Source organism: Sardina pilchardus, chromosome 20 (assembly GCF_963854185.1).
Source record: "Sardina pilchardus chromosome 20, fSarPil1.1, whole genome shotgun sequence".
NCBI classification, from domain to species: domain Eukaryota; kingdom Metazoa; phylum Chordata; class Actinopteri; order Clupeiformes; family Clupeidae; genus Sardina; species Sardina pilchardus.
Genome location: NC_085013.1, coordinates 9,387,046 through 9,456,512, shown reverse-complemented (window position 1 = coordinate 9,456,512; position 69,467 = coordinate 9,387,046). Strand labels below are relative to the sequence as shown.

General features: G+C 44.8%; 7 protein-coding genes and 1 long non-coding RNA gene across 13 annotated transcripts in view; 6 read left to right on the top strand and 2 right to left on the bottom strand.

Moving 5' to 3' along the window:
• Nucleotides 1-2,945, top strand: part of tecpr2 (tectonin beta-propeller repeat containing 2) — a 23,132-nt gene extending 20,187 nt beyond the window's left edge. For all 3 annotated transcript variants that reach the window (XM_062522703.1, XM_062522702.1, XM_062522701.1), the window contains exon 20: nucleotides 281-2,945. In XM_062522703.1, coding sequence (XP_062378687.1) covers nucleotides 281-432 — 152 coding nt within the window. In that variant the 3' untranslated portion in view covers nucleotides 433-2,945. The remainder of the gene's footprint in view (nucleotides 1-280) is intronic.
• A 205-nt stretch (nucleotides 2,946-3,150) lies between these two features.
• ankrd9 (ankyrin repeat domain 9) lies at nucleotides 3,151-4,568 on the bottom strand. The gene has a single exon (XM_062522767.1). It carries the CDS (start codon nucleotides 4,213-4,215, stop codon nucleotides 3,340-3,342), a length of 876 nt encoding a protein of 291 aa, XP_062378751.1. The 5' UTR covers nucleotides 4,216-4,568; the 3' UTR covers nucleotides 3,151-3,339.
• A 5,849-nt stretch (nucleotides 4,569-10,417) lies between these two features.
• Nucleotides 10,418-11,575, top strand: LOC134067610 (beta-microseminoprotein J1-like). The gene is made up of 4 exons (XM_062522966.1): nucleotides 10,418-10,563; nucleotides 10,663-10,744; nucleotides 10,915-11,029; nucleotides 11,287-11,575. Exons 1-4 carry the CDS (start codon nucleotides 10,444-10,446, stop codon nucleotides 11,414-11,416), a joined length of 447 nt encoding a protein of 148 aa, XP_062378950.1. The 5' UTR covers nucleotides 10,418-10,443; the 3' UTR covers nucleotides 11,417-11,575.
• Nucleotides 11,576-15,308: 3,733 nt separating this feature from the next.
• On the top strand, nucleotides 15,309-30,499 carry rcor1 (REST corepressor 1). Of its 3 annotated transcripts, none has more exons than XM_062523300.1 (13): nucleotides 15,309-16,088; nucleotides 16,195-16,248; nucleotides 16,708-16,788; nucleotides 16,903-16,955; nucleotides 17,950-18,111; nucleotides 19,230-19,348; nucleotides 20,092-20,179; nucleotides 20,781-20,831; nucleotides 25,274-25,477; nucleotides 26,218-26,295; nucleotides 26,820-26,877; nucleotides 27,397-27,644; nucleotides 28,175-30,499. In XM_062523300.1, exons 1-13 carry the CDS (start codon nucleotides 15,932-15,934, stop codon nucleotides 28,214-28,216), a joined length of 1,395 nt encoding a protein of 464 aa, XP_062379284.1. In that variant the 5' UTR covers nucleotides 15,309-15,931; the 3' UTR covers nucleotides 28,217-30,499. The 3 variants fall into 3 exon arrangements, with proteins under 3 accessions (XP_062379284.1, XP_062379285.1, XP_062379282.1); XM_062523301.1 differs by having other exon boundaries at nucleotides 16,189-16,248; nucleotides 20,092-20,170; XM_062523298.1 differs by having other exon boundaries at nucleotides 16,189-16,248.
• On the bottom strand, nucleotides 27,240-49,485 carry LOC134067844 (uncharacterized). The gene is made up of 3 exons (XR_009936572.1): nucleotides 49,375-49,485; nucleotides 41,232-41,356; nucleotides 27,240-27,627 (listed from the first exon to the last, which is right to left on the bottom strand). It is a non-coding gene; the product is annotated as an uncharacterized LOC134067844 (long non-coding RNA).
• Nucleotides 31,126-47,807, top strand: traf3 (TNF receptor-associated factor 3). Of its 2 annotated transcripts, XM_062523295.1 has the most exons (11): nucleotides 31,126-31,445; nucleotides 38,212-38,462; nucleotides 39,860-39,911; nucleotides 40,252-40,356; nucleotides 41,226-41,390; nucleotides 41,990-42,070; nucleotides 42,346-42,420; nucleotides 44,593-44,685; nucleotides 45,123-45,263; nucleotides 45,960-46,134; nucleotides 46,554-47,807. In XM_062523295.1, exons 2-11 carry the CDS (start codon nucleotides 38,215-38,217, stop codon nucleotides 47,123-47,125), a joined length of 1,707 nt encoding a protein of 568 aa, XP_062379279.1. In that variant the 5' UTR covers nucleotides 31,126-31,445; nucleotides 38,212-38,214; the 3' UTR covers nucleotides 47,126-47,807. The 2 variants fall into 2 exon arrangements, with proteins under 2 accessions (XP_062379279.1, XP_062379280.1); XM_062523296.1 differs by lacking the exon at nucleotides 41,990-42,070.
• Nucleotides 49,486-49,503: 18 nt separating the features above from the next.
• Nucleotides 49,504-66,284, top strand: ehd4 (EH-domain containing 4). Its single transcript, XM_062523297.1, has 6 exons — nucleotides 49,504-49,943; nucleotides 52,024-52,200; nucleotides 54,327-54,424; nucleotides 58,927-59,339; nucleotides 61,395-61,559; nucleotides 63,529-66,284. Exons 1-6 carry the CDS (start codon nucleotides 49,714-49,716, stop codon nucleotides 64,084-64,086), a joined length of 1,641 nt encoding a protein of 546 aa, XP_062379281.1. The 5' UTR covers nucleotides 49,504-49,713; the 3' UTR covers nucleotides 64,087-66,284.
• A 1,572-nt stretch (nucleotides 66,285-67,856) lies between these two features.
• sptbn5 (spectrin, beta, non-erythrocytic 5) overlaps nucleotides 67,857-69,467 on the top strand; it is a 56,059-nt gene continuing 54,448 nt past the window's right edge. Inside the window, exon 1 of the mRNA XM_062523463.1 lies at nucleotides 67,857-67,985. Coding sequence (XP_062379447.1) covers nucleotides 67,857-67,985 — 129 coding nt within the window. The remainder of the gene's footprint in view (nucleotides 67,986-69,467) is intronic.

The window sequence follows — 69,467 nt, the reverse complement described above, 5'->3', positions numbered from 1 at the left end:
CTACCATCCTCATGCAAGATGTGGGGGTGTGTGATTGGTTGCATTGTTTAACCACACCCCTGTGTGTGTGTTTGGTTGTCTCCATTGTTTGTTTGTTTGTTTGTTTGTGTGTATGTGTGTTTTTGTGTGTGTGTGTGTGTGTGTGTGTGTGTGTATGTGTGTGTGTGTGTGTGTGTGTGTGTGTGTGTGTGTGTGTGTGTGTGTGTGTGTGTGTGTGTGTGTTGTGCACCATATGTCTCTTGGTGTTGATGTTGATTGCCTCTTGCCTGTCCCCCGCCAGTGACTCCTCTGGATGAGCTGTGGGCAGTGACTCCTGCCGGTGGCCTGACCCAGCGCCTCACCAAGGCCCTGCAGCCCCACAGCCCCAAACCGCACCCCTCCACCGGCTCCCTGAGCACCGACGACCTGGAGGACGAGTGGGAGGTCATCTAACCCCCACCACCCCACCCCCCATCCCCCAACCTCAAAACCACGCCGTCATCCAGATAGAACTCTTTGGCGTACCGATGAAGGCAGGACCAGTGGAGAGAAGGCTTTTGTTTTTGTTTACGACTTTCTTTCGTCTTCCGTCTCAGACGGTTCATTTTGATTCCGTTGCTCCCTCAACTCCGCGTTAAGAGAGTCGAGTTTTATTCAGTTTTTTAATTTCGGTTATTTTCATTTGTCTGTCTCCTGTGTTGTTCCGTTTTCCGTAGCCCCTCCTCCAACCGTGACCCCTGTGTTTTGTGTCCAGTCACACCAATGCCGCTGCTGGAATGGTTGCGTTTGATTGGCTAGTGGGCACTTTAGTGGTTTTCTTTCTAACCTGTGTAAATAACCATGTGGTAACAAAGGGATCGGCCACGCTTGGTAGGCGTGACTGGCTCAAGTGTGGTCGTCGTTTTACGCTGTACAGACTTATGACCACTCAACCGATATTGTGGCTCATCAAAAATTGGTCTTAATCTACCCATTTTAATTGTGGAATAATTTATTACATCTTCTCTAGAAGAGATTATCTTTTTTATTACAAGAAGGAATTATTTTAAAAGGATCTGTGAGGTACCAAGTATGAGAAGTCAGTCACCATCACCAAGTGAGAGAGACACTGGAAGACTAATCATTGCCATTATTAACTGTACTGGACATGGGGTTGTGAATCAAACAAGTCCAGATGCCCATAGTATTGATAAATCAAGATAAATGGTTAGACTCCTTGCTGTTTTGTACTCCTCTAAGGACAGATTGAACAGAAACAGCCTGTGATAACGTTATCATGTATATGCAACCGTATGGGAATCACTGTATGTCAAAGTAGCTTTGAGGATGTCATAGGGAATTGTGTAAATATCATACTAATGGGGAAAGAGTACTAAACTGTACTAGATTCAAGATACTGTACTAGACTCAAGAGATAGTATGTAGTGCATACTAGTCATGATAAGTACTGTACAAGGAAACTCCAGAGTGGCATTTCCCAGTTTTTTTTATTTACCTCAGAACATAACCAGGGTATACGTCTGTAAAGCATTTTAATATATGGCATTTTAAGACGGTTGCTGTCTAACTTCTAACACTTCACTCTTTACATGTGAAAGGGAAATCATGTTAACAGACGTATCTGTTTGTGAAAGATGATAGTTGTTTCATGCTGGACAATTGTCTTTGTTTTTATGATATGCACTGGCCTTGTAGCAAATGAATGAAGTTCTGTGTGTGAATTTATAGGATTTAGTAGTGTGTGCGGGGGGTCTTCCTCATCTGCTCTCTCATCGGCTTTGACTTTTAGTAGGCGCCGTGTGGGGTTTTGAACAGCTTCTACTCGAAGGCTGGCTGCTACTGCCCATGGACTGCATGATGGCCATTGTGAAACTGTGAAAAAAACGGGGGACGGCTTACCGGTCCGAGCTTGGCTTTGTGCTCTCTCCTCCCTACCCATGCTGATAAGCCTGAAATAAGTCGCTCACATAGTGGGTCTCCTGAAGCGCCATCCACGAGGGTGTCTCAGTCACAAGGGCCTCCTTCACACGAAATGCCAACAAGTTACAGGTTGCAATGGTGTCAGGTTGCAACACTGTTGATCACTTAGTTCCTTCTAAAGCACTTGTGTCTTGGCAACATAATCTTTGCAACAGCACTTTTGTTCCAGTTTTATCTACCTTTTAGGTAGGAGGTATTGATTGGAGAAATGTAAGAGGGACTTTGTTTGACAAGTATTTGATTGTTACATTACAAGTATCTTTGGTTTCTGTTGGTTTCCTGTCTTCAGGGGGGAAAGAAAACATGAAGTAATCTGACTTGAGTGTTCCTTTATCATGCAGACGGATAGCCAGTCTTTCCTTAATTGTGTTGTGAAATACACAGGAAACGTTTGCAGATACAGGATGTCGGACAGAGTAGCGCTATCTATGGGCCACTGTAATTGCCTGCCGTGGTGATTCTTACACAGGTCCCAATTGACTTTTGACTTAAGCGGTCTTTCCAACTGGATATCTTAAAAGAATCACTACTGATTATGTCAAGAGGACAGCCATGGCTGGTTACTGGTTGTGCTTGTGGTGCTAAAATTTGATCTAGTCCTGGCTGTCTCTGATGTCACGGTATCCGGGACTCGATAGGGTTACCACTGACAGCAAATGCCACTGTATCTGTTGCATAAGAGGCGACTGCCTGTGAGGCCTCGTCAAGAGCGCTCGGACTGGATCACCCAGTGGCCGAGCTTCAGGAGAACCCCCCCCCCCCCCCCCTGCCCTCCTGCTGAGATCATATTTCTCAACCCTCTGCCTCTTCTGCTCCAGGAATTAACACAATAACATTACCCCCACCCCCTCTGTGTGCTCCATAGTATGTATGCCTGACTTAGTCAGCAATGCAGCTAACAGAATGAGTTTAAAAAACCCCAATGACTCCCTGCTCTGTACTTGATCCATGCTTCACAAACTTCACAAATAAAGATGTTTACATTTTTTCTGTGTGGCGTGTTTCACACTATAACAGCAGTGAGGAGTAAAATGGCTCTTCTGGCATATGCTCTGTTTAACATGGTGTGTAATTAGGCTGCAGGTGATTTTAAGGTTGATTGATTATTTCATCATGCATCATACAGGTGTATGTAGGAGTTGATACTTGTGTCTGTTTGCCACAGCGACAAAATAGGGCAACGTATATATATTTGATATTTTAAAGAAAATTACTTTTTATTTATACACTGTACATGGCTAAAATGCTACTCTTCTTAAAGGCAATCTTTAAAACGATTCCCACAATATTCAACAGTTATTTACAACAGAAGTCTCAACATTTCAGTTTGTGAAACTATTTACAATGCATTACATCCCTGAGTTTTGCTGGCAAAAACGTCTATGCCATGTTCTGCAGCTGGTGCAGTCTGAAGTCAGGTGGCTTGAGGAAATCTGGAAGAGAGTCCAGCTGTTCAGGGGGGATGGACTGCGTGAGCTTCTGCATGGATTGCACGAACAGGGACGGTGGGGCAGTTCCCGAGAGCCACTGGAACGCCTGCTCGCCCAGGAGCGTCTGCCACTGCAGCGCGTTTTTTTGCAGCTGGCTCTTCATCCGGAAACGCAACTCTGGCATGAAGAGGATGAGGTAGCCAAGACAAACGTGCTTTCGCCGCATGTCAAAATCGCTCTGACATATCTGATCCAGGAGGCAGTCCAAAGGGGTATTACCAGAGCGGTCCGTCACGTAAGGGGAGGCACCGTGCCCCAGCAACAGGATCAAACATTCAGGGCGCACCAAGTCACACGTGAGCTGCAGTGCGGTCTTGCCGCCGTCGATGTGAACACAGCCGTGGCGGTTCAGATAGCTCTGCCTCTCAGTTTTAGAGAAGTCTCTTGCGGAGTCCATGATCATTTTAAGAATGTTGACGCGGTTGTAACGGACAGCGATGTTCAGATGCGGCGTGGTAGACGCTTGACAGCAGCAGAAGCTTCGACTCGGCATCTCCAGCGCTTGGATGGAATAGCGATTGAGAAGGTACCTCGCGTACTGCTGATGGTCGTGCACCAGTGCGTACAACATCGCCTCGCACGGGGAGTAAGCGCACGCACGTCCATCGTCCTCCCAGTGAAACACCTCCATTGTTCGCATATCCTCCAGCACCCACACGGGTAGCAAGTCCCTCACTGCTTGGTAAAAGGCGTACGATGTTCTCTGACACTGTTTTTCGGATTTATAATCCGCACGGCTGTCATACATTCCCAAATCGAGAGGCATGGTCAAAACTGGATGTCACAAGTCCTTACACCTTTTCGTATATTTGACCAATGTAATTACTTGACATGCACAACGCACTTTTTGTGCAAAGGCAGACCCTATAGTAGTCGTTTTTACCAAGGATATCACTGTGACTAAAGTTATCGCATCAACCGCTCTAAATTGCCTGGGTGAGTCTTACTGCTCTGCGCTCAGTTCCAAGAGTTTCAGCTCAAAACAAAAAGAGCAAGGCTTTCTGTTAAGCTGGTCAAAGATCAATAACAAACTGTCCAAGTTGTGTTATGGTTACGTATGCAACCAATAACAAATCTCATCGAATTGTTTGCTTTTCGCCAGGAGACGCGCCCCCTTCAAACCCCACAATAAACTCCATCGACGGCTTATATATCCACATTCTGTATGACGTCCAGGGAACTCCCAGAACGGCCGCCCCAGTTGGTTCCCTCTTGTCGCATCAGGACACACCATTGGCTCCCCTGCATTGCAATGCTCAGCTGCGTCATCGGAGTACAAAGTACCCTCAACTTTTTTCCATATTTGTTGCGGACGCCTTGTGAGCGCGCCGTATGAGCGTCGAGTACGCTCGCGCATAGAGTACATTCAGATCAGGACGCGTGTTTAGTGGCGGGTCACCAGCCCACGTTATGTAATTTGGCGCATTTTGAGTGGTGTGCCTCCTGCAGTGAGAGAGTACAGAGGCACTTTACACAACACAAGCCTTCCCACTACAGTATTAACATCAGGGTTATTAATGATTATTATATTAATCATATTAATTAGCTAAGCGTAAGCGTAATTGCAGGTTTTAAAGGAAGGTATTATACAACGTGGGAAAAAGTGGAAAAATATAGAATGGAATAATTTAGAAAGAGAAAACTAAAGTATATCTCTTTTGTTGACCCATTTTTAGGCTGTTATCCAAAAAAAGTCTATGGCCTGGGGCATACAGTATAGTTCTTTATTCACTGCAAATGCAGCAGCACATTTTGGCCCTAACAATCAACTATGTTTTTGTTGACGACAGATTAACTGTAGCCTATACAGATTAACTGTAGCCTATACATTTCAAGGGTGCTCTTAACTGATAAACAGCAGTATAAATCTATTCAGATTTAGAAAAAGAAAAAAAGAAAATCCACAGGCTATCTCAAATAATGTTTTTAATGTCTGTCTCCACTTGGCCTACAGTACATAACATTGCATGCATGCATACACAACTCAGATGAGATCCGATTGATTGTTTGATATCCAGGCAATTAAGTCATCAAGCACCATTAAATAGCCCCAAGAAGTTTGAATGGGATTTGTATATATGTGGAGATAAAAGAGCATCTAAATACAGTGGAGGGGTTACGGTATAAGACTTCAACTCTCCAGAAGGGGGCTTCACTTGACCATATACTTTTCTAATGCTCTTGGTGGATGGGTAAGGTGCATGATATATGCCAGTGTCTTCTTTTATGTTAAAACACTCTATTGGTACAAGGCAAAATAGTAATGGCCGTACTGGCATTCAAATTGCTCACATTTTTTTTAAATGAAAGACTTTGTTAAGCCCTCTCCTATCAGGTGCTACAGGGGTCATCTCAGCCTGTTTTAAACAGACAAATACGTAGAGTGAGGAATCAGAATTGCTCATTAGACACAAGACATTTTTTTATAAAATATATATTTCATATATAACATGTCATCAGAAAGCTATGAACTCCTCCAACTTCAACGTAAGTATGTTTTCCCACAGACACACCTGGTAGTTTTCCACCTCTGGTTTGGAGTCATGCTGGCGGTTCTAATGAGCTAAAGGGAGTGACATCTTTGTCTTGAGAACTTGAATCATCAGAGGGCAAGGTGATATGATCATCCAATCGAAACAGGTGGAACCGATTGTGTGGTTAACCAACACCACTGCGCTAAATTTTGTCCCATGAATCATCTAAAGCAACACAACAAAAAATGAATGTTTGCCCCTTAGCATCAATATAAAAATTCCACCATAACAACCTCCTGGTAAAATGTCTGGTACTAAATGATCCAAGTTTCTGCTCATTGACCTTTGACAGGGATGTCACACCATTTGGAGTCCCTGGTGCAGGGCCCTATACTGTAGGTTCAAAGCTCCAGGAACATTGATAAATACGACACTCGTCACCTGTTGTCACAATACTATGTACAATGCACAATTGTACAATACATTGTACAATGTACAATACCTGCCAAGATCAGAATAACTGGCTTACTAGTTTACATAAAATTAGACTGACATTTACTTAACATGAAAAAAAAAAAAAGAACAGCAAAGATCTGAGGCAACCTTTATTTTAAAATAGAAGTAAGTCATGGCTGAAACTCCCTCAGTTTACGGTGCTCTAATGAATTTGTGTCCCGCCCATGGGGCAGGTGGGGCTCTGTTGAAGCCACTGATTCACACAGTTGACGTGGAATGGAAATTGTGGTTGCAGGGTAGAATCGTGAGCTCTTCTCCTTCCTCGTATAGTCACTCAGACAGACCCTATACAGTCACTCTGTCCATTGGCGTTCTTGGGGTTGAAGATCATGATGGAAGGGGTTGATGGTTCATGGGGAGGTTGTTGGTGATTTCCCAAATGATCATTGGGGAACCAGCTATTCAACCTCAATCTGAGGAGGGCGAAGCACGGCATCAAAAATGAGCTGCTGTTTGGTTGAACAGCTCGACGAGACTGTTCAGAGGACTGTTTCCTCTTCCTGCTCCTGCCACTGTTTTGCATTCCCTCACTCATTTTAAAGATAGATGTTGGAAACTATGAGACAAAATGTAGAAAATGTGCAGGTAATGTCAAAGTCAAAGCATATGATTATTGTACCCTGTGCTGGAGGGTAAAGCAGAGAGCTCTCTGCATGATATATATATATCCCATCAACGTGACCCATTCTCGAGCTGTTTTTACACATCTCTCTGCTCTCCTTCTTTTCCTCATATTCTATCTCATTATTTCTAATCCTCACGGGATTGATCAACATACAGGAACAAGGACAGTATGAACTGCTGAATCTGATCATGTTTCATCTTTTATATGAAGATGGAGGTTAGTTTAACTGTGTTATTAACTATACATTTTTATTTCGTTGTCCGTGTTATGTGTTTAGTTTAGAGTCCAATACCTTTTATATAGCAGCTTGTCTTCACACTGGCCATTGGAGAATGCCATAATTTCCATATGTGTGTGTGTGTGTGTGTGTGTGTGTGTGTGTGTGTGTGTGTGTGTGTGTGTGTGTGTGTGTGTGTGTGTGTGTGTGTGTGTGCGTGCGTGTGTGTGTGTGTGTGTGTGTGTGTGTGTGTGTGTGTACATGTACTTCTTTCATCCACTAGGGGGCAGTGTATCTTCACAGTTGGGGTCCACAGCACTACCCATTGCCATTGCTTCTCCTGATTCCTGATAATCCAACAGCTGTCAACAAAATATGACATTATTGATGTAAGATGACCAAGACTTTTGCACATATTGTATGTGTGTGTTGTCTTTGTTAAGCTGGTCAAAGATCAATGCTGTCATTGGATTTGTTGTTTAAGCAGAGTTACTTATGACCAGTCACCAAAGGGGGAAGCTCTTGACAGCTCTTGATGAGCTGTCATTCCCCACCCATTGACGGGCATGTCTGGCCTGCCAGCAGATACTTATAAATCCTAAACTATGATCGGGGTTTTCAGATCAGCTGCTGACTTTTTGTTGATCTGACTGGGATTGCACATAATGGAGGAGCCACCTGAAACATGCTGTAGCCTAGGCTACATCTTTGGTGACCCTCTTCATTTTATTTCCAGGCGGGAATACCGTGTCATCAATTGGCTCTTTGAATAATATTTGGCCATAACTCTTCCAGCTGTAGCTTTTCAAATACATTTTTGATCAGTCAAAGTGTCATCATCTCCTTTCTACTTCTGATACCAATGTGTCAGAACCAGTACTAGCACCAACCGACTTCAGCTTCCCCCTTGTGAGATGAAAGGGAACAGGCTTAAGTAACAAAGGCCAAATGCCATATGACAAATGCATGTTGATGCTATTGCTAAAATCCAGACACCGTAGAAGTAAGTGTCACGGTCAATGCAGCTGCATGCTGTAGTGCATGCTTTTCAACCTTGCAATTGAGTTAACTTTATAATGGCTTGATGCACACATACTGTATTGCCTTCAATTGGAAAATACCCTGGTCCTGACAAACCCAAAAGGGCATCAAAATCAAAACAAGGCAAAACAATACAATAAATGCCAATTTGGCAGCACAGTAATTTGGTATGGTTTCTAAAACAGATAATCATTTTGTTAGGAACAATTAAGACCATGTTTATATTCCTCTTATACACATCTTGTGTGTTGGAGAGTTGTAGAGTTCTTGTATTGACTGTTTTTGTATGGTTTTGGATTATAAGCATGAACCATGATACAGTATGTGGATTGTGCACTGCAATACTGCAATTGTTTGAGTTGTTAAATGACATAAAAACTACAGAAAAAATCCTCAAATGGTAAAAGAACCAGACTGTGGTGTATATTGTACAACATTCATTAGTTAAGTGTACATTGAAATACATTTTTACTGCAAGGTTTGTCTGTAATGCAATATTTCAGTTTTAAGGTGTATTTGGACACTTTGGCAGTTATTGCAATTGCAACACCTTCTCACCAAGTCAAGTCAAGTCAAGTTTATTTATATAGCACATTTCATACACAGAGGTCATTCAATGTGCTTTACATAAACAAAAACCAAACAGTAATTATAGCAGATAAAAGCATAGATGGGCAAAGAGTAATAGTAATAAAAATAATAATAATAATAATAATAAAAAGATCATAATAGAAAATAAAAACAAAGCATAAATCAAGATCAAATCAATAAGGAATAATTAACATAAAAGACTCCAGATGGAGTAATTAAGAGACAGTTAGCAGAAAGCATCTGAGAACAATTTGGTCTTAAGTCTAGATTTAAAACAGGCTGCAGTTGGGGCCTTTTTAATGTCATCAGAAAGTTGGTTCCAAAGCTGAGCCGCATAGCAGCTAAAAGCTGCTTCGCCATGTTTAGTTCTAACAGCAGGCTTTACGAAGAGGTTTTTCTCCTGAGACCTCAGAGGACGAGAAGGTGTGTACTGCTGAAACATGTCTGATAGGTATTTAGGTCCTGCTCCATTTACTGATTTATAAACAATTAGTAGTGCTTTAAAGTCAACTCTGTGACATACTGGAAGCCAGTGCAGAGATTTTCTGTGTCCAGTGTCGGTGTCCAGTGTCCTTATCTATTTTTAAATTTTTGCAGAAAAGAGAAGAACACGTATTGTGCTGATCAAGGGAGATGTACCCCATTTTCCAAGTTCTTCATAACATGTTGCATAACTTGAGCACGTGTCACACGTGTAACCTTGCCGTTGGTTTCTGTAATCTCCAAATCCAGCGATTTACTCATCAAAGAGAATAAATAAACAAAATTTGATTTAATCTTGAATAATCTTGAACTTTTTTGCTTTCCTGAGATGAATAAAGCTTATGGGGGAAAAGTGACTCTCACCACCAGAGTCAGAGAGAGAGAGAGAGCTTGGGTGCCTGTGGGACCTGTCTGTGTGTATGCTCACCAGGGGTACCCACCCTCATTGACCACGACCCTAACCTGTATTCCACCAGAGATCCATTTGTTGGGGCTGCATGATCACTAGATGGTACGTTTTTAAGAGCCTTTAGTGTTCATCAGTTTCATTTAGTGCTTGTGGTACAAACCTCTGTTGAGTTATAGAATTATTCCAGACATTTCTCTTGTTGTATACAAAAAGCATAGCTAATTAAATAATTGTGCAATTTAGAGTGATATATTTGGCATCATCTGTTCTGACTTCCAGTATAGGACCTGTTTCGTTGGGCTTGATCTGCTGACCAGGTTGGGGGGCCACTGTGCATGTGTTTGGGGCTAAGCTTCTGGACACTTAAGCTGTGGTACTCCATGCCACTGGCAGAGTGATGAAGCCAATTGGATTTTGTTGATGTCACTCATTTATACCACAATATATAGTGAAAAAGTAGATCTATATCTCCATAGCATTGTATTCATATGTACTCTATATGCATGAGCTAGAATGTATGTTGTTAATGTTCATTTAAAAAAACTTCTTTCCAGAAGTTTCTGTTGCAGGTCTGCAGCAATTATGCAATATCAGTTGCATGGATAAAAGAGGATGTTCATGACACTGTTCCTCTTTACATGGACTCCACCCTATATTCAGGGTATTTAACCATCCATGCCATTCAGTGGTTAAACCAAACATCCTGTAGTTGGCTATACCTGCTACATCAGGGTTTACTCGCTCCGTTTGACACCATGGTAAGTTTTATCATGATGGTCTATCCACAATCTTCTTGTGCTGTAAGTGATTCACACCTCAGATTAACAATTCACACTTCATTTCTGTTTCATATTGAGGTCTCTGCGGCGCTACTAGTTGTGTTGTGCACGTTGCCCTCCCTGGCTCATGCTGGATGCACTAGTACTCAGAAGGCACCAGGTGACTACAAGTCAAAATGACACTATTTTACAGACTTAAATTCAGGCATGAGGCTCAAATAGTAAAATGTTTTATTATGATTTTGGAAAAGAACAGAAAAGAAAAACATTGAGATGAGAATGTGTTTAAAGTATCCTTGTTTAAAGAATGTGTTTCCTAATTGTTTCTAGAAAGGGTCCGGGCCTGTAGGGACTCTGATAACAGCTTGCACGAGGTAGGGAGCAAGTGGAGAGTGCACTGCATGGACTGCACCTGTTCTGCCTCTGGGATCCATTGCTGCCAAGTGTAAGTCACCAATGCAGTTTATTGCCATTACCATTGTCTACTAATGTTGTTTAAGGGCATTTGAATTACAGTAATAGATTCTTGGACCATATAATTCAGAACATGCTAGTCATAACCATAGACTGTAGCCTGTAAGGATCACAACATACAAGCATCTATAGACCCTTTCAATCTGTTCCTAACCAACGAATGAAAATGAATCGGACTTAGCGTAATGTTCCAAAAAATGAAAGATCTTTTGTCTCTTTTTGTGATAGTCTGCCAACTAGCATATGGTTTCCTGATGACTGCGTGGAGGTGTATGACGAGGCAAACTGCCACCGCTATGCGGTAAAGAAGAATGACCCATCCATTGAATGTGAAATTACTGGAGCAGTTGGAAAGTAATACATTAGATAAATATTATGATTGAAAAAAAAATGATTGATTGGAAGAAATGTGATAATGTTGTTAATAGTCCAAAATGTATCAAATGTGAGAAGAAATTGAAATGCACTGTTTCTGTTATTATTTTTTAAATAAAAACCACAGTCATTTATTTAGAAATTTAGATTCATGTATCTTCATGCTTTTTGTATGCTTCATGCATACTGTGAAGACCATAAGTTGTTACCACAAATAATAAAATATATACAGTAGGCTATATACCTGAATTATTTTGTCATGGCATGTGCAAGACCACATGCACATCCCAGACCAAAGTTGGATGGGTGCAGGATCCATTTTGAATGAATTCAGTATTGCACAGGAAGGCTTCTCTGGTGTATCTAAAGAAGGTTTTGGCTGTCGCTGTCAAGCCCTCACCGAGACCAGGGTCTACTGACCCCGGCACTTGATGTGGAGGTCCCATGCCTTGGGCCTCACAGTGGAGGCAGATGTAAAAGGTGACGTCACTGTTATTTACAATGAATGACGATGACCAGACAGTGCACAAGGAGACACCACGGTCATGACATTTTGAGGCCCCGGCATGTTTGGCACCCCCACACCTGAGACCTTCATTTTCTGGGGAAGCATCCAGGAGCCCTCCAAGCCCACCAAGTGAAAGTTCTGGAGGAGGCTCAGCTGCACAAAGTAGATGGCCCACTCAAGGGTGCCTGGGTTCCTCCTGGAGTCCACCATCAGCCGCCTTCCCTAACAATGCTGAGGAGACTCCTTAAAAGGAACAAATGAATTCAGCTCTTGCTTGAACATCCTACTGTAAATGGTCATAAATGTAAATGATGTACTGTAAATGAGTGCTATTTAAAGTCTCTAACATAGTCAGGTAAAAGTATATAATTTGTAAATATTCAACATACTGAGGTCACTGTAAACAGCTTAGGGTGCCTTGATGAAGCATTTTATGAACCCAAGTTGTTGAAGTTGTTGTGGTTATGGAGAAGACAAGGAAATACACAATAATGTCCTGCTCTGGTCCTGATCTGGTACCTATAAGGAATCTCTGAATGAAGCTACAACCACATAGCCTTATTGCAACCCCAGAGCCCTTTTCTCTCCACCATTAACACGCTACTCCAACCTGCCAGCCCCTCTCCATTTACCCCATCCACCAATCTCTGTTGTGAGTTTCTCGAAAAGTTCCACAATAGAATTAGCTCTATACACTCCCACCACCTTTAATGATGTGCCCTTGACAGTTCTGGCTAGATCCTTCTCTGCCTCTTCCCCAGTTGATGAACACTTTGTCCTTGACCTTGTTGCAAAGGCTAGGCCTGCCTTTAGCTCCACATAGGCTCACTTTTAGGTGTTCTCCAAAATAGGAGAAGTAGATGTGTGACTGTGAAATTCTGTCTTTTAGGAAATTTTAGGACTAATCAATGCTGTATGCAGGGATATGCAAAAATACATCACAATGTATATAAATCAAAATATCAAACACCCTGTTAAGTGTATTAAAATAAACTACAAAATGCATGCCATGTATCAAAATAAAATACTGTATTTTTTGTTTAGCATCACTTTAAAAGCAACTGCTTTTCTCTGCCATATGAGACATGCCATAAACATCCACAGATCAACTATGCTGACCTGCCTGCCTGCTGCATCTCATAAATACTGTATCAGAGATGCACTAAAAAAAAGTCACAACTTAACTTGTTAAGTGGAGACAAGTCTCTGACATTGTCAATGCATGCAGATTGCTTGATATTGGCTAATGCTGATGATCAGGAAGGACCAAGAGCTGTTTAGCTGGGGGGGGGGGTTTCTAAACTAACTGGGTACCGTGTTTGCGCTAAATGGTGTTATATGCCAAAGAGCAAGAATATGATTTTTTTTTTTCATTGTTGCTTTAGTCCGAGTACATTGATTGAAGTAGATTGTCTGGGGGGAGGGGGCTGTTGAGCAGAATGCCTGCCTCCTTGTTGTTGCCATGGTGAACATCTCAACAGGCATAAGGAGGCAAGAAAGCAGTATCTTAGTTGGTTGGTTGTCACCAGGGTGCAGAGCTACAGTTCAGTGACAGCTGCAGGAAAGAGGCTTGCTGGTTTGAGTGCAGAGAAACCTGTAACGCCTCCCAGAGGGGAGTGGGGTGAACAGTCTGCGGTTGGGGTCAGAACAGTCTTTGATGATGCTGCACACCATACGCATTACGCAAGCATTGCTTTCCCTGGATGGCCTCGATGGAGAGGAGTGAGGAATAATACGTGGGGCAATTTGGGCAACTATTCGAGCAATGCTGCAGGGCAACCACATAACTAGTTCCATGTGTTTTGATTGGATGATTAAAGTTCTCAAAACATTTGAAGCTGCTGTGAGAGGGAGTGTATTGTGTGTGTCAGCACCAGTCAGAGGCTACATTCATTGTTTTGCACTTTTATGATGTCATCACCAAAAGTATTGGATTTACCAAACATATTTGGCAGTATATTTTCAAACAAAAATACAAACCTGAAAAGTATTCTGATACAAAATACGAAGCAATTTTCTTCAATTCATTGAAATACAAATGACAAAATACTGTTTTGTATTTGAAATACGTATTTCAATACATGAAGCATAAATACCCATTGCTGGCTATAAGTTATGTCTAAAATTAGGCTATATGAAGGATATGATGTAAAGCAGGACTGTAGCTGTTTTAATAATGCTGCCTTTAACAAACTCTCCACATCAAATATTGAACAAATAAAAAAAATAACTTCAGAAGGATATTTCTATTGAGATGAAATTACCATACTTACAAGTTATTATTAGCACAGGGTAACAAGTGGTATTTGTGCATGAACGGAATCAGATCCAATAATTTGATCCAAACTTTAGTTCCTCACTCACTTTTAGACACATAGGGTCAGTCCCAACATCCACACTCAAAAACTCCAAGACTTTGAGGCATATTCCCGCTGAATCCACAAGAGTTTATGCACACATTTCCTTACTCTGCATGACTGTCTGAGGGATTGTGCACAGTTCACAAGGTTGTGATGGGTTATTTAAATATCTATATAAAAGTTTCATTCCCAGAGAGCTTTAATATTCCAGGTAAACTAGTACAGGGCCTAAAAGAGTTTAGGACTGTCCCTTAATCCCTTAAAATGTTAAGTGTGTATTTCAAGCCCTTTATGCACACATTTCCTAACTCTGCATGACTTAACTGTCTGAGGGATTGTGCACAGTTCACAAGGTTGTGATGGGTTATATTTTAAAAGTTGAATTCCCAGAGAGCTTTAATGTTTGTATCCCCCTCACAACTTTGCACAGACTATAGGCTACTGTCAACTAATTAGCGCTACTAAATGTTGCAGCACTTTTGAGAGCGCAATTTGGATTCTTGAAATGGAAACTGGAGTCATAGTCTGATCAAGTTCCTCAAGACAGGCGCTTCTTTGTATCTCCATCTAGTGGAGAACTGTGAGCAATGCATGCCTGTATACATAAGGGCAGCACAGCATCTAATTGCATGCATGGAACTGTTACATCAGGAATAATGATGAAATAAACTATTTGATGCCTTCCTAGTGTGATGAATAGCCCGATTTGAATTTACTCCATGGAAGCAAGAGAATCTTTTTGTAGCCAACACATTTGATCAGATAGATTTAAAAAAAAAGATAACTTTTGGTGAATATCATTTCTGATAGTGGATAAGTGGTTTTAAAAATATATAATGCACATTTCTGACATTATCTAAAGGAATCACTGCTTTCATGTGAGTTATTTTTGTTTCGAACGAAAAGTGTAGTTTCTGGAACCCCCAGTAGATGTGATAACTCCTCCACGGATTAGGTGCATGGGCAAAACCGATTGGTCTCGCCATTCATTTGCTTGCACAGGCCTTACATAGAACTCAACTGAAGTTCCAAGTTACATTGTAACGATAGCTAGCAAGTCCATTCTTAACAAAGATTTTTCGCCAAGCCTGCTGTCAAGATCGTCGTCGGATTCGATTGGTTTGCAACTCACGAGATATCTTTAAATTAGATATTTTTTAATCTATAGGGAATTGGGGGGTTTAAGCTGAATTACTTACTAGCTCGGTTACTTCTATTTCGCGAGCTAACTTCCCATCCAACTAACCTTAGCTAGCTGGCTGATGTGGCTAGGTAGTATTAGCCACCTAGCTAGCTAATGTTAGCTATTTGGTGAAGTACTCTGTGTTAGCCACAACGTTATCAGATTTGCATTAGCGAGCTAGTTGGGCAGGTGTCCAAAATACCCCGTGTGCGATGTCCAGTGAGATACTGGTATTGGGCAACTAACTTGATGTTTCCAGGTTATGTTGAAGCATTTAGGTAAATAACGTAAGCTACTATTTGTGACCTGTTCGTCTAACGTTAGAGTCAGCTAGCATAGCCTGCAAAGTGCAGCTGCTGCTATTTGTCGTCAGCCAATTAGCTGTTGTTAGCTAGTGAGCCCAAATCTGTTGAGTTTCATTGCTGACGTTTAACGTTAGTTGTGAAAATGCCTGCCATGCTAGATAAAGGTACTACCGAGATGTCTGGTAAAAGAAGGGGTAGGAATTCTGTAAGCCACCCTGCTAAAAGTTTCGCTGCAAATGGAAACAGTAACAATTCATGGGAAGAAGGAAGTTCGGGATCTTCAAGTGATGATGAACATGGTAGGTCATTAGCTATGGTAGCCTCGATCATACTCAGCAAGTTCGTATAGTTGGATGTGAATAGTTACGGAGTACGTTTCATTCTCATTTTTATAATAAGGTGCAGGGGGGATGAGAGTCGGTCCACAGTACCAAGCGAACGTTCCAGATTACGATCCAGGTAAGTGGGATTTAACTCTCTCAACCATCCTCAAAGCAGGTTATAAGTCATGATAGCCTCAAACGTTGTTGCATGCAGCCTGCTGAGCATCCGGATTTCGCTAAACAGTCCCGTGTTCACGATGAAGTTTTAAATCTGTGACTTATTTCAGTCTTCAGTTGACACTGGCGAATAACTACACTCATTTTTCTCAAGTTTCAGTGTTGACGCCTTACTTAGATTGAAGTAGTGTTCATCAAACACACTTTAGCGTAATTGTTATTATGTGTAGTAATTAATCCGTCCCCTTGCTAAAAATGTGATCGTATGTGTGTTCGACATTGCGGTAGTTAATCGAAGTTCATAGGCCGTGTTTTGTAACTTAATATTTTATGTGTATCCTCCAATGATGATTTGACAAAACCGAGGCTATCAGTTTTAGTTCCTGTCTTCCATCACACGCATGTGGTCTTTTCTCAGAGGTGGCAAAGGCCAGTCAAGAGAGAGAGAATCTCGGCATGCTGGTTTGGTTTCCTAATCACAGTCTGGCAGAAGCAAAACGTGAGTTATGTTGCTTCCCCACATACATCTCATGCTCATTGATTGTTTATCTGATTTATCTGCATTTAGATATAGGCTGTTGTTGATCAGTATCATATATTTATGTATCGACAGTGGATGAATACATTGCAATTGCCAAAGAGAAGCATGGGTACAATATGGAGCAGGTAACAATATAAAGAAAATCTTTCTATGCCTTTTGCTTATATGTATTTGTATGTGTGTGTTTGGGGAGGGGGTGTCATGTTTTTGAATAAGAGCTAAACTGAGGGTAGTCTGCAGCCACAGTAGATGGTGATCTGTGTTAATTTCTGAGCCCTGGTGACCCAGAACTGACACATCTCCTGGATAATTGCCTAATCAACTGTTGTTAATACAGTACTATGAAGGAATGAGACATCTTTATAAAATTTCTCCTGTCAGTTGTACAATCATATGCACTACTTTTTTTGTCAGCTTGGTATTGGCACATCATTCAGTGCAACCATTGTAGTTTTCCCATGTATTGTAAGCATATTCTCAGCTGTTGATGCAAAGATAGGTCTGAATAGGTGTACAATTGCTTTGAGTGAAACTAGGTATATTTTAAGTTAAGATATTCCAAAGCAGCATTATGTAGCCCATGATTGAATGGTATAATTAATCATGTTTTGGATTTGAAACCTCCTGCTATTCTTGTAATTACTATGTTTGTCAGAGTTAATTAACAGAGCATACTGTACTATTCCCACATTTACTTTGGTTGTAAACAAAGAGCCTGCTGGCAAATGATTTGGCACTAGCTGAATCTGTTCCATCTGTATGAAATGGACAGAGCTGAATAAGGGAATACGAGCTCAAATTAGTGCTGGTGTATCTTCTTGCGTAGACAATTCCTTTGCATATATATGATACTTTGTCTTCCATAGCCTACATGTCATGATTACTTAGAATTGACACTAATAATAGACTATGTGCACTTCTACTGTACTGTATATGTGTGTGTAGTTTCCTGTTCTAAACCTCAAATTGAGTCACCAGAGTTTAGCAGCTGGATGAACCAAATTTGGAGATTTGAACTGCTGAAACAACTCTGATATTATTTGTACTATCCAAATGTGCAGCTTTGTAAGTGCTGACATTTGAGCAAGTGTAATGTCTGCGGCTGGCTCTTCTCCTTAGGCTCTGGGGATGCTCTTTTGGCACAAGCATAACATTGAAAAGTCTCTGGCGGACTTGCCCAACTTCACGCCTTTCCCTGATGAGTGGACAGTGGAGGACAAGGTCCTGTTTGAGCAGGGCTTCAGCTTCCATGGCAAAACATTCCACCGCATCCAGCAAATGGTTAGTGGAGTCCTTTTCACAAGTTTGTTATCCTCTCTTTGCAATTCTTGCTACCCTATGGAAATGCGTGCCGGTGCTGGTGCCGGTGCTTTACCAGAACCAGCTCAACGTCAGCACCGGCACCAGCACCGGCACGGCCCTGGTGGAAAACATCAATTTCCTTTGCGAAGGAATAATGTATTATAATTGATAAATGTTCTTCCTTAAAATACAGGGGCCATAAGTATACATACCCCTATGTTAAATTACCGTAGAGGCAGGCAGATTTGTATTTCTAAAGGCCAGTTATTTCGTGGATCCAGGATACTAACAGCAATGATCATTTCTGTCACACCCACTATCCCTGCTTCCTATAGACTGGGCTCCAGTGCATCTTTTACTCTCCTCCTCAAGTCTGCACCTCTTGAATGTTACTCTGTTGTCCAGTCTGCCTTAGCATACATAAATCCCTATAGTAGATTTAAATAATGACTGATGTACCAGATGAATATGAAATCTAAGCTTGATAGCTTAATCAAATTTATTTGTAACATTTGTCCAAACTTGATAAAACTTTAAATAAATTCATAATCTGTTAAACAAAAATATAATGTGAAAAATTGCCAACGATTTATTTTGTACTACTAAAATAGACAAATCTAAACTTTGAAAGCTTTGTTAGACTTATTATCATATTGGCGTCCATATACTAATCATCATTGAGACCTTTTCCGACATGTAAGCTAGCACACGCTACGATATAACGTTATAGCCAGTTGGCACAAAGCCATCGGCCTTTGAAAAAGTTACTCCCTAAAATGTAACCATGTGGAGTAAGCCAGATCATGGCTCCAGTGTGCTTGCGTTGGAGATGTTTATCACTGTCTGTCGTGAAATGACCGCTCTACTTTACAGAGTCTAAATTCAACCGGTTTTGTTGCTTTATTTTGCTAAAATGTCCCCACACGTTGTAAAGTTTTCATATTTGACTTAGTCGACCAATCATTGCAGGCCTGCCATTCTTTCTCTGGCTTTACCTGAACCTATATCTTGAACCTCATCCCAATATGAGTGGTATGAGCCCTGCTCACTAGCCCTTCTACACAAGTTGTATGACGTTGTTCTGACGTTTTGCACAGCTGCCAGACAAGTCCATTGCCAGCCTTGTGCGCTTCTACTACTCCTGGAAGAAGACGCGCAGCAAAACCAGTGTGATGGACCGACACGCACGCAAGCAGAAGAGGGAGAGAGAAGAGAGGTTTGTTTACACCATCTCCAGGACGAGTGTTCTGTGTCTGTGTTGTGCCAGTGCTAACCCACTGTTACCATGCAAATGTGTCTTTTAGTAGCACTCTTATTGTGAGTGCAGATTACACAGTTGTTTTTGTCTTCCACGATGGTCTGGCGATTGGCCATCTCAGTCTAGGCGATCAGAGGACCACAAAGTCTTGCCACGTCCTGGTTGGACGATTGGCCACATTACAAGATCACGTGGCCTATCGTACTCCTTGTGTGTTGTCATAGTGTCTGTGTCAACACGGGAGTCATAGGAGATCCCCAAAAAGCCTGACGTGCTAGACTTTAGGTCGTCGAGTTCTGGAAAGTTGCACAGTGCCTATTTACAGACCTGCAAACTGAGAAGGGCTGAAAACAGTTCGATTCAAATGTAGAAGTGCTGGTACTGTGTACCGGCCCACTTCAAGCACTGATGTTGTAGACAATAAATCTCTGTCACATTTAGAAGATGTGCTCCTCCTTTGGTGTCTTTTCCGACCTTTCATAATCGGGCACAACACTGGAAATTTGTTGGCTATGGTAACATCAGGCTGAAGTTGTGTAATCTGCACAGGCCATTACTGTGTGGTAAAAATGTGTTTGTGTTAATCAGAGAGTCAGTGTGGCCATGTAAATATCTGCTCTATTTCCCTGTGTGTGTTAAAGATTTGCTTGGGCTTATCTGTAAGCGTTTGTGGTTGATGGAGGATGTGAATCTGTCTGCAGTGACGAGGAGGTGGAGGAGAACAGCTGCATTTCTCCAGGAGACGCTGAGTATGAGCCCAGCAAGGAGGAGAGGAAGGAGGTGAAGAGTGTGAGTCAGCCCCCCCACCAGTGTTTCTGTCAATGAGCCCAGCTTGGATACTCACTCGGAGAATCAAGTCCAGTGGGCTGGTTTCCCAGACATGGATTTAGCCTAGTCATAGACTAAAAGCTCTTCTTTTTTGGAGGAGATCTTTGTTGAAGTTCTCTGTTAGTCTGAGATTAGGCTTGAAGCTATTCCTTTTCCTTAACATATCTAAACTAAAAGTTCACTTGAGAGGTTATGTTAGTATTGCGTATGCCCTGTTGTAATGTTAGTCATTGTTACTCATTGTTATAGACATTATTGTATTCTCATCTGTGGGGAATACCAGAAAGGTTAAGCCACTTACTGAGGTATGTTAGCTGAAGGTTATGGAGTTTGTCATGGGTCAGTCACTGTGGCAAGCTAACTTTCCTAGTGTCAGGATTACCAGGGTTAAACCTATGTTTAAGAAAATTGAGTGAGATGATAGGATAGAACTGTCTAAGTTTCCTGTACTTGCGTTTTGACTAGGAGTGGAAAGAGAAGTTCACTTTGACTGAACTTTGTTAATGCAACAATGTTTCTTGAAAACATGTTCCCTAAAACAACCATAATTGCCTTGTTTCAGTTGGGGACAGGAGTAGAAAAATCAGAGGCAAAGGCATCAGTCCCCCAAAAGGTAATTTTTCTTCATCACCACACACTCTTCCGCCACTCCTGTTAAGTGTTGAGTATCATTTGGATTTTATCTGATACCGACACTAAATCCGTATTGCTGCCTGAGCTAGTGCTTTTTTTTAATTGCCCAGATTAATGGTCGAATTTGATCGATGAAAAGCGTTTGAATTGGATTGATCCTTGTCATAATTGTAAATGCAAGTATATGAAATGGCATTTTTGCTAGATGACTTGTCCTAGTCTATGAAGTACATCTGGTCAGTGTAACAAGGGCTTGCCATAGACACACTCATCGCCAGCTCATGAGTGAATGCAAGTAGCCTAATCGAACAGACCCATTCCTGTGCTTTCAAGTTTATCCAGTGTGTTTACACTTCATCTTCATTGTTCTCATTTACATTATTAGTAGAACATTGATATGAAACAAAAACAAATATTAAATGGCACAATGCAGAAAATAATTATTTATAGTTAATTGAAAATTAAAACTTGATGGCATATGCTAAACTATTACACTTGTTTTTAATTTCATTACATTGTATGGGTGATATGTAGGTCTAATTGAGTGCCAGTCACTTTATGAACGTGAAATAGTAATTCAGTTTGTAAGAAATGGTTGCTTGAGTCTCAGGGTTTTAAGTGACTAGCGTTGTTGTGGATAGTGCATAACGATATGTGAGTGCAGTTCATGATGTTTTGTACGTACGGTAGGTAAAATACATTTTTCAACAACTCAAGGAAAATCTATCTGATTCTTCGATCATAGGAGATAAGTGTCTTGCAATGGTAATTTCTATGATTTTAGTGAGGCCTAAAAAAAAAATGCCGACCCACCCTGTCAATTATGTGCGACCGAAATTTATTTTATGATCTTGAGGAATCCTCCCGAAAATCTTTGCCACTTATCAATGCTGCGCGGTCGGTTGTGCACAAAGACAATCGTCAGTGGCCTCATGTCTTTTTCAGGGTTGCCAACTCTCGCACCAGTCGTGACACTCATGCTTTCAGCATCAATCGCTCTCACGCACACGCAAGAAATGTCACGCCAAAGCTATTCTTCTTTTTGTTCAATCTGTTCATGATCAGTTGGTGACTAGCTAGACCACAGCGTATTGTTTAGACTGGTGACAAATGTAAGGCATGAGTAGGCTCTTTAGATCAACAGCAGGTCTAATACCTGTCTACAACGTTCTCAGCGCAGAGAAATTACCTGCGATTGATTCAATGCAAAATGCACACCCATTCTTCTCTGTCGGATTGCTCACAAAGTTCTTGTCACACTGATATATGCATGCCACTGACTTGACAGCACGGTCTTAGCTTTCGATGGTAGTAGCTTGGATAAATGGATCACGAGAAAATCAACGTGAATTTAGGCTATGAAATCTAATTATATTTGGGCTACATTCATGCACATTATGTAACGGAAAAGTGCAAAATGCACACCCATTCTTTTCTGTTGGATTGCCCACAAAGTTCTAATCACACTGATATCACATGCACACTTGACAGAGCACGCTTTCCGATGGTATAATACTAGTTACTGTAATAAGTAGAGATGCACCGATCGCTCGGCCGCCGATCAGAATCGGCCGATTTTCACGTGATCGGCCACGACCGGCGACCGGCCGGTCAGTCTGAGACATGCCGATTTTATGCCGGTCAAATGCACTCGCACCTACTTGTAACAACATCACACAGCTGAGTTAGCAAAGTTTGATGAAGCTAGCAAAGGCTAACACTCAGGGCTGGATAAAGCGCTAATGCTGAGTTTTTCTATGCAGCGAACGCTGTGCTTTGCCATATTGCGTGGAATTTACTAAGCTGTCACTAGGTTACGTAAACAGCGCACATCACCGCCCGTCTTTGCCGCTAATTGCGTGCTCACAGCTGAACCACAAGCGCTGTCAACAAGCAGCAACATAGCCACGGCAGGAATAAACATCGTTTTGCTTCAGTTTGCCACCTTAGCATGTATTCTTTCACACTAACACAACAACAAAGTCCGATTTACACATTTAGAGGTTTATTTCATTACCTTTTGTCTACTCACGCCTGTATGTTTCTTCTAAATTCGCCAAAAGTAAGCATTCTAACATGTCATACACTATCGCGACCGTGATACAAAACATATCATGTGTGGTGTCGTTGGAAAGCTGTGTTTCTCCTGCATGACGTTATGCCATCCAAATATGGACACTTCCTTTGTATCCGCAAGCAATCGCGAAAGTTCAAAGAAGAGTGTAGTAGACTGAGTATGCATGCCATTGGCTGTGTTTCAAGGCTGTTATCTCAAAATCAGTTTTTTGTAATTTTCCAACATCTCAGCCTATGTAGCACCTATACAAACTTTCCAGTTATACACATCAGTAGTCTGAAGATATTTACAGTTGGATATTGTATGTGAGAAGAAAAAAATAGTAGTCCTACAGTGCATTTCTATTAGTAGTGTGTGAAATGAATGTCCCACACTGGGAATAGCCTACTGCAGCTGAAGAAGACTTGAAGAAGAATCTGTCTATTCACATTTTTTTTACCAGCCATTGATAAGTTGATTACATTTCTATATTAACATGTTGTATTAAAGAAAGGATAGAAAATAACTCTAAATAATTTTGTGTGCTGTAAAGTGGTTAGAAGATGCAAATCGGAATCGGCTAAAATCGGTATCGGCAGGTCAAATTCTATGAAAAATCGGAAATCGGAATCGGCCAAAAAATTGCAATCGGTGCATCTCTAGTAATAAGTGGTTCTCAAAAAAGTCAACATGAATTTACATTAAAAAAAACATGACTGAAGCCTACTCTCACGTTCTTATAGTGACAGGCACTCAATTTGACCTGTGCAATGACATTAAAGATAACTGTAAGGCAATGACAATTGTGTAAAATGTCTCAATTCAAAATGAGTATGAAATAGTCAACATACTATGTATTTTAGGTAATTACGCGGATCATAAATAATGTAAACTTAATATGAATTCAAAATGTTTGAAATATATGATATGAAGCCACCTTTTCACTGAGTGTGTTGGGGGAAGTACATGCCTTGTAATATCTTTGATCCCCACTGGTGTGATCTTGTCTTATTATCAATATCAAAATAATTGTGACGCACTCAAATTCTAACATGTACTTTTCATTGGCTATGGCTCCTGATAGATCAATAGATGGACGGATAGATATGGATAGCCTACAAAGCATCTATGATTCTGTTAATTGCTATTATTGTATTGAATGTGAGTTGTATCGGTCTACAACACCACTACAAATGACACTGGGAAACCCATACTGCTATATTTTATTCACCTGGTTTAACAGCTACCACATGTTTATATAGCCTATGTAGTATATGGGCCCCGTTTGTATGCCAATGGGCCTGCACTTAAAGATTATGCTGATACTTTTTGTACCCCTAACGAAAGTTAAACACATTATAAATCATAAATCGGCACATTTTAATAGCATTGGGGAAGAATAAAAAAAAAAATTAAAAAATCCCTACCGACTGACCACCAACCGGAACCAAAAGTTGTTTTAATTTTTTTAGGCCTGAGCACTACAGGAAAAACTGGATAGTTCGATAGAAGGAGCTATCTCCAAATCTAAATGGTTGTGTGGCCCATTACTCAAATGCCATTCAACCCAACAGTAGGCTAGGCCTTAATTTCACAGCCTAGGTAGGTTAGCGACACTGCCTTAAGAGATGCAAGCCAGCAGGTTAACTTTAAAGAGGAACTATGCAGGATTGGCGATTTCATCTCTGGTTTCGGTTTCGTTTTTCGTTTTCGCTCGTTTTATGCTTGCATTTTCTCTGCAGAGCTTCCCCGACAGCTTTAGCGTGTATATTTATACATGTATAGGCCATATTTAAATATATAAATTGCAAGGGTGGTTCTTCGTCTCAGACTTCCAGATGTAAACAAGAAGCGATCGTCTCCTGCAGAAAGTTGCATAGGGTCTCTTTAAGTTAGCCTACTATTATTTGTTGACATCAAACCTGGAGAGGGACGAACAAGTTTAGCCGCGGTGTTCCTGTAGTTCACTCGCGTGGAATTGTTTTCCCTTGTTGCCGATCATGCTGAATGCATTGTAGGGGAAACACCACTATGTTTCACTAAGTTATGCATGCTATTTCACAACTTTACTCGTGCATCAAAATGCATAGTTTGCATTGCATTAGGGCGTGTGCCCAACTGTCACCAAACGCATCTGTGTGTCAAGTGTAATTTTAGATCGCAGGTATGTAAACAAAGGCTTATGGGGAAACCCCCAGTTGAAACTCCACCTCACCTTTTACAAGGTGAAGCCGCGGAGTTCAAATATGCGTTGTGGAGAATAGCCCTGCCCTCCCATAAGCCTCGCACTGCTTTTTTCCACCCCTTTTCTGTAATGGCTGACAGTGATTCTTCTCTCCCTCCCTCCCTCACGCTCGCCTCTGCAGCCAGCAGGCTCTGGGGAAAAACCCGCTCACTTGAAGAAGGAGACTCCGGGCCCCACGGGGAAGAATCTGCACCGGGCCAAGAAGAAGCCGCCCAAGGGCATGCACCTGATCCAGCGCGACGTCACCGCCATGTCCAGCAGCTCGCCCGCCGCCTCCGGCGTCCTCCGGCAGCTCGACATGGAGCTGGTGGCCATTAAACGCCAGGTCTGGCTATTGTCTTTTTTTTTTTTTTCCCCATTTCATTTTTTTTTTTGTATTAGAGCTTTCAGTTTCAAATTGTTTCACTGTAACTGTATCTTCACCTGAAGAACTGGTCGGTCTTGATTCTTCACTCTTGATCTTAGTCTGTCTCTAGGCCTCTAGGCACCAAACCAAGTGTTTGGTTTATTTACTCTTTCTCAGCTGCTGAAAAGCCCCCATCTTACCTCTTATACAGAGCAGAGTTCACTCTAGTTGAAAGTCTAGTCTCTATTTTATTAGCGTCGATTTTAACAGTTATCTTAGACAAGTTGTTTGAGTGGAGTGGATGTGTTCAAGGCTAAGGCCTTTTCATCCATTGATAGGTGGTGACATTCTGAAAATCTAAGTAACAATGTTATTTGGGATTGTGAAATTGAAACTTCATATCCTAAAATCTCATTTGTGACCCTGTTTGGCTTTCACTATGCATGTGATATGTTCTATACTCTGTCTATATTCTGCATATTCTATACAGTGAAGTTATGCAACATTCATCTTTAAGCTCATTAATCATTAATCTACTTGACGTCCAAGAATGACAAAGCAAATGTTTTTTTGTGGGATTGCAGGGTTTTTTTTCTCTGAAGCTGAAATATACTGATTTTATATTCATATACATTTTCCTCAGGCCCTTCTACAATCAATATTTAATGTATGAAGTGACTTCTTTTTCTAACGCCTTCACTCCCTCTCTGCTGTCGTAGATCCAGAGTATCAAGCAGACCAACAGCACGCTGAGGGAGAACCTGGATGCTGGTGTCGAGGACTTCAGACCATCTGAGGTCATTGCCGTTTTATGTTTCAATCTGAGCAGCTCCGTAATCCCTGAGGACTGCTGCTACTACCTTGACCCCCTCCCACTCTGAGGCCAGGGTTTTCCCCACATTATAATCGTCATGGTGTAGCCCCTAAAGGTTTTTGCGCAGCACCTTACACGGATGAATGTGAAAAGTCATTTAGGCGATATATCGGAATGAGTGTAGCCTACTATGCATGCAAAGACAAAATAGCAAACGGAAAGGTGGTTTGATCTTCTTAAATAGACGAGTAAGTTGGGAACAGCAATGACCTGACAATCAACAACGCCTGATGAGTGTTAATGACCAATACTTATCGCTAAACTAAGCCAGTTTTTTCATATAGTTTAAAGTATATTCCAACATTTGGTTGAGGGTGCCAAGAGCCATATCAAACTGCCCTTGAAGAGATCCAGCCCTCTCTAGAAACACTCAGTTGTTGCTTGCAATATTTGGTTGTGCTCATAAAATTCTAAACGCATATTTTTGTACATTTTCGTCCATCTCAGGTGACCCAGAAGTTCAACACCCGCTGGACAACAGAAGAGCAGCTGCTGGCTGTTCAAGGTACACAAACTATGACCAGCAGTCACACAACTCTAGCACCCATGTGCTTACAGGGTGTTGTGATGTTATTAATGTGGGAGGTTACATCAGACATCTTGTGGTGATGGTGTGAGATACAGTGTCTGGTTCTGTGTATCCCACAGAATGGAATTGTATCTGTGGTGGTAGCTGTTGACGTGGGCAGTGGGTGTGGGGTTTCATCCTGTTGAAATAGCCTACAGCATAGAAAATTGTTGTGTGGTGGTCAATGATGATAATTATGGCGGGCCGCCACAAGAAAGTCAGTGTATTGGAAACACTGCTGGTTAATCACCTACTTCAGTTGAGTTAAGAGCAAACACTCACTCATTGACTGCGTCTTATTTTCCACAATGTATATTTTTCAGTAATAATGCTATCAACAATTTTCCAGTGGATTTTATAAATGCTTGTGTCCTAACTTGATGCAGCTTGAGTTGTGAGTCACTTTGGAAACAGTCGTCTGCCAGATGAATAAATTAGTTTTCTCTCTCTTTGCAGCTATTCGCAAGTACGGCCGGGACTTCCAGGCCATCTCCGATGTAATCGGGAACAAGTCTGTGGTCCAGGTGAAGAATTTCTTTGTGAACTACCGGCGACGCTTCAACCTGGACGAGGTGCTGCAGGAGTGGGAGGCAGAGCACGGCGTGGAGAGCAGCGACGGGGCGAAGAACAGCGAGGAAGAGAAGATGGAGGTCACGCCAGAGGACGGCGCCACCACCCCAGTCCCACCTGAGGAGCAGAAAAAGGTTTGCACCTCTTTGCAAATATGTACTCTCTTTTTTTTATTTTACGCAGACATACTGCGTTTTGAAATCATGATAATAGATTGACCCATTGCTGTGCCCTGATTCAGTGCTGTCAAAACTCCTCTCAACCTCTCCGTTTCTGGCCCTGTGCTGTATATATTTATATATTTAACAATATATTTTAATTACATATTCAAACAACGTCAAACTTGCCACTGCACCTGCTCAAGCCCGTAGCAAGACACCGGCCACGTTTTAAATCAGTCGGAGGAACGGTTTGAGAGATATGCGAATAACACAAACAAACGGATAGACAGACGTTCCTAGATAGATGGATAAATTTATAGATGGATACCGCAGTTTGGACTTTTCTGTACCACTGCAGGTCTACAAATACAAATATTGTCTTTGTTTTTGTGGAAGTTTGTTGCTACTTCTGTTTTGTGAGAGATTTGTGCTAATATGTTAACATGTTTTCCGTTTCTTTTTTTGTGTGTTTGTTTATGTTTGTCTGTATGTTTGTTGTGCAGGAGCCAGCAGCTGCAGACACACAGGCCCCCCAGGCATCCTGAACCCTTGAGAACTCAACCCATTCATTCCTACAGAGCTGCAGTTTTTGAAGGAGAGAACGAGAGAAACAGCGAGAGAGACGCATCTCTCGGCAGACCTGCGCTGTGTCTTTAAAACTGGACCCCCTCCTGCCCCCGACCTCCTCACCCACCTATGCCCTGCTCCTGCTCCACCTTCCTCCTCCTCCGCCCAGTCCCGTGTGGCAAAGGACCTTCAGCAGCTGCCACTGCACGGGAAGGGGACAAAAAAAAAAAAACCCAAACAGATGCAAGGCGCCTGGCCAAGCCAGCGCTCCCGACTCTATCTCTGTGCACTTTACCCCTCGAGTGCCCACGCCACCTCCACCACATCCAGGGTTTCACCCCCACTCCCTCATTCAACCACAATCCTGCCCTTGATGCTGCCTCGCTCTCTTTGTTTGCCCTCGACTCCACTCCACGCCACGCCCGCCTCCTACTTGATGCCTGTCCCATGTGACCCTAAGCCCCGATAATGGGGGCGATGGCGTATACTGCTGCTTCTCTGTCCATCGGTCACCCAAGTAGCTCAACATGTGCGAGTTTCACAGCTACTCATCTCATGTTATCTCGGCCATCACTAGAAAAGGCAAGCCTAATGTATGACGTCATCGCGTAAAGCTGTAATGTGTGGTATGTCGTCATCATCCAGCATCTCTCATTTCTCCGAACTTCCTCAAGATGGCTGTTCTGGTGTCCTGAGTATATTTAACTGGATCTGTAAGATTTGATGTTTGCCATTGGGCATATTATGAAAACAATAGTTATACATTTCTCAGGCTGTCCACAGTGCCTGTAAATTATATATAAACTCTAAATTTATTCAGCATTTAATTCTTTATTTGAAAGAAGAAGAAAAAAAACATTGCTTGTTTAAACAATTGGAAATATGGGCATTGTTGAGGACAGTATGACCTCCAATGTAATATAATGCTTAAAGTTAATTTTAAAGAACCGTTTTATCATGCTTTTTATGATACGCTTCTGAATTGACGCCCCTTGTTATTGGACTTGTATGTCAATATGCAGAGGAGATCATGTGAAGTCTCAGACCTGGGACACTAGTTGGAAAAAGGAGTGTGTGCGTGTGAAGAAACTAAGAGTGAACTGGACACATAGGAGCACTCTGGAGATACACCAACATTGTCCGGGACCCTTAATACAAGCGTGCTGAAGTCTGACATCCCAACAGCACTCTGAGCGGTTTTTCAGGGGCTGTTGAAACTGTGATGCTTTGGTTATTAGTGTGCTTGCAAAAGCACACTATTGTTTTCTATTACTGTCTTCTGTTTTTTCCCCCCCTTGGTATTTTAATTCTCAGATATTGAAGTTGTTGATAATGACCTATGTATCATAATACCAGTCAGTTTTGTGGTTAACATGTGGAATTGTTTTAAGGGAAGCACAGGGCAGACATGTTGATGTAAGCTGAGTTCCAGCCTACACTGCCATTCCCTCATCACCATGCCGCCCGTAGGCCAAAGGTCTATTGTGTGCTGCTATCCAGACACGTTCACCAAAACACATTATGCCTATATTAATCAAACACATACAGAATCCATACATGCATGTGCTCTTCATGAATAATGATCACCATTCCCTTACCAAAAGATACTCAAAGGAGGTCCTCTATACTTGCTATGTTAAAACCAAAGTATTGAAACATTTCCTTCCTGCTGTGAAGTACATTTGATTTCATTTCATCCCACCCGCTCCTCTCCTCAGTTTATGTATCATGGACAGTTATTTCATACACAGATGGTTTTGAATTTCTTCCTCCTGTCACACCGGCTTCGTAATTGGTTGACACAGCCACCTGCTTGGTGGGCGAAGCATATGGTGCGTCGTTCAAATTCCCTGAGTCATTTTCAGAGTTATGTGGACAGAGTAGCCACAATCATGACACCGCAGCGGGACAGGAACACGTCATGGCCGTTTCTTTTAAAGGGTGATGAAAGGTGGCCCTCTGCAAATATGGCCTTTAAACAGTGGTGGCAGACAATGTACACACTGTAAACTGCTTAGGTCTGTTTTTATCATGTTTTGTATTTCTTAAGTTATTGTTTTGCTGTCTGCATTATGTAAACTTAAATCCCCGTCATAGCCTTCCTTATTTTGCTGGACTGGTACTGCATTGCTTTTGAATAGTATTCGTGAGAATATTATGTGAATGTTTGAACCTGATTTTTTGTGAGGGAGAAAAACATTGTAGTCATTGTATTTCATTGAATTTTAATAGCCATGCAATAAATGTAAGGATTTACAGGGAAATCAGACGTTGTTGCGAGTATTTGTTTCACTGCACTCCTTTCCCCCAGGTCCATGTGAGCTTAACATGACATACTGTGGCACACTCAGAACCCTCCGATGACTCACTTTCATTCTGTAAAAAAGGACTTCGTCACTGTATGCAAACCAGGCGCTCTTGCACCGTAAATGTTGTCAGCTATCTGTTCCCTTTCCTTCCAGTAAGTAGGGCCCTATCTGTCGATGTTTGGGGAAATAATGCATTTGGGACGCCTCTAATGTTTCCACACAGAGGAGTCGATAAATTCCGTGTTTTCTATAGGAAACGAAAAGGCTCATCAAAGAACTCTTAGTTTTGCATTGATTTTCTTACGCAATCTTGGCGACTCCTTCGGGGGGGGGGGGGGGTTAACTTCCATGCAGTATGTCACATCATTAGCGTAGGATGTGATGTGTCATTTTCTCTTTTTTAATATATGAAGTAAAGTGGATGTTAGGCTGGACAAGCTCTCGAGTTGGTTCATCATCGGGCGTATGCTGCAGTACCACAACGAGACGCAGAGGGCAGTAAGTTAAAGTAGATTTCCTCTCTCATTCAACGCTTTCTATGGCGTCCCATAGGCGTCCTCTGACAAACCACATTTTTTTCAAACGGGGATTTCCTGAGGAAGTCAGAACCAGGGGGCTTTCCAGTAGAGGATTGACATCAACAGTTCAGATATTCATGGGCGCCTGTGTAGCCATAAGCTCCTCGTTTTTTTGCTATTTTATTTCAGTTCTTGTGTTCAGAGTCAATTATGTCGACTTTAATTAGCTTATCCCTGGCTGCGCCTTTGAAGAGCGGCGAAGTCCCATCTCTTTCTGTGTAATTCAGACGGTGTCTTCGCGTCTATGACTGCCAGTCACCGAAGCTCCATTTCATAAAAACAGTGTGGAATTGGACGACGACGCTGACGAGCTGATTCATGTGAGTATTGTTTATTACACGATTTTCAAATATATTTTTTAAATGTTCGGTAGCTAACCAAGGCTATGAAAGCATATCGTTAGCTAATGTTAGCCATCAGCATTGGCAGTAACTATTGAGGTTGAACTGAAACATGTGAGTTCCACCACCTGTAGTTACCTCTGCAATTAAGTTATAAACATAAATAGCAGGGTATAGTCTTCATACTGTCAACTTTTCCTGTGATGGACCACTCTGCACACATAGCCTACATTTAAGCCACTCTAACTGAATTCCAGAACGTTAGAGGATCACCTGTTGTGGGTTCATGCAGTCTGGCATATTTTGAGAGGTGTCGTCTACTTAAATTGTAAACCCACTGACCCCATGAAGAACCGCATTCTGCCTTGTCTTATTTGTTTTATCGGGGAGAAGGGGAGAGTTGGGGTTCGAGGATGGATGTGGGTAGCTTTGCCTACCTGACACGGTTAGGCTACTACATAAAGGATATGACTGTGTCCAGACCTTCAACTAGCACGGTTCACAATTTCTGTTGGTCACTTAAATTCCAGAGAAGATATAATGTAACACAGCTAGAGGGAAATCATCTGCTTGTGAGTGTACAATGTTAAGATACAATGTAACAGAATGTTGCTCTGTTACAATATATTAGAATGATGATTGGTTGTATTGTAATTTACATTGGGTGATAATCCGAAGTATCACTGTATTTTTGTATACTACTGTATACTACAGCTGATCCAAAAATGATACAATGTATACATTTAAGGAAAAGAATAGGAAGGTCAATATCTAAGAATGGCTTTACTTCCACTTCCAGAACTGTACAATGGGGAGGTTCTTATATTCGTTCAGAAAATGAATGGGTTGGATCTGCTTACTCAGTCTATACCCAACTGATGCAGTTGTTACCTGCTTGTAACCTGTACACTACCCACGAAGATACTCATATTCATTTGGAGCTGCTGTCAAACAATTCCGAATGTTGTGGCCCTTAATTTCCTCGGTGTGGTGTCTGAAGAGAGAAGGCCGATTCCTGTAAGAGGACGAGTGGTGGTGGCGCGTGTGCTGCGCACCTCCTCGGCGATGTTGAAAAGGTCATTGAGCGAGCGAGGTAGTGGCAGCGTTCCCCGTTTGACTTTTCTTTCATTTCTCAGTCAGTCATACCGCGGGCCTTGTCTGTCTTGAAGTGAGAGAGGCCTGAGTACCCCTGGGAGCCAGGGGAGAGGGGGGGATAGATGGGCTCCCCCTTTCCGTCATCGTTTTTTGGGGGGGTTTTAGGTTTCTTGTTCCTCAGCAGCACCCGCTGCCATCGCAGGCCTGGCCTTTTTGGGGTTTAGAAAACTGAATCTTGGCAAGTCTGTGTGTGTGTGTGTGTGTTAGAAAATGTAGTAAATGGACTTGTCAGTGAATTGAAAGTTTGATTCATATGGTGCAGTAGGCCTTGTTTAAAGTGTGTGTGTGTGTGTGTGTGTGTGTGTGTGTGTGTGTGTGTGTGTGTGTGTGTGTGTGTGTGTGTGTGTGTGTGTGTGTGTGTGTGTGTGTGTGTGTGTGTGTGTGTGTGTGTGTGTGTGTGTGTGGGGGGGGTTAGCATTTGTTCTGGCTCTTTCTCTCTTCACAGGCTGCAGCACCATATTGTATTGTGTCCGGCACGCACTCAGAACTGCAGGACCAGTGCTTTGGACTGCTGTGGAGATGAGTGCCAACAGGGAGCGTAGGCAGTAGGCGGGCATTGGGTGTTGGCCTATTCTCTCTTTCTGTCTCTATCTGTTTCTCTCTCTGGCCATGTTTTGTTAGTGGCCCACAGAAGGGTCATTCTAGCACACGTTTTTGGACTGTTCCTGTTTGGGTGGAGTCTCTCTGGACACAGGAGTGTACAGACCCACTTCTCTCTTAGGGTGGATCGTAGTGTGCGAGGGCGTCTCTTTGCATGTTTGTCCTTGTATGTGCATGCGTGCGTACGTGCGTGTGTGTGTGTGTGTGTGTGTGTGTGCGTGCACGTATGTGCATGTGTTGTTGTACATGTGTGGCTTGAGTATGATTTGTCTGTGTGCTTGCATATGTTAACAGTGTTACAGTGAAGCCCAAAGTTATTCGTGCCAATGTCAAATTGTGACACATGATGGATCAATAGGGTTCTTCTGGTTGCAAATGACACGAGTCTGCTAGATGTCCTACTGGCTTGTTTATTGTATGTTTGTGTCATATCGAGCTAGAAGAAACCTACTGGTTAAAATTAAAATCTAAATCCAAATATGGCATGTGCATAGATAATGTTGGCCCTTAACTGTATGTGTGTATGTCTGTGCGGATGAATGGTGTTGAGATGTGGGGAAAGTCCTAGAGGAAGCTACTGTGTGAGATTGCAGTGGTGCCTCTACACCCATCAGCCATGTTCATCTACGAAGGCCGCACTTAGTTTACGTAGACAAAAACAGATCAACGTTAAAATGATCGCGTGTGCATGTGACGGGGAGAGAGAGAGCGTGAGAGAAATGTTATTCTTGTAGAGATAATTCTGGTGGCCTCTCAATCGGGTGTCCACCAGTATAAGTGCAGTAACCTTGATGTGCAGAAGTTGATAGTTCCTGTATTTTTAAATATAGATGATTGTTGTGATCAGAGATGTGGGCTTTGAAGGATGTTGCTAGTGCTTGTATTAGCTCTGATTTGAAGGTGAGGAGGGATGACGCATCAGGCGCTTCAGTTCCTGGTGGACTGTTTGAGCGTCCTTTTCTCAGGCCGAGAGGATGTAAATGTTGCCATACTGAATTTCTATAAAACTGGTTGATGGAGCAAGATTTTTCTTCTTTATTATTAGCTGAACTTAGGTAAGGAGAAGAAGAGGTGACCGGACATAATGATGGCATGAATGCCCATGCTATGTCTTGATGAGACAGACAGGCAGGCAGGAAGGCAGGCAGACAGACAGGCAGGCAGGCAGGCAGGCAGGCAGGCAGGCAGGCAGACAGGCAGACAGGCAGACAGGCAGACAGACAGACAGACAGGCAGACAAGCAGGCAGGCAGACAGGCAGGCAGACAGGTCTGAAGTAACTAATACCTGGATGCACACATCAGTCATTTTGTTCACGTGATCTGTGTGTGTGTGTCTGACTCTGATGCTGTCTGAGGCCTACTGAAGGGAGAAGGAATGAGCCAGCCTTAAGAAAAGCCCCTTGAGTGTTTTACAATGTTCCTGGAAGTCCCTGGAGATCTGCAAGCACTGGTCATTCCCTTGTAGTTATCTGTCTCACCAGTCTGTCACACACAAAGCAAGCACTTATCTGATGAATGGATGTCTGACCTCTTAACTACTGGTCTTAACACACACACACACACACACACACACACACACACACACACACACATATGAAGGCTGCAGGTCCACACGCACGATGGCTGCGGGTCCAAGAAAGTGTGAATGTACCCAAAATGCCACTGGATTGTTGGTACATTTTAGGCATGTGCTTGTGGTGCAGATGAGGTTTTGCACCAGGACAAAATGGTGATTTGGCTTAGGGACAGACTGTGATTGAGTGAGGACAAAAATACATGCCACCACCACCCTGAAGGACCCGTACACACACGTACACACACACATACACATACACACACACACACACACACACATACACACACACACACACACACACACACACACACACACACACACACATACACACATACACACACACACACACACACACACACACACACACACACACATACACAAAAGGACCCTTGCACACACACACACACACACACGCATATATACACGGAAGGACCCGTGCACACATGCACACACACACATATACACAGAGGGCAGAACTGTGTCAGTTTCAGCACAGACGATGCTGTACTGTTTACATTTGCTCGTCTTCACATTACATTGACATTGCACTGAACTGTAATTGCCTTTGGCATGAACACACAGATCCAGTAGACCTCCAGCTAACCTGAGCCTCCCCACCATCACACACACACACACACACACACACACACACACACACACACACACACACACACACACACACACACGCTATCACATTTACTACTCCAGCACAGCTTGTCCTCACCTCTCTCGGTAAGATGGGTCACTCACTCTCCAGCCGAGCGTTCTGTTGTGTTTCGAGCTCCTTCATTGTTGCCACACCTCTCAAAAGAGAACCGACCTACACACAGGCCACCTCCAGATATCTGTGCAGTTCGAAACAGCACCTTAGACACACACACACACACACACACACACACACACACACACAAATACACAGCCAAATATGGCCTCTCCAAGACACATAACCCCACCTCACCTCAGCCTTATCTCTGTCTTAACATGCACAAAGCTGTCGGGCGTCTCTGCAGCCAGTGGGCCTCCGTTCCCCCACTTCATCAGCACACACACACACACACACACACACACACACTCTCTCTCTCTCTCTCTCTCTCTCTCTCTCTCTCTCTCTCTCTCTCACTCTCTCTCCCTCTCTCTCTCCCTCTCTGTGTCCTGCACAGACACAACACAACCCAAAGCAAGACCGCGTTGCCCTCCCCTCCACTAACCCCCCCCCCCCCCGGCAGACCTCCAGCTAACCTGTCCAGCGCTCTCTCTGTGTACGAGGAGGCTGCCGTCGTCCGCTGTTGTTTCTTACTCGATCTCAATGGAATGTTTTTGCTTCTTCCACGTCTTGGTGCGCTGGGAGAGGAGTAACCCGATCTCTCTCTGTGCTGCTGAAGCTCCAGGGGGATGGACTTTCTCTATGTGTGTGTGTGTGTGTGTGTGTGTGAGCGTGTGTGTGCGCGTGTGTGTTTCATGTGCCCCTTTTGTGTGAAGACACGGGTGAGTTCACAGAAAAAGACCCCTGAGTGTGAAAAACAGTGATATGCAAATCTCAAATCTGAATCGAAATCGAAGGGTTGACTTGAGGAGGAAACACCGGTGCCTATCTTTTCTTCCCTCTGTCTTTCACTCTGTCTGTCTCTCTCTATCGCTCTCTTTCTCTCTGTTTTTTCTCTGAAACTCTTTGTCTCTTTCTCTTTCTCTGTCTCTTCTTCTTTCTCTCCGTCTAGCCCTCTCTTCTCTTTCTTTGAAGTCGAATCTATCTCATCCCTGAATACTCAGCTGAAGAGCAGCGGGATTTTTGTCACTGCTGAGGTGACTGGGGATTTCAGAATGAGTATTTAGTGTTGCATGATCTGTTGTGTAGGTGAGGTGATGTGATGTGATCTTTCTCTGTGTGTGTGTGTGTGTGTGTGTGTGTGTGAGTGTGTGTGTGTGTGTTTGTCTGTCTGTCTGTCTGGGTGCCAGGGTTGTGTTTTCAGAGGAGTCACGAGCAGCATCAGTAGAGTCTCTCTTGCTCATTAAGGCCATTAAGTTCTGGCCGGCTGAAACGAAAAGTGTGGGGAAATGAATGAGGGGATAATGATAAACAGCCGTGAGATGTAGACACACACACACACACACACACACACTCATTCAGGGGGAAAAGGAGATTAACAGACAGCAGACACATGAACAGAGAAGATACACACAACACACAAACATACATACACACACACACACACACACACACACACACACACACACACACACACACACACACACACACACACACACACACACACACACAGAAAGAGGAGTGAGAAAGAGGAAGAAAGATGGGCAGTGAGTGGGACAAAGAAATCAGGAACAGAAAAGCAGAGATTTAGTCCTCCACTGTGGCCTAACCTGTGGTTTAAATGTACTCTGCTCTTACGGTCACACTCGACTCCACTGGACGTGTGTGTGTCTCTCTCTCTCTGTGTGTGTGTGTGTGTGTGTGTGTATGTGTGTGTGTGTGTGTGTGTGTGTGTCTCTCTCCTTGTGCTCTGGGCCCTGTGCTACAGTCATAAGGGGGTTATAATTAGCTCCGGTCTGCTATGCCTGTTATGAAGGGGTTTCCCACTCTTGCCGGGCAGCACTTCTGTAGCGCGCTGGCAGGCCAGTCTCACACATCCCCTCCGTGCGTCCAGCCTCCGTCCTCCGCCTGCCCGCTCGCTCTCTCTCTCTCTCTCGCTCGGTCCACTCCTCATTGTGAGACTGTCCGCCAGCCAGGGGACAAGAACGGACACGTATGCAGCAGAAGTCAGCTGAGCGCTGACTGAGAAGTAATCGGGGGGGGGGGCTTTTTGTTGTCGTAGTGTGCTGATGTTGTAGAGGACGCTAAGCTCATTCAAAACTCCCCTGTGTCCACTCTCGGTCAGCCGGCTGTCTCGGCCCCAGCCTGTCTAAAAATTGAAAGCTGCACAGTTCTGATGGGTCACTCACAGACCAGAGAGGAGGTGACTTGTCGGATGTGTGAGGAGGAGTGCCAGTTAGTGTTTCATGTGGTTTTACGGGCCAGTGCTAGTGTGAAACCAGAGATTATAGGCCCTAGCCTGTGTCTCTGATGTTGTGTGTATTTGAAATCGTATTGGAATTCTGCTTACATTTTTGAGGTGTGTATGCAGTACAGCATGTTCATCTGTACTCCATTCTTTTATATTCTTTTGTGTTTATTCTGTTTGTGTAGGTCCTTTAATATGCTCAACTTCAGAGTAAATAGTGTAGTAGATAATAGTGTTACATATACATGTATAATGAATGTATTCTATATGTTTGATTTCATGTATTTTATATGTTTGTGTTCATGTTTTCCATGTGTTTGTTGACGGCATACTTAACATATGGGCTTTGTAAACAAGTGATACACCATGACGGTTAGTCTTCATGTTTTTGTGTGTGTGTAGGTCATGTCCGCGGGGCGTGCTGTTGAACTGCAGGTGGCGCTGCAGCGAGCGCCTCTGTCTGTCTCCTCCCTGGCCCAGCGGCCGTGGCCCGAGCCGGGCTTCCTGCCGGTGCTGGGCGGATTCCGCGACCGCTTCGTGGAGACCCCCGAGGCCAAGTACTGCTGCGAGGACTGCCGCCTGGTGCTGTGCCAGCCGCGGCAGACGGAGTGCGGACACCGCTTCTGCGAGACCTGCATCGCCAGCCTGCTCAAGTGAGACCCGCTAAGCCTGTACACACACACATGCACATGCACGCATACACACACACATGCGCACACACACACACTGGCTTTGGTGGGGGTGATGGGATGGGCTGGGCTGGTTCAGGATCAGCTGTGGTTGGTGTTTAGGTCATTTGTCTATCAGAGGCTTGCCCAGGTGCCCATGGGTCCTGCATGAGTTTCAGTTTCAGTTCTTTGTGATTCTGTGATCTATTCAATTCACTGTCCATCAGCAAGCTACTGTACAGGAAAAGTGCCAAGCTAACAGAATTATAGGTTGTTTTCCCAGACAGTGTTCTTTCGGATAAAATACTTTGTTTGTAAGTGGTTTTAAATCATGTGAGTGTATGCTACAGACACATAACATTGTGCAAGTGGTTTAGGAAAGGTTACGCCGAATATGCATGATTGCACAGTGGTTCAGTTTGATTCCCTGCGTTCGTATGCAATTGTGGTCATACGTTTACATACACATGGTTGACTAAAAAGAGGAATGATAAATCATCTTTTGGAAATTGATTTTAATACCTTATTTAAAAAATGAGGAAAAGGACTCTAAAGGACTTTAAGGACTCCAGTTTTCATTGTGAAGGAATAATGTATCGTAAATAAATGAATGTTCTTATGTATGTTAAAATACAGGGGCTATAAGTATATATACCCCTATGTTAAATTCCCATAGAAGCCGGCAGATTTTTATTTTTGAAGGCCAGTTATTTCATGAATGCAGGATACTATGCATCCTGATAAAGTTCCGTTGGAACTAAAATAGCCCCACATCATCACATACCCTGCACCATATCTAGAGATGGCATGGTGTTTTTTTCTTTTTTTTCAGTTAGCCTATTAGCTGGTTTGATTTGCATTGAGCTCAGTGAGCATCAAACAGGCCACAACTGTATACCTGATTCTGCAGCATGCAAATTGAACATGAGGCGTTCAGCGGTAGTGTACGACTGTGCTGACTTCAGACTGCTGACTTCTCTCCTGTTCCAAGGATGATCTTAGTCCAGCACCAGAGGTGCATTCACTAACAGAAGCAAATGTTTGAAATGATCAAATTGTCTTTTAAACTTTTACATTTGAAAATTTTTGTGTAAATGTATAAAACAACATGTCCTCTAACTGTGTGTGTTCGACTAACTGTGTGTGTGAAAACTGTTCAGAAACATTTACCTTCTCTCTCAATCATGCATGCAACTGCAACTCTGCTATACTGTACCCTCTTGAATACTACACTATACAACCACCGGCTGATGTGTGCTTGACATCATAACGCGCTAATTATATGAGCCCAGTGTGTGGACACTGTTGCTTCTGTATGGTGACCTGGTTTATATTTAAACCCAGCCGTTCTATGGACTGATATACTGCGTCTGTCCTTACAGTAAGCCCAACCCTGTGTGCCCAGCTGACAAGGAGCCGTTATTTGAGGACAAGGTAAATCCATATCATGCGCCCTTTGACCTTTGAGTCTGTATGAGTCTGAACTCTGTACATGAGACTGTTGATCAGTGTTTCTCTTGTGGTGTTTGCTCTTGAGTCTTTGTGTTAGTGTGTATCACAACATTGTGTTTGAATGTGTAGTTGTACTGTAATTTCCAGACTATTATACATTGATTTTGCCTGTCTGTGTGTCTGTGTGTCTGTGTGTCTGTGTGTCTGTGTGTCTGTGTGTCTGTGTGTCTGTGTGTCTGTGTGTCTGTGTGTCTGTGTGTCTGTGTGTCTTGTGTGTCTGTGTGTCTGTGTGTGTGTGTGTGTGTGTCTGTGTGTGTTGTAGATCTTCCGAGACGTGTGCTGTCACAGGGAAATCATGGCTTTGAAGGTGTACTGCCGCAGTCAGAAGAATGGATGCCAGGAACAGATGAGCCTGCAGCAGGTCATGGTGAGTCAGTCAGTCAGTCAGTCAGTCAGTCAGTCACTCACTCACTCACTCGCAGTCAACAGGCAATATACTGTATACAAAGGTACACACACACACACACACACACACACAATCACACACAATCACACACGTCACATGCTCACGTAGTAATGCATGCACAAATTAACATGGAAACACGCACGTTACCTCACACACAGCACATGCACTGAGGTGTGTTTGGTATGGCTGACATCATCATAGTAGGTGTGATGGAGAATATGTTTGTGTGTCGTATGTGTGGGCTGAGGCAGGCAGGCAGGCAGGCTGCGACATGCCCTGGAGAAACCAGGCCGTCACTCACACTGTAAATCAACCCCACACACACCTCACACATCAAACACCTTTAATTAAGTTTGTGTGTTTGTGTGTGTGTGTGTGTGTGTGTGTGTGTGGGGTTGTGTGTGGATGGGCTGAATGTGTGTAGAAAGTGAAATTACTGGCAAAGGCACTAGTAATCTGACAGTTCAGAGGAGACTACTCTTTCTCTATGAAGTGTGTGTGTGTGTGTGTGTGTGTGTGTGTGGTGGTGCTTGCAGAAACCAAATCTACTGTGTCATTCGTCATTTGCTGTAGATTAACGCTGTCTGTTACAGTGATGATGGTAGGAGGTGTTAAGAATGTGTGTGTATGACGGAGAGAAAAACAGTGTGTGTGTGTGTGTGTGTGCGTTCATGTGTGGGAGCATGCAGCTACTTTTGAGGGTGAGGTGCGTGTTCTGTTATTATGGTCTTATGATCTCCCACACAATAAAAATGTTAACACGTTTGTGTGTGTGTGTCTGTGTGTGTGTCTGTGTGTGTGTCTGTGTGTGTGTGTGTGTGTGTGTGTAGGATCACCTGAATGTGTGTCCGTACTATGAGGTGCCGTGTCCGCTGGGGAAGTGCCAGGAGCGTATGATGCGGAAGGACATCCCCGACCACCTCAGCTGGAAATGCAAATACCGGGAGACCTCCTGCGAGTTCTGCAAACACAAGATGGCACTGACTGAACTACAGGTGTGTGTGTGTGTGTGTGTGTGTGTGTGTGTGGGGTCAGTGTGTTTGAAGTGAAGAGAGTAGGAGGTCTTGAGTGTGTGTGCATGTGTAAAGTGCATTTGAGGGGAATAGTTCTGCGTCATTCATTATGTCACGTGTGTGTATGTTAATGTTTGCCCATTGTTGTGGTTAAAGGAGTGGTGTGTGTTTGTGCGTGTGAGCATGCGCATGCATGCATGCTTGCGTCTGTGCTGTTAGGACAATCATATGATCTCCACACATTTCTGTGTGTGTGTGCGTGTGTGCGTGTGCGTGCGCAGTCAAGTGTGCGCAGCACATTTTGATAACGCAGATAATCAGAGCTCATTTCCTCATTTGGGGGATTTTTCCGGTGAATTCTTGGACTGGGCTATAATGCTATTCTCTGGGATTCAAGGGGTTTTTTGGACCTCAGCTGTTTGAGTTTCACTTTCTGTTAGCTGAGAACACACACACACATTCACACACTCTAACTGAAAGCGTGTTTTGTCTGTGTGTGTGTGTGTGTGTATGTGTGTGTAAATATGTGTGTGTTTGTGTACGTGTGTGTGTGTCTGTGTGTGACGCTTCCCTTCTGACAGAAACACAAAGAGACAGTGTGTCCTGCTTTCCCAGTGTCCTGTCCCAATCACTGCTCCTTTCCCTCCATTCTCAGAAGCGAGGTAAAGCCCAGTGGTGTCTGTGTGCTGCTGTGTGTGTGTGTGTGTGAGAGAGAGACCATGCCTGACCATCTGTGCCTTTTTATCTTCTGGGCCCAAAGAGCACTGAGCCCTTATCACATGAAGGATTGTAATACATCTCTCTCTCTCTCTCTCTGCCTGTGTCACTTTCTGTCTGTCTCACACACACACACACACACACACACACACACACTTAACTCTCCTCACACGCCATCTCTCTCTCTACTTTCTTTCTCTCTCTCTCTCTCTCCCTCCAGCTTCCCAGCCACCAGCATGACTGCCCCATGGCTCAGGTCTGCTGCCCCTTCTCCCGACTTGGATGCACTTTTAAGGTTACTGCCACCTCTAACTCACCCACACATTGCTCACATCTAGCGACACTGTAGCACACAGCCCTTAAAGTCTAGTCCACAGCTCTACTGTATTGAACAGAACAGAGACAGCAAGGTCACAAGTCTTATTGTCCGTTATCCATCTTGGTAGTGCCAGACAGTGGTAATGGGAAATACACAGCTGATTGCACGTTGTTCTCTTCCGTGAAAGGGTCATATGAGAAGTCACGTGATAGGAGAGTGACCAATCGGGGGAAGGTGACAGGAAGATTACGCGTGTATTTACGCCATTGGGGTTGAAATGTTTGAGGATTTCCCTGTCCACAGTAAAACTCCACGTCGGAGTTCTATTTCATTTCTTCTGATCGCCAGAGGCGGTGCTTTCAGCACCTGGATGTTCATCACATGCACTTGCAGTTCGAGTGTTTCTATACCAACAAAGTCGCTTGCGACAGGGGTGACGTACCCCCCCATGTGGGTACTTAAGGTACGCTCGCCCCGGAAGTGATCTCTTAGCAGTCTTCTCGGCCCCATTCCGAGTGACAGCCAAGCTCTGGCGGTCATCCGAAATTCATAGAACCGTGGTTATATGCATAACCTTCGTTGTCAGCCTGAACTGGGCCAGCTTCGTTTTCAAACCGCTCGGTCTCGGGGGCTTTAACACGCAGGTGTCATATTGATGAGAGAGTGAAACGAAACGTTTGGACTGAAACGAAAACGGAATGATGTAGAATGCCCACTTATGGTCACATTCAGTCAGTTGACCCTTGCAAACCTCTAGCTGCCTGCTCTGTGTGCGCACGAAAACCAACAAAACACACTGATGTTTGTACACAGCTTTTCCAAATGGGAAACAAAGTGGCTTGGATTGAGCCATACCCCACTAAAGCCAATCAACACATCGCTTCAGGGACACAGAAGGGAGGAGTATGATTGGCTGTGAAGTGCCAATAAAAACACATTTTGCCAGAATCTTGAATCCAGGAATGTGGATTAGTGACAAGTCTGGCTAAGTTACCAGAACATCCCCATGGTTTCATTCTGTCTGCCAAATAACAAATAACAAAACCAAATAAGTTATTATCTTTATCTCCATCTCTATTATCTCCAAGGGTTAGAACACTTATTCTGATATTTACTTATTATGTGTTCTTATGTCTGACCAACTTTTTAAACTGTTCAATTAATTAGTGTATTGTTTTTATTTTGTATGTTGCTTTGGACAAAGGCATCTGCCAAATTAACCATAAGCATATTCAACAGTCTTGAGTCAACAGTCCAGGGAAGGGTATTTCAAGAATATAGGTTGGTGACAAGGCAGGCAAAGTCCTCCCTACACAGGCAGTTTGGTCCAGCACTGCACATCGCTCCCGTGTGGTCAGAGGCGGCGTTGCAGCTTTCTCACTCTGACCACACTTCAGCCACATCCCCCCCACATTTGGCAATTATGTCACATCCCCCTCATTTCTCGTATCTCAGGTCAGACAAAGCCAGCGCCATGTCCGATAAGAGCCTGGCTTATTATTGTAAAAGCTCAAGAACAAAAAAAAAAAAACGCAAACCAGGACGGTGGCGTTTTGTCGACTAGGAGCCGAGAGAAACGTACAGTATTCAAATGTCTTTCTCACATTGGGTTGCAGGAGTGGAACTGAAACTGTGCAAGACATTAAACAGACCTTCGTGCAAGCCAAGTCTGATGTAACCACAACAGCACTTGTTAAGACGCTAATTAATGTGATGAAATCCAGATAACCCCATGGAGGGATATTAAGATGATGTTGAGTTCGCTAATGTGACGTAATCGCCGTGATTTTAGTGTGATCTAAGTATTGTGGGAAAATAGGGCAGAAGTGCTAAGCTACGTACTGAATGTTTTGGTTTTCTCGCTGCTCTTTAGCCCCATAATGGGTTGTGTTTTGATCACATGGTTGGCAAACTCAAGCGGGCTGCTTTCCCTGTGCATGCAGGGATTAAGCCTAGTTGAAAACGAGACTAGCTTTTTTTCCAAAGGAAGTAGCCGATCCTTTGAGGTTCTCTTCACGTTGAGGGCTTAACCTGTGTATGGGAAACCTTGGTCCTGAATACGATTTCTGTAAGTGCATGTATGAGAATGTCATACTTGGCATCTGTCTCTGGGCCTGTCAAAGAAACCTTCGTCTGTCTGTCCCTCAGGGTCTGAACCAGGACATGAGAGAACACGAGTCCAGCTTGGCCTCCGAACACCTGCGGATGATGGTCGCCAGGAACACTACACTAGAGGCCAAGGTAACTCTCCAGCCCTCACAAGAGAACTGATCCTGTTTAAAGTGAGCGTCTGACTCTGAGACCATAGAAATCCTCTCAAACTCATCTATCTTGTTACTGACATCTCCTGGGAAATTGATTGAATGGGAACTGAATTTGGTTGTATAATGAATGCCTACTTGTCTGCAGCTTTACACAGGATGTGAGGGGCTAATAGATTGATTGATGTGTCTTTGTTATGTGGTGGTTGTGTCTTTGTGTTGTGGGATGGATGTGTCTTTGTGTTGTGGGATGGATGTGGCTTATGTTGTGGGATGGGGTGGATGTGGTCTTGTGTCGAGTATGGATTTGCTGTGTCTTTGTGCTATGGGGTGGGTGTACCTTGTGAGTGATTTGCATAGTATGAGCCTGTGCTGGTTTGGGTGTTGAGATGGCTGTGTCCCTGTGGGTGTGCTCAGGTGGAGGATGTGAAAGGGGAGCTGCAGGAGAGGTATAAGGTCCTGCCTGGCCTCAACACCCGCATCACAGAGCTGGAGACGCAATACGAAGACATGCGGGAGAAGTACCGGCAGCTCGAACAGAAGTTAACCGCCATGCAGGTGTGTGTGTTTGTGTGTGTTTGTGTGTGTTTGTGTGTGTTTGTGTGTGTTTGTGTGTGTGTGTGTGTGTGTTTGTGTGTGTGTGTGTGTGTGTGTGTGTGTGATCAATAATATCATTAATATTGGTTATGGTTATGGGATTTGGCAGACCCTTTTAAATATAAATAATAAATATTATTTATTTTAGATTAATAATATACATCATTAATATGTATTGGTATATTAGATTAATATATATATATATATCAACATATTAGGTGTATTAAGATTATTGATTAGATAAAACAATAAGGTGAGAGGAGAAGAGGATATTTTTAATATATGATGGGTAGTACAGAATTGAAAAGGTGCACAGGTAACTTAGGCATTGCTGTGTAGCACTCTGGACACACAAGAACAGGGAAGAGATATGGCCCTTGAGCCAAGAGAGGGTGGAGACGTTGGAGCGCTGCTACTGCTGCTACTAGTGTAAACATGATGATGATGGATCACAGATGGCAGACAAATAATAGCATGCAGACTAGGACAGAAATGTTTAAATAGATCGCTGATTAAACATCCTATGACTGGAAAACCCAGAATGCCTTTCTAACTTGCTCAGAATGGTGGTGTGTGCATAGGTCTTACCTTCTGTGTGTGTGTGTGTGTGTGTGTGTGTGTGTGTGTGTGGGCGTGTGTGTGTGTGTGCCTTTGCAGAAGCTGATGAGCAGCCAAACAGAGAAGCTTCTGGAGGTGGAGATTGAAATGCGGACTTTGCGAGCGGTGCGGGACGAGGTGGAGACTCTCCGAACCTCCTTTGAGACCATCCGTAACCGTGTCAACAGCCTGGAGCTGGCACGTGGGACTGCCGGCTCCGGGACACACACGCTAGGTCAGTCTGCACACACACACACACACACACACAGACCCACGTACACTTGCCTCTATCAGTGTGTTACAAACTATAACATACTAGTGGCTAACACTATAATCTGCAATCCATAATCAAAACATACACACAAGGAGCAACATTGCATCAGCATTTACTATTGTATATTTACTTTCTCTACTCCACCGCTTCCCCCAAATCAAACAAACTCGTGGAAGGCAATGAATGGGTGTTTTAAAGCTTCCACTGAATCATCCCTTGTTCAAAAACCTTAATGGATTTAATATATATACTGTCTCGTGTGTAATGTCTTGCCTGTTACATTTTTTCTTTCAATTTCCTGTAAAGCAGTTTTTGACACTTGTCTGTGAAAGCTGCGACCATAAATAAACTCGACTTCCTTTCCCTGTTTGTCTCTGCAGGCTCCCTGGAGACGCAGGTGTCGCGTCACGACGACATGCTGTCGGTGCACGAGGTGCGCCTGGCCGACATGGACCTCCGCTTCCAGGTGCTGGAGACGGCCAGCTACAACGGCACGCTCATCTGGAAGATCCGCGACTACAAGCGGCGCAAGCAGGAGGCGGTGGCCTCCAAGACGCTCTCGCTCTACAGCCAGCCCTTCTACACGGGCTACTTTGGGTACAAGATGTGCGCCCGCGTCTACCTGAACGGCGACGGCATGGGCAAGGGCACGCACCTGTCGCTCTTCTTCGTGGTGATGCGCGGCGAGTACGACGCGCTGCTGCCGTGGCCCTTCAAGCAGAAGGTGACGCTGATGCTCATGGACCAGGGCCCGGCGCGCAAGCACCTGGGCGACGCCTTCAAGCCCGACCCCAACAGCAGCAGCTTCCGGCGGCCCACGGCCGAGATGAACATCGCCTCGGGCTGCCCGCTCTTCGTCTCGCAGCCCGTGCTGGAGGGCGGCACCTACATCAAGGACGACACCATCTTCATCAAGGTCACCGTGGACACCTCCGACCTGCCCGACCCCTGAGCGACGGGCGGGGTCTGCGTCAAACGTACTCCCCAACACCCCCCCGACTCTCCACGGAAAGCTGGGGTCAGAGCGACGGGAAACCCCTCTTTAAAACGAAAGCACACGTCCGCTTAAACGGCGAAGGAGAGAGTGCGCGGGCCTTTGCGCTGGGTCGACGCGGGGGGAAATGCAACGAGGCAAAAGAACGAATGATATCGAAGGAAAGCGTGAAAGTGAGCTGAGGCATGTTGACTGATGAAGGTCTTGCGGCAGGTGTGTGAATTGACAGGGTCGGAATGTGGAGACTCCTTAAATCTAAAGAATGTTTTGCGTGTGAGTGCGATTTGTCTGCGCATATTGCGCACTTCTATACGAGAGAGTGTGTGCGTGTGTACACGGAGTTGATGGTTTAGTACTTGCCGTTAGCTCCCAGATGAAGAAAAACAACCTGCTTTAGTGCTGGAGAACACATTGGAGAGATTGGTCAGAGATGGACAACCGTATGATTGGCTGGCGGCGCGTTAGCTTGATGTCTCCTAGCTCGATGCCTCCGTCGTGCCAGGCTCTTGGCATCACATGTATTAGTCTTAAATATCAGCTTCAGATGCATACTAATGAGAAACTTCTATATGTGGACGCGGACTTTAGCCGTGTTTAGCTGTGGTGTTGCTATGAGACTGGGCGGGCGGGCGGGCAAGTGGGCGGGCGGGTGGCCGGCCGGTACGGTTGCCGGACGCTGCCGAGTCGTCGCTGGCAGTTTTTGTGATGATGGATCGTAGTCGTCGTGTTCCAGTGGTGCGGTGGAGTGCTGATGTCCTGTGGTAGATGTTGTGACCGTGGTGTTTGATCAGCTGTAGATGGGCCGTGGGGGCAGGGGGGGTGGGGGAGGGGCGTACTGCGGAGGGGGGTGGCTGCCTGGGGTGGTTTGTCGTGTTCAGTAGGTGTCCTATAGATGTCTGGTTGTGCATGACAAACGGAGAAGACTCACTGATCTGATTCCACCCCTCGCTCAGCAAAGTCGATCCGTTGTTTTTTTTCTTCTTCTTCAAAAGACTTTTGTGCAGAATCATACAGACTCATTACAACTTGGCAGATGTATGCAGACCTGTGTAGACTGGCCTCAGCATACTGCTATCCTACTACCCACACTCATTATTATGGTAATGTTGAAATCTCATGGATGCTGTGCATCGGAATCTCCATATTGTTTATACACCCAATGAATTATTTGCCTCTGATTCCAGCCATGCGAATGAACATCAAGTTACAGAAAGTTTTATCTCATGGTGGGAAATATTATTTGCACAATTTATGTTTGAATGTGTAACACATTAAAATGTTTTGAAATATAAACAGCCTCTTGTGTGATAACCTCTCCGATCAGTTAAGTTATGTATGCTCTCTGACCATTGCTTTCTATTTATACTTGAGTAAACAATACTTGTGCATCCATTTACATCTGTTGCCCATCATCCTTTGAACATTACTACCTTAACCACGTCTGCCCCATGCACTGTAGAAAATGGAGGTTGTTAGACCAGACCTGCCCAGGATACTTTTGTGGCACTGTGCACCAAATGGCTCATCCCTGTAATTTGTCAATCCAAAGGTTTTAATGACCTGTACAATTATAGGCCTACTGTTTGGCATTCCAACCCTTCTAGCTGTAGGCCTATACAGATTCAAATTCGCAAGTCAACAGGCCAGGTTAAGGTTGTGAACAACACGAGTGCACTGCAGTTCTTTCGTTTTGCCCCAGTGGCTTTCAAGGTAGTTGGGGAAATCCCCGCTGTTCAACTGTATTAAACACCCTCGCTAGGTGGCGCAGCTGCACAAGAACCCCTGTGTGTCTGATGACGCAACAGACTCTGAACGACTTTGAAGCACAGCTGCGCCATCAGCCGGTCGGTCTGCAATGTCAGGTCAGGCTGCTACAGTAGGCTAGTCGGAGCGTCGAGTAGGCTAATTCTGCTGACTAATAAACGTGACATTCCTACTACTTTACAATAATGGCGTCATAAAGCAAACTTGCACGTTTCCAACAAATGTTTTCCTTTGTTTGTGATGAACAAATTAGTAGACCATGAGCGACCATAAAATCCAAAAATGTTAAATCGATGCATACCTTACTGCGGAGAAATTTAAAGAGCGACCGAAGCGTATCCTATTCAATAGCTTTGACTTTTTATATATATAAAAAAACGTCTAGTGTAGCATATCAACTAGCTTCAACTTCTGCATTCTGTGTTTAAAACATTTGACCAGACCTGGTTACTCTCGAGTCTTCATCTGAGCTGCCCTCTGAATCCGTCCAGTAGTTTTCCTCGTAGCATGTTCAGATGTTACGTCATAGGAAGGGTGGTGGTTCAGGGAAGAAATTCAGGTGAGACTCAGTGCGCACACGCATCCCGAGGCGACATAGCGGAGTGTTTCTCTGGTACAATACTAGGGTCTGTTGTATGTGCCACGTTACGCATCTGCGCCGGCGGTTAGGCTTGTTGGGCAGCCTGCAATAATCTTTGACGTCGCTTTAAAACCAGGATTAGGGGGAAAAGGGAAGTTGTGAATGCACACGCTCCTCAACCATTTTTTTTTAAAGGATCATCATGTTTAGTTGGGCTTCCAAGGAGCAAGGAGGACGGAGCAAGGAGGGAGACATGTTTCAAACTGTGACAGAGGGTCTTCAAAGCCTTTACACCAGAAAACTACTACCCCTTGAAGAAACCTACCTTTTCCATGACTTCCACTCGCCTGCACTGGAGGACGCGGATTTTCAGAGTAAACCTATGGTGTTACTCGTGGGACAATACTCAACCGGGAAGACCTCATTCATAAGGTGGGCTTACTCTTTGAATGTAATATAGGATATATTTACAAAGTTGCTTCTGAAATAGAAGACGAGACGAAGTGTTGGGATTAGCGGTTTATGCTTACTCACTCAAGGAACACATTGCGCTTTTAACAGGGACTACCTGTTGCTGGCTGCCCATAACAGCTGTTCTGTAATGCCAGTGAAATAAGTAGCATTGTTTAATTGAAAGCTACCATGACGTTCAGGTGTTTTACTTCCTATGCAAGTTTACTGCACCTCACGCTCCAAATGGCATCAATCTTGTCGCCGCCATCGCGTTAAAAATATACTTGATTCAGACATTTGATATCGTACCACACTCATGTGACTCGTCCCGGTTGTATATCTCACTGTTCAGTTGCTCTTATCAAGCTGATATGCATTAAAGTGGCTCGACTTCACCTCAGCTTCTCACGAGGGCTCCCCCACTTCAGGTCATGGGATATTGACACCCAGGGAAGTCAACAGTCCTCGGCACTGCGCGTGTGCCGTAGACGCAGCCTGCTGTTGTCAGATAATAGAGGTTGGGTGTGTGGAGAGAAGCTGGGTGTGTACCTTTTTTTGTTTGACTTTCCTGAAGTGTAGAGTTTCTGTGACCAGAGTCACATGTATGCACCGAGGCGAGGCTGAGAGTCAGGTGAACAAAAAGTAAACCTGTCCCTATTCCACCCATTCAGTGCCTACCATATAGCCTACTTCTGGATGTCAATTAGCCTACAGTGACTGCACCTATTACCTATAGTGAGCCTAGTTTACGCCAGACCAGCAAAGTAACACATACACACACACACACACACACACACACACACACACACACACTCTTCCCAAGCTTGGTCATTCACCATAGAGTTTTATAAATGGTTTATTCACCATGAGTTTTAAAGTGGTTTGAGGGGAATTGTTGAGTCATGTGGGCTTGCTGTAGCTTTATATGTTATTCCACCTACGGCAAATTCCTTTGCTGCTGCCTCTGAGTCTCATTCATATTTCATGTCAGATTGTGCAGTCTTTAACCACTCTCTCTGTGTGTGTGTGTGTGTGTGTGTGTGTGTGTGTGTTTGTTTTCTTAAAGATTATACATGGGGACATAGATTTGACCTCTTGATCAAGGTCTCTTACCCAGGATACGCTTAGTTCACAGCATGGTGTGTGTGTGCACGTGTGCGTGTGCTTGTGTTGGAGCTGCACAAGGGAGTTTCAGGAACAGCCAAATGACAAATGACTTTGTTTTTGTCTTGTCCTTGCATCCCCCCCTTTGGTCTAAGTGTGTTTGTGTTGGGGGAGAATAGGGTACTCCTCCAGTGTTTGTGCCGGCTTTGAAGTGAGGAGACAGCCAGTAGTAATTCCAAGAGCACATTGATTCATGCGCTCGCTCCGCATTTATCGCATTATCAGGAAATGGAGCAACACGCCTCCGACCTGCTCTTCCGGAGGGAACCAGAGAGCCGAGCCTCACAGGGGGCCATTGTGTTTGTCTGTCATCCCATGAGTCCGTCTCTCTTCAGACCGTTTGACTTGTGAACACTCTGTTTCCAGATCTGTCGGCTGGTGCACCACTATCACAGCAAAAAGGGTTTCCTGGGTTCGTATAACTCTGGCCTCAGATCTGTGGGCTATTGTGTCCCGGTTGAAATGATAGATTTGTGGGATATGAATCATTCTCCAGTTAACTAGAATTCAGCCACTGGCTGAGCTTCTCAATTCTGAAAGCCCTGAAACATGGATGAGTAAAGGAGAGGAAGGAAGTATGGTGGGCAGATTGCAATATTGCTTTCGTATGTTTTTTGGGTTCTCGCTAGTGAGATGAGTTTCTCTTCTCATGAAATGTCTCTTTTCACAAATCCCATCCATCTCAATGACTCATCCATTGCTGTCAGTATATTATTCATGTCATGGCTATACTTTCTACAGGTAATGTGTGTATTTTTTTCACCCCTGACTCTGAATAGATCTCATTTATGTTGAACTACATGAAACACATTTGAAAAGAGAAACTATTAAACATCTTGTAAATATCTAAACATCTTGTAATGTGTTACTGACCTATCTATTGTGCTCCTTCTAGGTATCTGCTGGAGCAGGACTTTCCTGGCATGAGGATCGGACCCGAGCCCACCACCGATGGCTTCATTGCCGTCATGTACGGGGAGAACGAGGGGGTCATCCCAGGTAACGCCTTGGTCGTGGACCCCAAGAAGCCATTCCGCAAACTCAATGCCTTTGGAAACGCCTTCCTCAACAGGTAAAGCATTACGTCACTGCTGATATCTTATGGAAAACTGAACCCGGTAAAGGTCAAAGTTTCTTTGACGCAGCACTCACTCAGTACAAAAAAATCTCCTTATAATGACTTTCCACCGTGCCCACCCAGGTATTAGCACAGGTAGACAAGACACACCTAGAGCAGATCATAAGGGTGATGAGTGCTTCTGCTCCCTTAGCTGATGTCATGCCTCCAGCTGCTACCCGCAAGGAAAGAAGACTCAGGAATGTTGCACATGCTTGGAATAGGGCAGCGGAGTCGGCACCACCAGTGTGCCTTTGCCCTGGAGAAGGGATTTGAATGATTACAGTAAACACACATATACAGGGACATGCTCAGGGGCAAAATCACCAGTGGATATTAAATCAGGTGTTGTAGGCCTGCAAGTCTCAATCCCCGTCTTCACAGGCTTGGAATGCGCTCAGTACTCATCCACTAGAAGGTTCTCTTTTGGGCTGAAGATGTTGATCCCACAAACTCACTCTCTATTTCTATCTCTCTCTCTCCTTTCCTTCTCTCTCTCTATCTCAATCTCTCTGTCTTTCTATCTCTATCTCTCTCTCTATCTCTCTCTCTATCTCTCTGTCTTTCTCTCTCTCTCTCTCTCCATCTCTATCTCCATCTCCAGATTGTGTAACAGGGGACTTAGCATCCCGTGTTGCGCTATAGTCAGTACTTTCACACAAGAGTGGTTTAATAATAGGCCCAGTTTCCCCTGTTGACTCTTGTTTGCGGAGGTATTTGTGAGGAGCGCATAGGTGCGTGCTGTTTTTAGATGCCGAGCTCCATCACTTCCTCTCTCTGGCCCCCTCGCTGCTCTCGGCCCTTTCAGACGGCCCTTTCCATAAACAAGGTCCCCACTACGCTCGGTTCACAGAGGAGGGAGGAGGCTGCGCTCCTACGGTCATGGCGACAGGGGGTGGCTGGCACGTGAAGAGGGGAAAAAAAATATATGTGTAAATTTAGCCGCGGGATGTGCAGCCAGGGTTTTCTAGACAGACTGTGTGTGTGTGTGTGAGAGAGAGGGAGAGAGAGAGAGAGAGAGAGTGTGTGTGTGTGTGTGTGTGTGTGTGTGGCATGTCTGTGCAGGGGAAACGCATAAGTGTTTCTCTGACAGCTATCCAAGTTGAGGTCAAAGGCGTTCCTGGCGTAGGACCTTTGCTCTTGTCAGGAGGAACCTCCTAACAATACTCTTTGTTTCCCCTACTCTGTTCCGTGCGTCACACTACAGATTTGCAGTGTGAGGTGTTTTTTTTTTACTCTGCTTTTCCTCCCCCAAGTCTACCAAGGCTATCCTGAATGAAAGCTGAATAACTCATATTTGAAAGTGCCTTCTCACACAGTTCTCATCCCCTTTTCTTATAATAGGCAACTATTGTGTAAGAACACTTGTATTCTGCCATGTTCCTAGGAAGTTGTTGGAAGAGTCTCAACACAGCATTGGTGCTGCTGGACATACTGTGAGAGATTAGCTATGATGTACAAGGAACCGGCAGGAACGGAATGCCACTGATGTATACGTTAGCTAGTGGTTTGGTTCTAGATCAAGTCATGACTGTAGTTTTGGCACATACGTTAGTCCTGATTACTCTCAAGAGATGTGTTTGAGGAGAACTGGGACATCCTTAAATGAATGTTACCATTTGGTAACAAAACATGAACACTGAATGCAATCAGATTGGCTGTCAGTGTGCATTAACTTCTGCTGTGGGAGAGGTAGACAACACCATCCCTTTGGTCAGCTGTGATTAAGAATAGTTGGAGAGGGATTTGTGAGTGAATCAGACCTGTCAACTTGAAGGTTATGATCTGGCCTCAACACCACCATTGCTCTTGGATATTGTCCATGTGTATTTAAGACATTCCTGAGGTGGACAGTTCGCTAGCCAGAATACTCTTTATAGTATGTGTGTCAAGGTTCCTCTAGCTTAGCCTAAATTATGTAAATAAGAACATCAGAGGGAGTTGTGCTACACTGAGTCTGACTGGTTGAATTCAAGTACCTTCTGGATGTAGCACAGATAGCTTAAGGGAAAGGTTGAGGAATCACTGTAGAAATCAGATAAGGCATCAAATATGTTCTGTCTCTCATTGGTTGGCTTTAGGTTAATCTGTTCCCAGATGCCCAATCAGGTGCTCCAGAGCATCAGCATCATCGACACGCCAGGCATCCTGTCAGGAGAGAAACAGCGCATCAGCAGAGGTGAGCCACAGCTCTGCTACGACACTATGCAGCAACTAACACTATGAAGCAATTGCACAGCACAGCACAACACAGCACAAGATCCCTGAACCCTACTGCATTCTTCATAGCATTAGTACAAGTTTTACATTAGTTCGTTTTACAAACCAGCATCGTAGTGCTGGTTTGTAAAAACCTAAAGCGGCACATGGTAAATTGGTCTCCTGGTAGATTAGTCTGGAGTCTCAATGTGTGTGACTGCACCCTAGGCATGTAGCCTACATGTAGCACATTTCACTTGCAAATTATTTATTTATAAATTTTTTTTTTAGACGTTTCAGTGGTTGACATGAAACCAGTTGTGCCTTGCACTTCTTCAATATATATGTAGAAGAAACGTGCTGGTACACTGATACAGTGCAAACAGTCATCTGTCTTGGTGCGATTGTGTGTGAGCTCACCTCATTTTAGGCAGTGCAGTGTTGCTGTCTAATGTGTGGAAGGGTGAGACGCAGACAATGCATTCTCTGTAGTTTGTTTTGGGTAAGACTCATTGAAAATCAAAGTGATGCCTCAGCCACCTACTCCTAAACAAACACACACACACACAGACACCACACACACACACACACACACACACACACACACACACACACACACATTATCCTCTCTGTGCATACCGTTATCAGATTCAGTACTGTCACACTTTCCCCTTTTCCCTGGTGGAAACATGAGCTTCAGGCCCACCCCCGCACCCCCAACTCCAGCTGTGGATTACCCTCCTGCACCTCTCAGCTCCACACTTCTCCTTTCTCTCTTGTTCTCTCACCCTCTCACTCTTTCTATTCCTCTTTTTGGTGGTATGTGCAGAAGAGGCACCTGGTTGTGTGTGTGTGTGTGTGTGTGTCTGTGTGTGTGTGTGTGTGTGTGTGGTAGGGTATGAGTATGGGCTGGACAGGTGCCAGTGCTCACAGGGAGGTGTGTGTGTGTGTCTTTGGAGGGGGCATTTGAAGGTTGTTGTTTAAGTTGGCAGTCAACTAAGGGAAAGACCAGATAAACCAGCAGTCTGTGACGCTGGAGTTTTTCCTGTTGCAAGTTTTATGCTTGTTTGTAGTTGATCTCTTTGTGCGGGTTGATTAGAGAGTGTGTGTGTGTGTGCATGCATGTGTATTTGCATGGGTGCCGTGTGTGTGTGTGTGTGTGTGTGTGTGTGCACACACGCGTGTGCTGGCATGCCTGTGTATGCGCGCGCATGTGCATGTGTGTATACATGTGTGTGCCTAAATGCATGGGGTGGAGTCGCTGGGCGTATGATGCAATCAGTGGAGAAGTGAAAGTTCTTGGCTCGTGCCTCCAGTGAGCATCTGGAAAAAGCCTGGCAATGGTGTGACCTGCCTGCCATTGTGTGAATGAATAGTTTGGTGGGGACACGGCAGTCTGCTATGCAGTACGGGTGTAGTCCTGTGTCCGGTCTTTTGCAGGCGTGCATGCATCTTACCGTTTGCAGAGTCTTTGCAGTCTTCTGAAGTTTGTTATAGTCGGACAAGTATTATGTAGTGGTAATATGGAGTGGATAGACACTCCATTGTGGAGGCAGAGGGTTATTAGGCTAATTCTACTGCGAACTGTGTGTCTTTGTGTCTGTAACATTTCGTGTCGTAAGACAGTCATTACATTACAGATGTAGCGATTCCTTCGACTGCTGTGTTGCTGGCTGCGTCCATCACGGAGCTGGGAGGTGGTCAGTGAAGTAGTCTGTCCACTGTCTAGTGCTGACTGCGTCGCTCTAACCTTCAGCAAGGCAGACAGTCTGCTGTGAAGGCCGTGTCCCGCCCCAGGGCTCTCTGTGTGTCGCTGCATGTCAGTAAGGTAGCTCCCTGCTTGGCTCTCATGACCAAATGGGCTGCCTGGGCTTGCTGCTGTGCTGCTGGTGCTGGTGCGGGTGCAGTGGGGTTGTGGGGCCGGGGATGGGGGTGGGGGGTGGGCTGGGGTGGTGGGGTTTACGGACGTGGGGCTCTGGGCGTTAGCACATCTGTTCCTGGTTTGCCTCGTTCAGCTGAGGCTGCATTCCTCCAGCCCGCGCCGCTTCGCATTCTTCTCGTGGCCCATCATCGGGCGGTGGACTGGATCGGGAGTCTGCGGCAGACGTCTATCTCGAGCTCCCCGTGCGTTTCTGCAAGCAGCTCCGTTTTTTTTGGCTGTGCGCGTGTGTCGTCACTGGACGATTAGCCCTCGACATAGCCGCACACTTACATGTACGTCAGCAAGTACTGGCATATCACAGATCGCATAGCGCAACCTATTACAGTAACAGTCTGATGTCATCTTTATGATGTGTTGACAGACATAGATTTGGCTTACATTTGTATATGGGACTCATATAGACAGCAAAGCCAGTGACACATACCCATGAAGGACTGAAGCAAGAGATTGTCTGGGACAAAACGATAAGACTCTCGAGATACAACTCGGTCTCTAGTCTGTTTATCGCTCACTGTCTCTTAGTAACAGTAACATAAACATTGCACCTTTATCGTGATCGAAATTATAGATACTCGCGAACATGCTAAGGTATGCCATATGAATCCAAACCGGTTTGCAACAAGTCATAACCGGTTTTATCTTAATAGGAACATTGACCCTATGTCAAGTAGTGGATTTAGACTTTGGGTTTGGAAATGTATGATTGAATGTTTGAGTGAGTTTGTGAACTGGGTGAACCCTTAAGAAGCATGTTAGAGTGATTTCCATTGGCCCCGACGGTTCCCACACTAAAAGTAACTGCTAAGGGTCCCGCCCAAATAAGGACTTGGCATGGGGTGCCTGCATCACTGACCTCCTATGTAATCGCTGCTATTGTTGTTCTAGCGGCCAAGTTTCCTTGTCTGCAGGGTCATTTGGAAAACGTGTTAATTGCGCCAAGGGCTGCTCACAGTCATTGCGAATTTGTGGCTGACCTTCCTTCCGAAAGTCAAGAATGAGAGGGGTCACAGTAGTGCTTTTTGTTTGAGCACGCTGCATCATTGCATGTATGTGTTTGTGTGTGTGTGTGCACTCAGTGTACCATGTGCACACGTGTGTGTGTGTGTGTGTGTCTCTGTGTGGATGTTTGTGTGTGTGTGTGTGTGTGTGTGTGTGTGGTAGGCTCTGTGGTGGTTTAACTGTGTGTTTGGGGGGAACATTTGTGTTGTAAGCAGTTGTTCCTGTTACCAAGGAGCAGATTTATTTTCTGGGAGCTCCACCCCACACAAATCAGTCCATGGGTCTGAGCGCAGTTCATCCCTGTGTCATCAGTCATCTGTCTTAACCGTCTTCTCCTCTTCTTGGCCTTTTCCTGCCTCTCCCTCGGCTACACGCTATATCTCTCAGTGCTCCTTAACCCCAACACACGCACACACACGCGCACACACACACACACACAAAACATTTCTCCATCCTTCCTTGTCTCACTTCCCCTTCCTACATCTTTTTCGTTCGAAAGCGTGTTCATCATCTGTCGTTTCCGTCACCCGATCCCTCTGCCTGTCATTAATTATGAATGGCTCTAGCACACCTTGCGTGTTATTTAAACCTGAGTGCCGGCCAGGCTTGGTCTGTGACATTGCATGCAGTATCAATGTGCTTTGCTCACTGAAAGCAATCTGTCTGGCCTGGCTGGCTGATCAGGCTAACTGCAATCTCTCGACTCTGGTGACATGATGAAGATCAGTGTTTGGATTGCATACAGTACATGCATGGGTGTTGATGTGGTATTTAATGACAAACACTTTACAATTTACAACGTGAGTTTAGGAAGAGAGCATGGGCTGTCAGGGTGGCACCAGCGGAATTACTCACAGATGTGACAGGCACCCTCCCCTGTGTCTGTGTTTGTCTTAGAGAGTGTTTTATGTCTTGTACATTTTTGTCTTTAAATACCCTTCTAATCACGCTGAGAATCTGGCTGTCATCTCGCCGTGAAACCTGTGTGTGTGTGTGTGTGTGTGTGTGTGTGTGTGTGTGTGTGTGTGTGTGTGTGTGTGTGTGTGTGTGCGCGCGCGTGCGTGCGTGCGTGCGTGCGTGTGTTTTAATACACAGATGTTTTAACAGTGTGTTAATCTCACTCCATTCCATCAGTTTAACTATTTGCCAGTGACGCCACATGCCAGCACTCTCGGTGATAACCTGTGGTGTTTCTGCGGTGTTGTCTGTGTGGTCAGAGGAAGGCCTGACCCCTTGCTGCCCTGCAGCACCTGACCTGGGGCCTCACGCTGGATGTTTTGACCCTCCGGTGCCACTGTTTGTCAGGATGTGTCCCCTCTTAGAATGCAAACACTGCCACTTCGCCTCTGCACGTGTGCAACGCAGGCATCTCACACCACAGCCAGTGTCCACATCACTTACTTGGGCAATTCTTGCCCACCACACACACACACACACACACGCACACACACACACAGACAGACACTTCTCACATCTTCATTTCTGACTTCACCGCACCTCTCTGACTTCCTCTTCCTCTCTCCCCCCCCCGCTAACGCTAGGCTACGACTTCTCCGAGGTGCTGCGCTGGTTCGGCGAGCGCGTGGACCGCATCATCCTGCTCTTCGACGCGCACAAGCTGGACATCTCGGACGAGTTCTCGGAGGCCATCAAGGCGCTGCGCGGCCAGGACGACAAGATCCGCGTGGTGCTCAACAAGGCCGACCAGGTGGACACGCAGCAGCTGATGCGGGTCTACGGCGCCCTCATGTGGTCGCTGGGCAAGGTGATCAACACGCCCGAGGTGGTGCGCGTCTACCTGGGCTCCTTCTGGGCCAAGCCGCTCCAGAACACCGACAACCGGCGCCTGTTCGAGGCCGAGACGGCGGACCTGTTCCGCGACATCCAGAGCCTGCCGCGGAACGCCGCCCTGCGGAAGCTCAACGACCTCATCAAGAGAGCCCGTCTGGCCAAGGTACGCCCCAGCCATGCCTCCATATCTCTCCCTGGCTGAGTGAAACGGTGTTGATTTTATTAGTCAAGCACACCTACTCAGTCATGTAGGCCTAGCATAGGTGTCTGGCGCCGTTGGGTCACATCTGGTTGCACCATACGTTAGTTTTATCTTTGCTTTACCCCATGTCCCCACTGTATCAATACACTACAATTTAAACCCATACACTCACACCTCCTCGTCTCTCACCCCCCACAGAGACGGAAATGAAAACTGAGAGATCAAGTTCTCTGTACTCTGTGCTTTGTCTTCTATCTAGCTCCCATATGGTGACTACCAGAAATAACAGCTTGATTTTATGAAATAAATGAATAATGGAATAGATGAAGATTAGGATTGATTAGGTATGAGTAAAGCATTGAAATGAGCTACAGTAGATGTTAAAGGGTGGATGACTTCTCCGTTGTGGTTGGTGTTAGCCTGTCAGCGTGGTGCTGCGGGTTACAGAAATGATGATGCTGCCCAGACCTCATAAGGTGCAGTGTTGATGAAACGTGCCTCCCATGTGAAACCAATTATCGCCACAGCTCGAGTTCATCATCCCCACTCTGAGAACATAACGCTGACCCCTGTACTGTGGAGCTATATCATCCCAGCACGTGTGTGTGTGTGTGTGTGTGTGTGTGTGTCTTCAGGGAGACCGGGTGTAGGGGAGTGAAACTGGTACCAGAGACTGGCTCCTGAACTCCGACCCATCGCTTTCACACACACACGCACACACACACACGCGCATACACACACGATCACACTCATCTCAAGTGTGTATGTTCCCGTGAACCTCTTGTGCATTCTGACATAACCTCCCATCACTCATGCCCTCACGCACACCATTCATCTAAGGCACACTCTCCCCGTTGGTAAACACAACTCTCTCCCGACTCTCACGCTCGCTCCGCCGTTCTCTCTAGTAAGACAGGCCCTTTAAAAAAAAAAAAAAACGAGCGTCTTATCTCTTCCGCAATATTTTCCAGCTCGGCGGCGCAAACAGGAATCCGCCGGGGCTCCGCATTCCTTCCTGCGGCATGAAGGTCCACGTGAGGTACAAGTGGAGGGAGCTTTAGTGACCTTCTCAGCCTCTCGCTCTCTCTCTCTCTCTCTCTCTCTCTCTCTCTCGACCCCACCTCCCTGACACACTCGCACTTACAAAGGCATGCACACACACACACACACACACACACACACACACACATGTCTACTTTCCCCTGCTCTTAGCAGGCTTGCCTTGACACACTGTGTGTGTGTGCGTGTGTGTGTGTGTGTATCCGTGTGTGTGTCCGTGTACTCTGTGACGTGTCTCTCACCACCTGCCCCCCCGCCCCACCCCCCACCCCCCATCCCCAGTCTGTTTAGCCCTCAGCCTTCCCCCCTTTCCACCTTCGTAGCCCAGGGTCTTGTTTTTTATTTATTTTTTTTCAAAGAAGAATAAACATTCCTGACAGAGGGAAGACACACGCTCTTATTTTGGCTCCTGCCGAGAGAGAGCGCTTCCTCATTATTGAGGAAAGCTTTTGAGTAAACACAGGACCGCGACGTTTCCCCTCTGGCTACGCCGCTGCTAAGGGGAGGCCGGGGGGGGGGGGGGGGAGAGAGACTGAGAGACGGAGAGACGGAGAGTGACCAGAGGTGCGTGAATGACCCCACCAAACCCCGAGGCCGCTCCGATAACTCCCCGTATCGCCACGGAGCACAGAACAGAAGGTCGCGACCGGTGAGAGCAATAACAAATTGCTGTCTGAAAGGCATCTATTAATAAGAGCCACTCCACCTAGTGCTTGTGTTGAGCCCTTGACGACGCAAGTGCTTATCACAGATGACGTACAAGAGCTCTGCTCATAGAACCTCTTCTCTACAACCTCCCTAGTCAAAGCCGCTGATTGGTCATGTGTTGTGTTCATTCATGTATATTAGTGAACTTAGTGCATATGCCGTGGTCAGCGTATTTCCGTTTTCTCCATGTATTGACACCCTTTCCTTGTTTCTCTGCCTTTCTTTCCTCGTCCACGTGGCGCTTCTCAGGTGCACGCCTACATCATCAGCTACCTGAAGAAGGAGATGCCGTCGCTCTTTGGGAAGGAGAAGAAGAAGGAGGAGCTGATCGCTCGTCTGCCCGAGATCTACCTCATACTCCAGAGGGAGTACCACATCTCGCCCGGAGACTTCCCCAACGTCAACAAGATGCAGGTGAGCCCACACGTCCGCCCGCCCCCCTGGTCTGTCCTTGCCCGTCCTGGCCTGACTTCCGAAATGTCCCCGATGCCTGTTGTCCATCGTGGTTGTCAAGAGCAACCCCATAGGGCTACAGGTTTATCTATAGGTTTGAGTTTGAGTTCAGTGGGAGTATACCTGCTGCTAGAGCTGCAAAGTGAGGTCAATTGACTAAAATGGTTCAATGTGATGTTGTCCTGCTAGGTCAGAATCAAGATATTAAGCACATTTATATCTTAATATGTCCTTGAGTCCTCCAGCCTTGTTGCATTCCTTCCTGGCTTCCTTGTTTCCTTCATGCCTGTGTTTTGTATCAGAGAGAAGGGCTAGGATGTAAGGAAGGAAGGAAGGAAGGGAGGAAGGGAGGATTGAATGAAAGAATTTAGTATTACCCAAGGGACCTTACAGGACCCCTGCTGTAACCATGGCGGCCACCGCTGCGTGTAGGAGCTACACGCCTTAATTACAGTATCTTATAATTACAGCCTTTATATTCCTCAGCATAAAGCTATTTTAGCAGTCCACCAAGCGGACGCGATTTATGGGCGAGTGGGGGGGGTTATTTCTCTCCGCGTTTTTCAGGAGGACTTTCAGCACGGATTTATGCTCGTGACCACACATGTGTAATGTGAGGGAGTGCAGGCATTAGCCGAAGCCCTGGAGAGCCCATCAGAGTGGACCAGGGCCCAGTGTAATCCGGAGGGGGACGTGTGTGTGTGAGTCGGAGCTGGCCGGTGTCGGCCTGGGGAGTTGAGGGAAGTGAAGCTCCATTAAGGTTGATGTTTTTCCCCACCCGCCCTTTGGCCGTGGCATGAAAGACTTTTGGAGCTTTTGGAGCTTCAGTTCCTGGGGAGCCCGAGGAGCTGCCAGCCAGGCCTGAGCTCAGTGGCGATGACCGTCCAGGAGGACCCAGTGACCGCATCCTCTCCCGGGCCACTCCCGAGAGGCCTTGCCCTTTCCTTGGCGTCCGCGGCCCGCAGGCTGGGTCCTCTGATGGGGGAGTTCTGTGGAGTTGGGGAGAGTTTGGGCAGAAATGCAGCTGAAATGGTGTGTGTGTGTGTGTGTGTGTGTGTGTGTGTGTGTGTGTGTGTTGGAGTCTGGAGGAACGCCCTCTCTCTGATGAGGAACAGCAGAAAGCTGTGCAGCTGAGAGCTCCCTAACCAGGAATTGTGTTTCCTGCACAGATGACATATTGAGTGAGAGAGCGTGTGTGTATGCACGTGTGTGTGTGTGTGCGTGCGTGGGTGAGTATGTGGATGCGAGTGTATGTTTTTATGGGGCTTTTTTTTCTTTCTCTTTTATCTGTGTATGTTTGTGAGCCAGCAAAGCAATTGAGTGTCCATGTAACACAACAGCTGGACCACCCGTCCCAGTCCCAGTCACACACACAAACACACACACAAACACACACACACACACACACACACACACACACACACACACACTCCTGGTGTTCTGCTCAGGGTCACTCAGCTGCTCTCCAAAGGGGAGGGTGGAGGCGTGTGTGCTCAGGGCCAGGGGGCTATGGGAAACAGACCTGGCTCGCGCTCCCTTGGAGAGTTTCGTAAGCTCTGACTGCATGTGATGTGAAACGGTTCTGAAAAGATATGCACGAGCATGATTGATAAATGATTCAGAATCGTCTGTCACGATTGCAATCACAGGATAAAAGGATTCATTGTGCAATGGAAGTTGTTTTTGTTCTGGTCTGGTTTCTCTGACACTGTGCTTGTGTTATGTTCTTGTGTGTCTCTGTGTGTGTGTCTCTGTGTGTGTGTGTGTGTGTGTGTGTGTGTGTGTGTGTGTGTGTGTGTGTGTGTGTGTGTGTGTGTGTGTGTGTGTGTGTGTGTGTGTGTGTGTGTGTGTGTGTGTGTGTGTGTGTGTGTGTGTGTGTGTGTGTGTGTGTGTGTGTGTGTGCGTGCGCGCGCGCGTGACCCCTCCACAGGAGCAGCTCCAGCACTACGATTTCAGCAAGTTCCCGTCGCTGAAGATCAAGCTGATCGAGTCCGTGGACAAGATGCTGAGCAACAAGATCTCGGGCCTGATGACGCTCATTCGCGAGGAGGAGAGCCGGCAGCCGGCCAAGATCGTGACCGGCGGCGCCTTCCAGGGCTCCGAGGACAGTCCGTTCGGCCGCGGCTACGGCGAGGGCATCAGCGCCGGCGCCGACGCCGACGAGTGGATCGTGCACCGCGACAAGCCGCGCTACGACGAGATCTTCTACACGCTCATGCCCATCAACGGCAAGGTGACGGGCGTCAACGCCAAGAAGGAGATGATGAACTCGCGCCTGCCCAACACCGTGCTGGGCAAGATCTGGAAGCTGGCCGACTGCGACCACGACGGCATGCTGGACGACGAGGAGTTCGCCCTGGCGCAGCACCTCATCAAGGTCAAGCTGGAGGGCTACGAGCTGCCCAACGAGCTGCCCGAGCACCTGGTGCCGCCCACGCACCGCAAGAACCCCACCGCCGAGACCCTGTTCAACCACCAGGAGGACTGAGGCACGCCGGGTCCACGGAACCGAGAGACTCTTCCTGGCCCCGTAGCCTTCACATCCCCCCCCCCCCCCCCCGCCACTGTGGAACTGTTACACTTATCATTGTTTATTTTATATCAAGTCAAATGCAGTTGATTTTACATAATATCTATGTTTCTTTTGCTCCTTTTTTTGTATATTGTTATTGTAGAAAGTAATATTTTTGCGTCTCTTTGTCACCATTGCTCACTGGATGTGTGGTGCATTACTGAGGATGATTAGGCAGACCTGGCTCAACAGATGGCCCCAGCGTGCTAACTAATGGTCTGGTCGTGGTCCTCTGATATTTGCCTTCCCTCTCTCTCAACTCCAGGGCTCGTTCCGAGAGCCGGCCGAGCGCTTCAGAAGCGTCCCAGGTCCCAGACTGGGTGCAGTCTTAGAGAGCGTTATTAGAGTGGAGAGCACAACCTCATGACTCACAGAGTTTGTTCTTGCGCATCGTGTCGCCTCAGGCAGGGCAGATCTGCGTGAGTCTGGTGTCATAAGACATGCTCCTTGCTCCAGAGGCGTGGTGCGTTGACCTGCATTCATTTCAGTTTGATAAGAAGTGAAGATGCATGTCATACATTTAGGAATAGATAATATATTAGTAATTGATACTAATTATATATCAGTTTAAAAACAAACCCTTTCATGTTTATATATTATATACATTTTTGCTTCTTAGCATTCCATTGTTAAAAGCCCCTCTGAAATGGTAAATACATTTTAAAGCGCTCATTGTAGTTTACGCATTTGCCTTAGTCCGTTGCTCTAAATTCATTCCAGTAAAAAATAAGTAAAAACCAAAGACCGAACACAAGGCTGAATAAAACTATTTTATTTCGTACTAACAAAAAGTATTTCAAAGGTTAATTGAAGTCATTTCTTCATCTTATACTTAGTTGACGCCTGAATACAATATGTATATAAATTATATGATTAGTAAATATATATTTGACAATAGTAATGAATGTTAAGATTCAATGTGTCATTCTCTCCTTTGGCCATTCATGGGGGGAGTGACAGTCAACCAGACTCCCTGTGGGTCCTCTTTCCTGTGCAGAAAATTGCTGACAAGTTTTATTAGGAAATCAAAGATAATCATAGAAGTTTCACTTCCATGTTCTAGAAAAGGAAACAGACCTTGTTTAATACAGACATTCGCCTTTTTGTTCTTTGTTTGTGAGATTTTTTTTTCTCTTTCAGTTCTTTTGAAACTTTCCTGGAAAGGTTAGACGTCATACTTACAGGCGATGGGCTCAATTTAGTGAAACTCCTCGAAAATAAGTCACGTAAAGAATGCTTTGAACCCTTCCCTGTGTGACGTGACGACCTGAGACAAGCGCAGAGCTGAGCGAGACATGAGTGACGTATCCAAAGGGAAAAGCTTTATCTCCCCTCTAGCACTGTGACTGAGACCCCAAGCACTTTCAGTAACACCTTCACACATGTGCATCTACTCTGCTGTTGCCAAAGTTATAAGTGTGTTGTACGCCCTGGGTGTTATATGTAATGTACACAGAGACACACACACACACACACATACACACACACACACTTTCCTGAGGCATGTGTTTATGAAGGGAAGTTCAGCCTCCCCTGAACACACATCCATATATCTGCCTTAATACCCTTCTCTAAAAACTGCTGACGTTGATTAGATTTAGGCCAGTGGTGGTCTTCTACATTCAACTGTGTGACCTGACCCTTAAACCTTAAATCTGTTCTCATGCGTGCCTTTAAAATCAAACAGCGTGCTTATTTGGCAGCTTTCACATGTAAGGATTTTGTGTCTGTTATGTGTTTGGTGGGTTTTTAAAGCAGTCATCTCAATGAGGGGCACTGCATGTAGGCTACTATTGTTTCTTATAACTAGTTAGTACCATTCAAATGCTATGATTTGGTGCAGTTTATCCATTCCTGTAATCCTGTTCACTGTATTTTTTATTTTATTTTATTATTTTATTTTTTTGTTGTTGTTGAGGATCTGTCATGGAGTTATCCTGCCGATAACAGCCTTAAGAAGGGGAGACGGCCTCTGTCCTCTGTCAACCTTTCTGGAACATGGACTGTTGTGATTATGAATGTATGAATATTTCTCCTTTTAACAAATTGTATTTGATGTCAGTGCCCGTTAAACAGGGTTACAGAATGTGGATAGTAAAGATGTGAAATAATAAGTATGCGTTGTCTTTCTTTTTTATTTCAATTGCTTTCATGGCTCAAGTCATCAGTTCATAGGTATCTTGCTGGATTGCAGAATTGTACTAGACAGTTGATTTCTTCTGTTGTTTTTTTCTGTATTAGATTAGACCCTCCCTATCATACGGTCATTTTATCAGATAATTGCCTAGCGTTCGATTTACAGTACATCAGGTAATTTGCTCCCAAATTAACATTTAACAACCAGCAAGAGTAACTAACAGACATGATGTCACCTGCCGATATGCCAGATCGAAGTTTGATTGCCCATATGACCCTTGAACAACATACTTTGTATGTGTGTGTATGTGCGTGTGTGTGTGTATGTATGTGCGTGTGTGTGTGTGTGTACGTGTGTGTGTGTGTGTCTCTCTGCATGTTTTATATCTGCAAAGAATGTTCATTTTCCCTTTATGGGCCTGTTTCTTGAGGCTATCAGGCTGTTGTAGCAGGCCCGTCGTGCCCCCTGCCTGGCGAGGCTGACCATTGTCCCTTGTGCCGTGCCAGTGTCAGGTGAGTAAGCAGTGAGTATGCAGTAAAACTCCTGCGCTAACGCTACAAAGGTCACCTCGCGCTGCCTCTACCCAGTCCGCGAGTAAACGGCACACTCTGAAGCAGTAAGACATGTTGAGATTTCCTCTTCTGTTGTAGCTGAAAAGCTGACTTTAACACCACAAGGTAAGAGACTGATGGTGCCTTACTGCTCATCTTTCACTTTCTAGCAGGCCCTCCTTAAATACACAGCTTAGTTGGATGGCAGTGTAGCATACTTCACGTGTGTAAAGGAGACTCGTTTGAAAGCAGGAATGGTTAGTTATTGTAAAACTCTGTCTTGCATGTCATTGTGATACAAATCTCAGGGTGATCATACAGTATGTGGTGAAATACTGTTAACGTTAACAACAGATAAAGTTCATCTGAAGACAGGAAAGACACTCAACTTAAACATGATCTGATCCATTCCAACATCCTGTAATGTTAATTCTCTCACAGTAGCCTACTCAATTGCAAGAATGTAAACACCAAATGTGTTGTTTATTAAATGATTTCCTCTATAACTGGTACACTTATTTCTAATGTAATATTGTTTATAGGGCTTTTTGGGGGCTTTTTGGCTAAACATGGCTGAGACTTACAGTACTGTAGGTCATACTGTGAAATTCACAATGCCAAGAATTTTTACAGCGCAGTTAAGTGTGAGTGATTGACTTTAGTGTCAGCAGAATAGAGACACTAATTACCCCTACATATCTCAGTAGTCAGGATGACACTACAGTCAGTACATTTTAACACGAAAGAGAATGAAATACAAAATATTCCAGTATCACTGGGCTTTGTCATAGATTTACTGTGTGTGTGTGTGTATGTGTATGTGTGCGTAATGCATGCGGTGTGTGTGTGTGTGTGTGTGTGTGTGTGTGTGTGTGTGTGTGTGTGTGTGTGTGTGTGTGTGTGTGTGTGTGTGTGTGTGTGTGTGTGTGTGTGTGTGTGTGTGTGTGTGTGTGTGTGTGTGTGTGTGTGTGTGTGTGTGTGTGTGTGTGTGAACAGTGATGGAGAACAAGCGAGATGGCAAGGACTCTGAGCAGGACAGCAGGTTCCGGCAGCTGCAGGAGCAGCGGATGGGTGTGCAGCAGAAGACCTTCACCAAATGGATGAACAGCATCTTCCTTAAGAACCGGGTAGGCACCCACAGTCACTATCAGGGAGGGCCATCAGTGAAGGGCCCAGGAAATGACAGCCCTGTGCAGTCGTCTGAGTTGACATCATCTGAAAAGTGCAATCGGTGTCCAATGGCTCATCTCTATGACTATGACTAATTAGAATGAAGAAGTGTTAGACTGAAGATGTGTTGGCACATTTGTAGGAAGGAACACTATGACAGTACAAGTTCTCATAAGTGTTCTCCTCGGGTTTACCCATTTTGCAGAGCTTGCCATTTACTCAAAGCTCTAAGGAATAGGCCTGTAACTGATTGACATTGAAACGAAGAAGCTGTGATCTTAATATGCACTGAAAGGAAAAGACATGTGAATAGGTCAAGGGGACAGGTGAATGTTCAGTGTGTTGTGTTTTTTAGGGATTTATACTGTATAATGAATGAGATTATGACTCATTGTTGTAAGAGTTGTACGTCGAGTTCTAGATGACATAAGCTTAAAGCACCTCTAGGAGAGTTTCCCTCAGACTGCCTGTAATTGCTACAAGCATATAATAGTGGCTATACAGTTTGCAGACAAACATGACCTCTGGAGATAGTGCGTATGTATGTCCGCAGTAGGTTGTGCTAATGAAGGTGACTGGGTAACAGACAAATCGAAACGATCCCAAGTCAACTCAAAGGCTATGTGGCACAGAGCCATCCACCCCACATAGAGAAAGTATGCATCTTGAATAATCCCCTTTGGCTCATAAAGTTTTGGACACAACATTGGACTTTGGCCCGCACCTTCCACTTCTTCATATTAGAGTCTTATGATTTATAAAACCACCTCATAGTGATACTTTTTAGCAGGCCTACACACTTCCTCATTAGAGAATGAAACCTGGAAGCACTGACTGGCTCTGTGTGTGATATGATTGTCCCCTCAGTCTATGTATGAACTAATACCACCAGAAAATACTCATCACTTTGGACTCTTTGTATGTCTTTTCTTTATTTGTGCTGGAAGTAAATTGATTCCCATACTGCCTTGTAAAAGATAAACAATGAACATTGGCTGCTATGGACTCTAATTGCTGTGTTTAATCTTAATGTTGCAGTTTGTTTTTATGTGGGCCATAATGCCAATCTCAAATCTTTTCCTTGTTTTTTTTATCATCTATGGCTGTTACTCACTCTCTGATGTTTGTCCTCTGGGTTGGGCTTTTTAACTGACAAACTGAACCTATCCAGAAACTCAGAACTCAACTTTGTGTTCATGGAGTTGTCCTGGGCAACAGTTGTCACGTTGCTGAGCTTTAACCCTTGAAGTCCCCCACCCCACCCCGCTGACCGTAGAGAAGCTTTGTCTTCAAGTTGCTTTCGTTGTCGACAGAGTTCAGAGAGGGTGAGAGTGAACGGGACCTCGCGGGGTGACCCTGATCTTACACATGCTGAACCTCTGTCACATCCTCCAGGAGGAAGAACAACACACTAAAACAGGAGAGAGAGAGAGAGAGAG

What these genes read in the sequence shown, in the direction of transcription:
- ankrd9 (XM_062522767.1), bottom strand. Translation starts at nt 4,215, where the DNA reads ATGCCTCTCGATTTGGGAATGTATGACAGCCGTGCGGATTATAAATCC.
- LOC134067610 (XM_062522966.1), top strand. Translation starts at nt 10,444, where the DNA reads ATGGACTCCACCCTATATTCAGGGTATTTAACCATCCATGCCATTCAG. An exon ending in TCGCTCCGTTTGACACCATG is followed by an intron (nt 10,564 to 10,662) that starts GTAAGTTTTATC and finishes TTTCATATTGAG; the next exon opens with GTCTCTGCGGCGCTACTAGT. An exon ending in TAGTACTCAGAAGGCACCAG is followed by an intron (nt 10,745 to 10,914) that starts GTGACTACAAGT and finishes AATTGTTTCTAG; the next exon opens with AAAGGGTCCGGGCCTGTAGG.
- rcor1 (XM_062523298.1), top strand. Translation starts at nt 15,932, where the DNA reads ATGCCTGCCATGCTAGATAAAGGTACTACCGAGATGTCTGGTAAAAGA. An exon ending in TTCAAGTGATGATGAACATG is followed by an intron (nt 16,089 to 16,188) that starts GTAGGTCATTAG and finishes TTTTATAATAAG; the next exon opens with GTGCAGGGGGGATGAGAGTC. An exon ending in AAGAGGGAGAGAGAAGAGAG is followed by an intron (nt 19,349 to 20,091) that starts GTTTGTTTACAC and finishes ATCTGTCTGCAG; the next exon opens with TGACGAGGAGGTGGAGGAGA.
- traf3 (XM_062523295.1), top strand. Translation starts at nt 38,215, where the DNA reads ATGTCCGCGGGGCGTGCTGTTGAACTGCAGGTGGCGCTGCAGCGAGCG. An exon ending in TGCATCGCCAGCCTGCTCAA is followed by an intron (nt 38,463 to 39,859) that starts GTGAGACCCGCT and finishes CTGTCCTTACAG; the next exon opens with TAAGCCCAACCCTGTGTGCC. An exon ending in TGAGCCTGCAGCAGGTCATG is followed by an intron (nt 40,357 to 41,225) that starts GTGAGTCAGTCA and finishes GTGTGTGTGTAG; the next exon opens with GATCACCTGAATGTGTGTCC.
- ehd4 (XM_062523297.1), top strand. Translation starts at nt 49,714, where the DNA reads ATGTTTAGTTGGGCTTCCAAGGAGCAAGGAGGACGGAGCAAGGAGGGA. An exon ending in GGGAAGACCTCATTCATAAG is followed by an intron (nt 49,944 to 52,023) that starts GTGGGCTTACTC and finishes TGCTCCTTCTAG; the next exon opens with GTATCTGCTGGAGCAGGACT. An exon ending in CCAACGTCAACAAGATGCAG is followed by an intron (nt 61,560 to 63,528) that starts GTGAGCCCACAC and finishes ACCCCTCCACAG; the next exon opens with GAGCAGCTCCAGCACTACGA.